Source organism: Arachis hypogaea, chromosome 14 (genome assembly GCF_003086295.3).
Source record: "Arachis hypogaea cultivar Tifrunner chromosome 14, arahy.Tifrunner.gnm2.J5K5, whole genome shotgun sequence".
Lineage (NCBI taxonomy): Eukaryota > Viridiplantae > Streptophyta > Magnoliopsida > Fabales > Fabaceae > Arachis > Arachis hypogaea.
In genome coordinates this window covers 116,696,029-116,768,117 of record NC_092049.1, presented here as the reverse complement: position 1 = coordinate 116,768,117, position 72,089 = coordinate 116,696,029, and the positions used below count along the sequence as shown (strand labels likewise).

At 35.7% G+C, this 72,089-nt stretch overlaps 2 protein-coding genes across 6 annotated transcripts; one reads left to right on the top strand and one right to left on the bottom strand.

The window, feature by feature from the left end:
* The first annotated feature begins 27,647 nt into the window (after positions 1-27,647).
* On the top strand, positions 27,648-43,183 carry LOC112743788 (regulatory-associated protein of TOR 1). Of its 4 annotated transcripts, none has more exons than XR_011871167.1 (24): positions 27,648-28,396; positions 29,627-29,729; positions 30,219-30,301; positions 30,381-30,539; positions 35,141-35,257; positions 35,388-35,545; positions 36,099-36,253; positions 36,356-36,500; positions 36,585-36,663; positions 36,836-36,937; positions 37,251-37,334; positions 37,427-37,537; positions 37,938-38,294; positions 38,395-38,578; positions 38,748-39,320; positions 39,476-39,805; positions 39,913-40,027; positions 40,462-40,586; positions 40,670-40,815; positions 40,910-41,011; positions 41,409-41,479; positions 41,800-41,885; positions 42,051-42,135; positions 42,266-43,183. XR_011871167.1 is itself a non-coding variant. In XM_025793124.2 (24 exons), exons 1-24 carry the CDS (start codon positions 28,052-28,054, stop codon positions 42,602-42,604), a joined length of 4,104 nt encoding a protein of 1,367 aa, XP_025648909.1. In that variant the 5' UTR covers positions 27,648-28,051; the 3' UTR covers positions 42,605-43,183. The 4 variants fall into 4 exon arrangements, 3 of the variants coding, with proteins under 3 accessions (XP_025648909.1, XP_025648910.1, XP_025648914.1); XM_025793124.2 differs by having other exon boundaries at positions 41,409-41,429; XM_025793129.3 differs by having other exon boundaries at positions 27,693-28,396; positions 29,627-29,787; positions 41,409-41,429.
* Positions 43,184-43,905: 722 nt separating this feature from the next.
* Positions 43,906-49,241, bottom strand: LOC112743789 (TOM1-like protein 6). 2 transcript variants are annotated; one of them, XM_072214672.1, is made up of 10 exons: positions 48,703-49,241; positions 48,435-48,606; positions 47,708-47,786; positions 47,506-47,604; positions 46,928-47,041; positions 46,427-46,590; positions 46,222-46,303; positions 46,056-46,141; positions 45,607-45,942; positions 43,906-45,378 (listed from the first exon to the last, which is right to left on the bottom strand). In XM_072214672.1, the coding sequence occupies exons 2-10, from the start codon at positions 48,551-48,553 to the stop codon at positions 44,223-44,225; spliced, it is 2,235 nt and encodes a 744-aa protein (XP_072070773.1). In that variant the 5' UTR covers positions 48,554-48,606; positions 48,703-49,241; the 3' UTR covers positions 43,906-44,222. The 2 variants fall into 2 exon arrangements, with proteins under 2 accessions (XP_072070773.1, XP_025648916.1); XM_025793131.3 differs by having other exon boundaries at positions 48,708-48,989.
* Between the last annotated feature and the right edge of the window lie 22,848 nt (positions 49,242-72,089).

Genomic DNA, 72,089 nt, shown 5'->3' with positions numbered 1-72,089 from the left:
CCAATAAGCTCTGTCTATTCCATGTAAATTTCCCAAGCCTTAATGGAGTTCTTCACAAGCTTTGAGCTTCCAAAGTTGATCTTCTTATATGCCGGGATCCCAAATCTTGATTCTACACCCGTCTTCAAGTTGATTATCATGGTTCCATCCGGGTGGCAAGCACTCTGAATTCTCTACAGAGTACCAAACTCTTCTTTTAGATCTAACCAAATTATCACCAGTTGAGCTCTTACATCTATCTCTTGAAGTATCAACCTTGATGAGCCTTGATTTGAAACTCCAACCACTAAACATCCTTCTCTTACGCTTAATGCCACAAAGTCTCCTAAGTTGGCCATCCATTTCAAGAATACCATATTAAGGTGGAATGGTAAGGTGTATAGAGACAAGCCTTATCCACTCAAATGAAGGAGTATGTGGCAACCTAGGTGGAGAAGTCTCCAACATTCTTGACAAAGCGTACTCAACTCCCGTCCGCCCTTTTCTAAGAATTTCCGCTTCCACATCATTCTCAGACTTGATCAGAGAAGAGTTTTCATATTCAAGGAGTTCATTTGCGGATGTAGATTTATCACTAGGAGGACTTGATGCATGATCCTTATCACCAAGGGAACTTACTTCTTGATCTATCCCATCCAAATCTTCATAAGGAATATGCCATGGAGGTTGTGCACTGGCCTTCTTGACATCAATTTCAATCTTATTGGAGGAGTACTATACAATTCTAGATTCCCATGGAGGTTCAGCATCTCCTAAATCTTCAACCACTTCTTCCTCTGCAACTATTATGGCTTCCTCCACTTGTTCCAATACAAAGCCATGTTCCTCATTGTCCACCGGAGTTTCTAGTGTCTCCTTCATGCTACGCTCTTCTTTTTATTCTCCACATATAGCCATGGGAGTACTTTAAGTGCTTAGATGTTGGAAAGCTAATTGATTTACTACCTCGGTTAAGGCAGTCGCAAATTCTAGTACTCCCCGTTCCATCTCTCTTTGCCCTTGAAGAAGAACACCAAGAGTGTCATGCATTGAAGGTTGAGGTGGATATAAGGGCTCATTACTTGGGAGGAAAGGTTCATGATAAGAGGGTGGTTCATCATAATAAGAATGTGGTGGTTCATCACTCTCCATCTTTTCCACTTGTTGCACAGCACACTTCAATTCCTTGTTCTCAAGTTGAGATTCTTTAGCCATGAAAGCTTCGGGTGCTATTCGGTTTATCGCTCAGTCCAATTGACGCAGGGTTACTTGAAATTAATCCACTGTTTTCTTGAGACGATCCCTTGACTCTTGTTCTGCTTGGATATCATAAGTAGGACCATAAGGCTCTTGGATCGATGGATATGGATGTGGTGTATATGGAGGTAGTGGTTCTTGGGAGTAATTGGGTTGGAATTGGGGTGGATCTATGTATGGCTCATATGGCTCATAAGGTGGTTGATATGGTGGATAAGGGTTAGGATCATGTGATGGTGTTTGGTAGTAGGGGGCTTGTGAGTATGGTGGTTCAAAGCTATATTGAGGAGGTGGTTCATAGGCATATGATGGGGCTTATTGGTAACTACAAGGGGTCCACCATATCTATCATCTTGGTACGCACCTCGGAATGGCTCTTGACCATAGTAATTTGGTGGAGGTGGTTTGTCACGAAAGGGTCCACCATAACTATAGTCTTGGTATGCATCACAGAATGGTTGTTGGTGATAGCGCATTAGAGGGGGTTGTTGCCAAGAGGGTTGATCAAATCCTTGTGGCTCTTCCCATCTTTGATTCTTCCAACCTTGATGCCTATTTTCATTATAGTTTCCATTCCTTACAACAACATTGGAACCAAACTTGAAACTAGAGGGGTGAGAATTCATAGTAACTAATAAAAATTAAAAACAAAAATAAAAAAACAAATAAACAAGCAAAAAGCAAATATTTACAATAACCAATAATAAGGCACACGTTTGCAATTCCCTGGCAACGGCGCTATTTTGACGAACGGGTTTTCTGCCGGTAAAGAATTTTATCAAAATAATCGCATTGTAAGTATAGTTTCTAAACCAACAGAGAATCCTTTCGTACAAAAGTTTGGTTGTCACAAGTAACAAAACCTAATAAAATTTATAACCGAAGTATTTAAACCTCGGGTCGTCTCTCAAGGAATTGCAGGGAAGTGTGTTTATTATTGGTTATAAAAAAGTATCTTTTTGGGTTTTTTAAGATAAGAAGCAACAATAGTAAATGGCAATGGAAACAAACTAACTATAAAGACTCTTGGCAAGGTATGAGAACTGGAAATCCCATCCTAGTTATCCTTATCAAGGGTGATGAAAATTGTTTATTGCTCCCACTTAGTTAACCCTTACTAAATAAAGGAAAGTCAAGTGGACTAATCAATTTGATTCCTCAAGTCCTAGTCAACTCCTAAGGAAAGACTAGCTTTAGAGGGATCCAAATCAATCAGCAAATTCCAATTTTCAATCAACTGCTGAGTTTGATAACTCAAGTGTCACCAATTACTCCACCAAAGCCAAAAGGGGAGAAAATCTACTCGAATAAAAATGTCTTGACCAGGAGAAGATTAATTGGAAGCATCAATAACATAAATTAAAGAAAGAAATCATAAATCTGAAATACCTCAATTTGTATTAAATAGAAAATAAAATTAAACATAGGAATCCATAAGCCAATTGGGAAAATAAACAAACTAAAGTAATAGAGTAATTAAAAGTAGAAGAGAAATTAAATTAAAGGAACATTGAACCTGAAATTGAGAAGCAATCCTAAAATTTAGAGAAATCCTAAATCTTAAATCCGAAGAGAGAGGAGAGAGCCTCTCTCTCTAGAAAACTACATCTAAAACCTAGAATTGTGAATTATGAATGTTGTTTTTTTATGAATGAATGGATTTTCCGACTTTATAGCCTCTAATCTGTGTTTTCTGGGCCGAGAAATGGGTCAAAAACAGCCCAAAAATCGCCGGGGGCGAATTCTGATCCGTACAGGTCGCTAATTTTCTACAGAACCACACGTGCGCATGGATTTACGCATGCATGTCACTTTTATTCAGTGCAACTATGACAAATTATATATCATTTCGTAGCCCCGGATGTTAGCTTTCTAACGCAACTAAAACCGTCTCATTTGGACCTCTGTAGCTCAAGTTATGACCATTTGAGTGCGAAGAGGTCAGGTTGGACAGCTTAGTAGTTCCTTCAACTTCTTGTATTCCTTCCACTTTTGCATGCTTCCTTTCCATCCTCTGAGCCATTCCTGCCCTATAAACCCTGAAATCACTTAACACACATATCAAGGCATCGAATGGTAAAGGGGAATTAATTTTTGGTAATTTGGGAAGCAAGTTTCCAATTATAGAACAAAATTAGGAAGGAAAATGTAAACTCATGCAAATTATATGAATAAGTGAGCAGAGAGTTGATAAAAATCACTCAAATTAGTACAAGATAAACCATAAAATAGTGGTTTATAAGTAAGAACTGGGGAGTTCTTAGTAGGGTCGGGGTTAGAAGTTTAGTTCATTTTATATATACTTAGTAAGCAATAACAGTCAACAAAGAACAATCCAATTCAACAATTATAGAACATAAAATTCGAACAACCATTTAGCACATACACCCACAATCACAGGAAACACACTCAAAAACAAATATGCGCAAACAAGCATGATGCATGTCTATTCCTATCGTAGGCCATGAGCTCATGTGTCGGTTGCCTACCCGTTCCCGACATTACCTGGGCACAAGTCCCAAATATGGCTTTTCAGATGCATACAGTGTGTATATAAGTATTACGGCCAGGCCGCATACAGTGTGACTTTTAAGTGTATTTGAATATGATTACATCTGAAAAATAGTTCTCAGTGTGTGGGCGTCCCACTATACATTTGGCACTAAGGCCCAAACAAGGTCGCATCTACTCTCCTGTGGCAGACAGTCTTTTAAAGCTTTTTCTTTATCTTTGTCCTCTGCTCTCCTGTGGCAGAGATCTGCTCTCCTGTGATAGATATCCCTTTAGTTAATATATTTTCTTCTTTTCTGTGCTCTGCTCTCCTATGGCTGAGATTCGTTAGGTTCTTTTAATCTTTGTTCTCTGCTCTCCTGTGGCAAAGATTTTTTAATATTTTTCTTTCCTTTTCTTTTCTTTCTTCTTCTTTTCTTCCCTATCATTCCGTAATATAATTTATCTTCGCATTATTCCCTCACCTTTCCCTAAGTGTCTTATGAAAAAGAATTATAAAGTACTTTAAATGAGTCTGCATTCTCTAAAGCTTTTAAGATCACTCTGTTTGCTATTCTCTGACTTATAATAATATTAATAATATATTTACTAGATAATATTCTTAATAAAATAATAATAACAATAATACAAATAAGATATTTTAAATAGTAAATAAATAATATATATATATCTTTTCTTAAAACTCAGTTTATAAAACCTTATTTTTAAATTTTTATTAATTACTTTCTAAACTACGAATTTTTTAATATTCTATTTTTAACCTTAATATTTATAAAATTATATTTGAACCCTCACTTATTTTTATATTTATAAAAATAACTCTGAATTTTATAAAATACCTATTTTTACCCCTGTACTTTATTTATTATCCAAAATACCCAAAAAATTATATAAATACAAATTGTACCTCGATTTTTATATACAAATATAATGTTACCCTTTAAAAATAAAGTTTAAATATTAATCTTCCTCTTATACCCAAAACTGAAATCCTTAGCCATTCCTTTTCAAAATATTACTTGTATTTTAATCCGTTTTCGAGTCTCTCGGTTATCCATTTTTCTCAACTTTTAATTTAATTTTTCAACCACCAAATCTCATCAATTTCCTCAAAATACCACTTCACAACAGTCTCAAAACCATTAAAACAACCACAGCTGAACTATTCCTTGTAAACCCACCAGAAAATTAGCGAATAATTAGTCTATAAATTAAATTTTTATAAGAAAAATTAAAAATATAAATCTAATATTAAATTAGGATAGAGCTCATTAAAATGAAAATTTTGACACCAATTTCAAAAAATTTGGCTCAAGATTAGGCCGAACGGGCCATACTGGTCGAACCAGGCCCGTGGGCCAACCTAACCCATCATACTTAATGAGCTGAGCTCATTATCATCCCCATTCAGCATGCATACACGATGGGAACATTCAAAAGGGGGAAGAACATGTATTAAGTTCACAAACCCTTGGCTTTGATTAAATTCCAATAACTTTTGATCCGGAGTTCCGATCGCCGCACCGTTTGCGGCCACGCGTCCGCAATGACGAGCTCTACAAATCCCGGTACCTTTCAAGGTGAGGAAAACATAATCTTAGCTCCTATTCTCTCTTCTTCAAATCTGAAATGTTAGGGTTTTTCGTGTGGTAAGATTTTGGTTAAATTGATGTTATAGGATCAAATTAACTTGAGGAATTGGTGGGCTTTGGTTTGATTGAGGCACATACAAGGTAAGATTCATCAACCCTAGCCAATTTCGGTTCTATTATGTTAAATGTGAATTTTGAGTATGTATGATGATATATGTGAAATTAGGTGTACAAGTGTATATGTTGGAGCTTGAATTGTGAGCATTGGAACTTTGTGGAGGTTGGGTACTTGAGCTTTGATGATTTTGGGGGCTTGAGGGGCTGTGTTGGTTGGTGTTTTGCCTTGGACAATACGCAAAAATGGCCAAGGTATGGTTTAGGTTTCACGCATTTAATATGTAAGGCTCTATGAAAACTTAGGCTAGAGAACTATAGGATAAGTTGAAGTGGTTAAATGTGTTAAATGATTAGTCTTTATGATATTGATGGATAAATTGATGTTGGGCATGTGTTGAGGAATATGGTGAATTTATGATGTCTTCTTGGTGTTTGGTTATAATTGAGTAATTAATAATGTGGGATATATATATATATATATATATATATATATATATATATATATATATATATATATATATATATATATATATATATTATAATGATGATGGATGGAGGATTTTATGATTATGGCAATATAATGGTATGGTTGAGATTGACTGGTTTTATTTGAATTTGTTGGCATTGATATCATGAATAACGATGTGATGATGGTTGGAGAATTTTATAGTAATGACAATATGTGTATATAGAATAATATGTTAGTTTGTGATTAAAACTTGTAAAGTTAGATTGAAATGAGATGTTAATGAGCTAAGGATTGTTGTGCTATTGTTGAAGGCAAATATATTGATGGATATGAATGTGTTGAATTGAGTGGGAGTGGATTTTGAAAAGAAAATGAGGTTTGAAGTTTTTTTGAAAAACTTGATTTTCGGCCGAACTTCGGCGGTTCATAAATAGAGCTTCAGACTTTAGTTGGAAGTGGAATTTGTTTCAAAGCAAAGATGGTTTTACAAGCTTTTGAAAGGTATAAATTTTGAGAAAAATGGAATTTTGTAGCAAAAGTTATGAATGTCAGAAGTTTAGGTATGAATTATGTGTTATGCAGGAGGATTTAACAATTTCTAGGCATTGTGCAGCTTTCTGGGTGAACTGTGTTTTTTTTAACATCGTACGCCCAAGCATACACGTGGCCCACGTGTACGCGTGGAATGGCATTTTAAATTGCGCATGCGCGAGTAGCCCAAGCGTGCGCGTGATGAGCCAACATGCATGACCACGCGTACACATGACCCACGCGTACACGTGACATGATGTTCTCACCTACCGTATGCGTGGTAAGGGAATGCGCGCGCGTGCTACCTTTTTGTACTCCCAAGCGTACGCGTGGGCCGCGCGTACGCGTGGCCTTTGTTTCCTGCAAAACTGATTTTCTTTATTTTAACCCAGAATTTGAGACTTCTAAAACTCTATTTTCATCCTTTTAGTCGTAAAGTATAATACTATGCTTAGTAATTAGTTGAAGCTAGAAAATTTAGGTAACTTGGGAATTAAGAAAGAGGTAAACCTGATGAATTAAAAGAGAATGATGTGAAAGCTAAATGAGTACATGTCGCTACTGCTATAAAAAACGAATGTAAGGAAATGATGATGATAAATGATGAGATTTGGGAATGATTGTATGTGGCCGGAATGGTCGAGATAAGTATGTGGCTGAAATGGTCGAGATGGCAAGGTTCGGGTGTGATCCCGCTTGCGTATTAATTTGAAAATGTGTTCGGATGGCAAGTTGAGGACGGAAGTTCCCTCTCCTGTCGTGATGCTGATGTGTGGAAGGTGGAAAGGCACTCTCCTTCGTATTGTTTTCCCCACATTCTTCTCTGGTTGCAAGGTGGAAAGGCACACTCCTTCGATGTGGAAAGGCACTCTCCTTCGTGAAACCTCCAAGAGAAGGTGGAAAGACACTCTCCTTCATTTATGATCCTTATGAAGATACGCAACCTAGAGACCAATGTCTGGGTTAGCTACCAGATGTGTCGGGTTCTGGCAAAGTAACCAACACGTGAGCTCACGGCCAGTAGGATAGACATTCATCATATGCATATATTTGCTTTGTTTGCTATGCCTTAATTGGGAATGCCTAATTGATTATATTCTGCTAATTGTTGTAATTGTTACTTGAACTACTTGTTTTCTACCTGTACTTGCTTTGTCTGTTTGTTTTGTCTATGCGAATCATCGGAGATGGAGGTACGGATGAAAGGTGGACAGGATTAGAGTTAAGGTTAAAGCTTAAGCTAGGTTTAGAATTCCCTAGAAGACCACCCCTTTTATGATTTCTGTTTAGTAATTTAAGCTTTATAATTTGAGAGTCGGCATTCTAGGATTGCCTCTGGAATTTTCAAGACCTTATATATTATATGTGTGACACCTTTACCATGCTGAGAACCTCCGGTTCTCATCCCATACTGTGTTGTTGTTTTCAAATGCAGGTCGAACGGCACCTCGGTAGGCGTCTGGAGTTTATGCGGCGAAGTGGCTTATTTTGGGGTATCCTTTTGTTACTTTGATGTATATATATGTATAGTTTCTCCTCTTAGATGTAAGAATACTTTGTTTATGTACCTCTTACAGGTTTATTGGTGAACTAGGGTTTTGAACATGTTCTTTTGGGCTATTATTATGTATATATATGTATGCATCTATTCTCCGGCCAGCCTTAGCTTCGCAGGTTGAGTTAAGAGCTTGTTATTTTGTATTATTGACCCTCTACTCGTGTCATCTGTATATATTTGTTATTGAGCTTTAGTTTTCTTCTCACGCCAGCAACCACGATTTTTGAGGGTTGCGCTTTTTGATTTTGTGATTTTGTTTTACTTATTTTTCAAGGCTCCTAGCATATTATCTCTTCTCATTATTATTATTATTATATATATTTTGCTTTTAGAGGTCGTAATACCTTGCCACCTCAACTTTATGACTTAAGCATAAGACTCTGTGTGGTAGGGTGTTACATTATGGTATCAGAGTAGTTCGTTCCTATAAAGCCTGAGGACTGACTGACTATGCTTCTATGCATTCTCTGTGTATGTGTCTATGTGCTATTAGGATATATGGCTGATATACATAGCATAAATGTTCATGAGCATGCATTTGGGACTTGAAGCACTAGACTTGTGATATTGATACTGATCAACTTGATATCACTTGTTTGGTGTGTATAGGGACCAGATGTCGACTCGCGAACGCGGGCGAGGTAGAGGCAGAATAGGAAATGCTATGCCTGAAGCGACAGGGAATAATCCTAACTCTGTAGACTTTATGGCTGCCCTGGGAAACATGGCTGCGACTATGCAGGCGACAGCCGAAGCCCTTGGAAACCAAATAAACAATGGAAATAATGGCAACAACGGCGATGAGGGTCTTATGACGCTTTCCTCCTTCTTGAAGGTTCATCCTATGACCATCAGAGGAACCTCGAACCCTACCGATGCAGACAACTGGATTCAAGCTATAGAGCGAACATTACAGGCTCAGCAGGTTCTTGAAGAACAGTGGGTTGAGTTTGGAACCTACCAGCTGCAAGGTGAGGCTCAGCATTGGTGGCAGGGCATGAGGCATATTCTGCAGCCTGATGGAGTTGTAATTTCTTGAGAATTGTTCTGAACAGAGTTTTATAAGAAGTACTTTCCCAGTTCAGTCAGAAATGCTAAGGAACTTGAACTGCTTCAGCTGAAACAAGGCCAGATGACTGTTACTGAGTGCACGAGCAGGTTTGAGGAATTATGTCATTTTTCACAGATTTGTCAAGGAGCTCCTGAGGATTTTGCTGAGTGGAAATGTATCAAGTATGAGGGAGGCCTTTGGAGCGATATTCTAAGCTTCGTTTCACCCATGGAGATTAGGGTGTTTTCTGAACTTGTGAACAAGAGTCGAATAGCTGAAGAATGTGTGAGGAACGCAGCCGTGGCAAAGAATGATAACTGGGAGTCCCGCCGAAGAGATTACCGTTAGAACTTGGCACCAAGGAGTCAAGAATTCAAGAAGACTGAGAATTACCGACCCAATAGGCAGCATAAAAGCAAGCAAGGTCTGTGTTACCGGTGCGGATCACCCGGGCATCTAGTTAAGGACTGTCCTAATCCACGTGGTGGAAACTTGTGATGCAGACCGATCATAATCCTCAGGTTAAGGTAATTGCAATGATTGAATTTAAGGAGCAATGTATCATTCTAGGATACCATGATTACTCATAGCCTAAGATAGGGAAGAAAGACCCAGGTTAGAATTTAGGGCCAAACTAAATCGTTCCGAGTAGGGTATTGCCATCAAAGCTTGCAGAGTTTAGTGAAGTTTCTAGTTAGCGTCGGACGAATGATCAAGACTTCTAGAAATAAGCGAATCAGAGGCATAGGGCGATAGTTCGTCCACGTAGGAGAGCCCAAGGTGACGGTGGGTCACAAGAAGGAAGAGGTAAACTGAAATTGATACCTGAAATTTTATTTGCATATAGGAAGTGAGACATCACACTTATCTATACTTAAAATAAACTAGAATTGTAGGTGTCAAACTTAATAACCCAAAATTACAAGGAAGAGGCATGACACGGATTTAGCTTTTAGCTGCAAATTACTCAGGTGGCAAGAAAGAGTGAGTAGCGATAAGAGTTTGAGACGAGGACCAAATCGTTCATGGTTACCTTGTGTACCATAATACCGTTAAAAACAGCAGAGCTTGGAGAGTCAGATGAGATGGGTGATAGAAATGAAGTCTGTTTAATGAAGCGTTTCTAGTGTGAAATACCAGTGATGACAGAGGAAGAGGAAGATAACAACAGAAAGACTTTCGACAATCAACTTACTACCGTTCAATCTAAAAGCCAATTACAATATCACCTTTGTCAAATCGTCCGTGTACCATGGTTACATCACAAGTCAGCAACCCAAACATTTCCATACTCATTATTCGAGCTTATTTCAACACTATAGTTGGTTATTTGGTAGCTTTCCCGATCCTACTTCTTAGTTCATAGTTTTGCTTAAATTTGGAAGCCCTTTTAACAATTGGAGTTAATAATTCTTTTAGATTACTCAAGCCCTCCATGCTTTACTACACATTTTAACTTAAATACAACTGTGTGCTTGCTCTCGACTCCCACACAGCCAACTTTCACCACGATCAATTACGAATTCGCCTCTTACAATACCATAAAACAAACCAGAACCGATCTTATCCCGAGCCTATTCGCTAATTCCCAACCTTATCAGCTCTCGTCATTTAACCATGCAAAACAAATATAAGTAACCCGAAAAAAAAATTAATCATATTATACCAGATGTCCTTTTTTTTCATTCCTTGGAAATGCCATTTAGGCCGTGTGAACGTCTTTTAGTTTGATGTCTTCTCAAAAATTTCCTCGAGCTTGGTAAACATTTAGTATTGTTTCTAAATATAGCCATCAAGGCGATGACTCATTAAGAGCAAAACTTTTAAAATACGAAAGATGGAATGTGTAGTATACCATAACAAGAAGAGATCTGGAACTTTAATTGTTGCCTACCGCATTGTCTGTGGTTCAATCGACGCGTTAAGATGCACTGATTACTTAGATGCCCCAATATAACAAGATTTTGAACTTTGAGAGGAGAAAGCAACCTTTGTGTTGAGATTCATCACATCTGAACCTAATGATACATTAACCAAGGACTTAATACCAAGGACGTGAATGAATGCAGCCTTATGGTGCCATGACGACGCCCTGGTAAAAAAACTTTTAGCATTAAACGAAGGATTTAATACCATTAGGTAATTGTGAATCGAATGACGAAAATCCATCCACCTTTCACCTATCGGAGGAAAAATGACCAAGCTATACATTAAGGTGGCGCGGTACGTTAGTCACTCTGGTATCAACCCAACCCCGAAAGATTTGACAACCTAGATTCTAAAATTGAAAACCGAAACAATAGAGAAAGGATCAGTGAAATCCAAAATAAGATTCTAACTACGTGATCCCAACCAAATGATTTAATTGGAAGCGAAGACCTAGATAGTTAGAAAAAGGAAGTTGCACTTTCTTAAAAATTATCTCGACGAAGTTAGGAGCGGTGAGCAATTGAGACCAAGTGATTAAAACCAAGGACTATTGAATCCGAAATGAGACGACTACCCACACCTCTTTTCAGGTAACTGAATCTAAATTTTGAGGACAAAATTCTTAATTAGATGGGTAGGATGTAAACCCCAAAAAATTAGCGAATAATTAGTCTATAAATTAAATTTTAATCAAGAAAATTAAAAATATAAATCTAATATTAAATTAGGATAGAGCTCATTAAAACAAAAATTTTGACACCAATTTCAAAGAATTTGGTCCAAGATTGGACCAAACCGATCGAACCGGGCCCGTGGGCCCAACTAACCCATCATACTTAATGAGCTAAGCTCATTCTCATCCCCATTCAGCATGCATACACGCTGGGAACATTCAAAAGGGGGAAGAACATGTATTAAGTTCACAAACCCTTGGCTTTGATTAAATTCCAATAACTTTTGATCCGGAGCTCCGATCGCCGCACCGTTTGCGGCCACACGTCTGCAGTGACGAGCTCCACAAAGTCCGGTACCTTTTAAGGTGAGGAAAAAATAATCTCATCTCCTATTCTCTCTTCTTCAAATCTGAAATGTTAAGATTTTGGTTAAATTGATGTTATAGGATCAAATTGACTTGAGGAATTGGTGGGCTTTGGTTTGATTGAGGCACATACAAGGTAAGGTTCATCAACCCTAGCCAATTTCAATTCTATTATATTAAATGTGAATTTTGAGTATGTATGGTGAAATATGTGAAATTAGGTGTATAAGTGTATATGTTTGAGCTTGAATTATGAGCATTGGAACTTTGTGAAGGTTGGGTACTTGAGCTTTGATGATTTTGGGGGCTTGAGGGGCTGTGTTGGTTGGTGTTTCGCCTTGGACAATATACAAAAATCGGCCAAGGTATGGTTTAGGTTTCGCGCATTTAATATGTAAGGCTCTATGAAAACTTAGGCTAGAGAACTATAGGATAAGTTGAAGTGGTTAAATGTGTTAAATGATTAGTCTTTATGATATTGATGGATAAATTGATGTTGGACATGTGTTGAGGAATATGGTGAATTTATGATGTCTTCTTGGTGTTTGGTTATAATTGAATAATTAATAATGTGGGTTAGATGTATATATATATATATGTTAGTATAATGATGATGGATGGAGGATTTTATGATTATGGCAATATAATGGTATGGTTGAGATTGAGTGGTGTTTATTTGAATTTGTTGGCATTGATATCATGAATAACGATGTGATGATGGTTGGAGAATTTTACGGTAATGACAATATGTGTATATAGAATAATATGTTAGTTTGTGATTAAAACTTGTAAAGTTGGATTAAAATGAGATGTTAATGAGCTAAGGATTATTGTGCTATTGTTGAGGGCAAATATATTGATGGATATGAATGTGTTGAATTGAGTGGGAATGGATTTTGAAAAGAAAATGAGGTTTGAAGTTTTTTTGAAAAACTTAGTTTTTGGCCGAACTTCGGCGGTTCATAACTGGAGCTTCAAACTTTGGTTGGAGGTGGAATTTGTTTCAACTCAAAGATGGTTTTACAAGCTTTTGAACGGTATAAATTTTGTGAAAAACGGAATTTTGTAGCAAAAGTTATGAACGTCGGAAGTTTAGGTATGAATTATGTGTTATGCAGGAGGATTTAACAATTTCTGGGCATTGTGCAGCTTTCTGGGTGAACTGTGTTTTTTTTCTTTTAACAGCATACGCCCACGCGTACGCGTGGCCTATGCATATGCGTGGAATGGCATTTTAAACTGTGCATGCGCGAGCAACCCATGCGTGCGCATGATGAGCCAACATGCATAACCACGCGTACGCATGACCCACGCGTACGCGTGACATGATGTTCTCACCTACGCGTACGCGTGGTAAGGAAATGCGCACACGTGATACCTTTTTGTACTCCCACGCTTATGCGTGGCCCCTGTTTTCTACAAAGCTGATTTTCTGTGTTTTAAACCAGAATTTGAGACTTCTAAACCTCTATTTTCATCCTTTTAGTCATAAAGTATAATACTAAGCTTAGTAATTAGTTGAAGCTAGAAAATTAAGGTAACTTGGGAATGAAGAAAGAGGTAAACCTGATGAATTATAAGAGAATGATGTGAAAGCTAAATGAGTACATGTCGCTACGGCTATAAAGAACAAATATAAGGAAATGATGATGATAAAAGATGTGATTTGGGGATGATTGTATGTGGCTGAAATGGTCGAGATGGCAAGGTCTGGGTGTGATCCCGCTTGCGTATTAATTTAAAAATGTGTTTGGATGGCAAGTTGAGGACGGAAGTTCCCTCTCTTGTCGTGATGTGGATGTGGGGAAGGTGGAAAGGCACTCTCCTTCGTATTGTTTTCCCCACATTCTTCTCTGGTTGCAAGGTGGAAAGGCACACTCCTTCGATGTGGAAAGGCACTCTCCTTCGTGAAACCTCCAAGAGAAGGTGAAAAGGCACTCTCCTTCGTTTATGATCCTCCTGAAGATGCGCAACCTAGAGACCAATGTCTGGGTTAGCTATCAGATGTGTCGGGTTCTGGCAAAGTAACCGACACGTGAGCTCACGGCTAGTAGGATAGACACTCATCATATGCATATGTGTGCTTTGTTTGTATGGCTTAATTGGGAATGCCTAATTGATTATATTCTGCTAGTTGTTGTAATTGTTACTTGAACTACTTATTTTCTACCTGTGCTTGCTTTGTCTGTTTGTTTTGTCTATGCGAATCATCGGAGATGGAGGTACGGAAGAAAGGTGGACAGGATTAGAGTTAAGGTTAAAGCTTAAGCTAGGTTTAGAATTCCCTAGAAGACCACCCCTTTTATGATTTCTGTTTAGTAATTTAAGCTTTATAATTTGAGAGTTGACGTTCTAGGATTACCTTTAGCATTCCCAGGACCTTATATATTATATGCGTGGCACCTTTACCATGTTGAGAACCTCCGGTTCTCATCACATACTGTGTTGTTGTTTTCAGATGCAGGTCGAGCGACACCTCGGTAGGCGTCTGGAGTTTCTGCGGTGAAGTGGCTTATTTTGGGGTCTCCTTTTGTTACTTTGATGTATATATATGTATAGTTTCTCCTCTTGGATGTAAGAATACTTTGTTTATGTACCTCTTAGAGGTTTAATTGGAGAATTAGGATTTTGAACATGTTCTTTTGGGCTATTATTATGTATATATATGTATGCATCTGTTCTCCGGCCAGCCTTAGCTTCACAGGCTGAGTTAGGAACTTGTTATTTTGTATTATTGACCCTCTACTCGTGTCATCTGTATATATTTGTCATTGAGCTTTAGTTTTCTTCTCATGCCAGTAACCACGATTTCTGAGGGTTGCGCTTTTTTATTTTGCAATTTTGTTTTACCTATTTTTCAAGGCTCCTAGCATACTATATCTTTTCATTATTATTATTATATATATTTTACTTTTAGAGGTCGTAATACCTTGCCACCTCACCTTTATGACTTAAACATAAGACTCTGTGTGGTAGGGTGTTACATTCTTCATAGCCAAACCAACAAATCACAAGCAACAATAATAATTCAACATAAACTCATTCGAACTCAAACAATAATCAACCAAATCAACATTCACTTATCAAATTCTTATTTAATTATTATAAAGTTATCAAATCCTACTTCTATACAAAAATAATCATAACAACGGAAACTTTGGAAAAACTTTCCGATCGAGTTGCTGAGGAAGAAAACGTCAGAAATTGTCTAAGCCTCCTAGAATTTCAATTGGCCGAATTCAAGAAGAAGGAGAACTATGTCACCGTTAATTTTTACCGAACAAAAGTGACGCCAATATGTAGAAGAAAAAGATATGAATACTTTTATTGGATTAGATTTTTTATTAGAGTTAAGAATTACAAGAAATTGAAGCCGGAAGATCACGATTCCATGGTTTCCGTTCTCTTCTCTCTCCACGGTGTTTCTCTCTATTTATCAAATTCCATTCGGTGGAGAAATGACTGGATACGGAGTATATATATATATATGCCACATTTCAATTTTCTTTTGCTTTGGTTATATATATAAGCCATGCTTTGGTTTTCTCTCTTTGTTGTTCCTTTAAGGCTTCGGCTAAAAGGAAAATAAATAAATAATATAATATAATATAATATAATATAGTAATAATAATAATGATATTAATAATAATAGTAATAATAATAATAATAATTAATTTAATTTTTGTTTATTAAAATATTTTTTAATAAATAATTTAAATTTAATAAAATAAGTCATAATTAAATTAAAATTTAATAATTATAAAATTTTAGTTAATTATTTTTGATAAAATAATTGTTTTAAATAAAATTTTAATATAATATAATAACTTATAAATAACTTATTATTTAATTTTTAAAAATTTAAAATTTTATAACAATTGCTTTTTTTTAGAGTATTATGAACCCTAAGTAGTAAAAAAATAGGTAACTGTAAACTATATTTAGTGTATATGAATTATGTGTGTTAAGAGATGAACTTGATTTAAAATATATATTGTGAAATACAATCGAAGACTTGAATAAAATGAAAATTTGAAATAATGGCCTCAATCAGAGCACAGTAATCAATAGGTTACTTTAAACATGTTAAAATTAAAGAGTTACTGAGTTAATAAATTATTATTTTTTTTGAAAATAAAAAAACTTTAACCTTAAAGCTTAAACAAAATAATAACATAATATTGCTAGCGGTATCAAATTGGTTTCAAAAGTCAACGTTTAATATTAAACAATCAATAATATACTATAATAAAGAAAGCTACTTAGAATTTAATCAACGTATATTTTAATTGTATAATAATATATATTGATAATATAAAAAAAAACAAAAAAACAAAGTTATTATTTTTTTTTTTAGTGGATGCTAATAACTTAATTTATCTTTTCTGCATGAAGTATATATTAACTGATTTAATCATTAACTATGGTATATTTTTAGCTTAATTCCTTTATGGAGGATCTAATGACTAGTGCCCTCTATATCTCTGTGACTCTAGCAACCAATAACAAACTTTAATAGATAGAAAAAAAAAAGAGTATGAAATCATTAAGTAGTTTTTTTTTTTTTTGTATTAATCATTAACCATTAAGCAACCAATAACTCACTTTAGTAGATTAAAAAAAAGGAGTAAAAAATCATTAAGCAATTTTTTTTTATATTAATCATTAAGCATTTCTTTAAAAGTGATTCAGTGAAACCATTAAATTTGGTGAGAACATTTAATGAATTCTCTCAATTCTTTTTAGTGTTCAGTTTGTGTTTAGTTGGACCCACTAGAACTGGCAGCTGTCCAGCGCAGCATTCTGATAAAAAACAAATAGTCAAACCATTAAGTTTACATAATGTAAAAGTCCTAGACCAATAATATAAGAAAAAAATAATATAAGAGTGCTTACATAGGAGAGTAGGGTGGGTCGGGTTCATGGACAGATTTCTAGGCATGTTTTCTTTTTTGGCTAGAATAAGCCCATGACCAAATAAAAAAAAGTTACTTATCACTATCACTAAAGAATTCAACATCAGAATTTTTCATATTATTTTATAATAAAAATTTTATTTACAATTTTTTTATAAAAAAATATATTCATTTTATTAACCATTACTTATGCTAATTAATAAACTTTAGCTTATAGTATTCTATTATACTCTTTGTATGGAATTGGAAAGATAAATTCAAAAAAAAAATTATAATAACATTGTCTTCATATTTTTTTAAACTAATGACGGACTTCATACATACATATTGTTAAAAATGCACTGACAGGCCGAATTGGTCTTCTATTTCTAAAGTGTAAAATTATGCTCAAACAATGGTCTCTTTAGATACATGCTATGAAATACTAAAAATAAAGATAAAAGAAATTGGATTTGGATCCTCTAAATTTTAGATTTCACTTTAGAAGGTAAAATATGATTTCTCATCATTTAATTTATAGGTGGGACTAAGAGAAAACATGAGAGAGAAAATATCCAATGGTAAGAAATCACACTTTACCCTCTCAAATAAAAATTCAAAATTTAGAGGATCGAAATTCAAAGAAATTAGCCATAGTTATATGTGGTTAAGCTAAGTGACTATTGCATGATCTAACCAAGGTTATGGAAATTGAATGGGTTATCGAACCGTTCTAACTATTGGTTTATTAATTTAGTAGTTTAACCGGTTCAACCGTAATTTAACCAGAATAACCGTTTTATACTAAAATAATAAATAAAATATAAATAAACATACTAAATATAATTAAAATCTAATATAAATTTTAGAGTATCATCCAAATTAAAAATATAAATAAATATTCTTATCAAATATTACGTTATACAAATATAAATAATGACACTATATTCTCATCAAATAAAAAGATATAAATATTTTATAATTATTTTAGTCTATCTAATTATTATTTTTTAACAAAAAAACTTTAAATTAATAATACTATAAAATTTATTTATTCTATTGAGTTTAAAATTAAAGCCATCAAAATATACTACATAACCAGTAAGTTGTTATTAGGAAGAAAATTATAATAAATTTAAATGAAAACAAAAATAGAATAAGATATTAATTATAAATTGATAAAAATAAACACATCAAAATTATATATAGATTGATGGATAGATAAAAAAATAAAATAAAAAATAGATATATGCCAAACATATAAACCTACCAAGTCCAAAGACTTTAACCTTATTCTCATGACCAAATAGGCCCAGCCCCCCCAAACTACATCCAAAAAGAAAATGGATCCCCTTCCAACGTATTCTTCTTCTTCAGTGGTCTTGAGCAACTCTATTTCCTAGATGTCCTTCGAGCTGCGCCGTCTTTCTCATCAGCCACGTCGTCTCGCCGATCGGCCTAGTATCAGTTGCCACCGCCGGACTCCACCGAAGGTTGCATTAATACCACGCCTTCAAGCCCGCTGCATTGCTCCTCTGTTTCTAAGGACCGTCGTCGCTGCTCGCTGATTGCTCTTCGCTATGCTTGTGTTCTTCGCTGCGACTCAACCACTTTTAATTTTCATCCCTACTATGAAATTTTGAAAACATCACTATACAGTTTTTTCCATAAGTTACACATATTTATTCCCTTATCCGTACATATCCTTTGCTTTTTTAATTTTTAAATCTTTTTTTTTCTTATTGTGATGTCCTGGGCCTTTACAGATTATTTTATACAATGTGAGCCTCGTGCTCTACTCCTTGTCCTAAAAGCGTTACTTTGTTCTTTTCTTGATTTCGGAAATAAAAACCCCTACCAGCTCTCTACTTGTCAACCCTCCAAATACCAATTTCAAAAGAGGAGCCGAAGCAAAGACATGGCTATTTCTACCTTTAGGGATGACATTAACAGGTACAAAAACTTCAATCAAATTACTCTCATCATTCTATATTCTTCATTGTATGCTATTCCACACATGCATGTGTGTTCCTTAAAAATCGATGTGTGATATATTCAACTTGACAGAAATCGCATATTCTACCCAACAATAGTTTTGTTGTTGAATCTCCTAGGTGAAAATTATTCGTCTAGATTCAATTATAAATCCGTCAATCAGAGTTGAACTAAGATTTCAAGAGTATTTTCACGGCCTGGGGTTTTGTGTTTTTTCAGAGGTTTATACTACAAAGTGGGTTACTAGTATTTGAATATTTTTATTATGTTTGAATATTTGTTCTATGGGTATAAATCGAAAAGCATGTTACCTTACCACAAAGAGAATTTGTTTCAAAACTCAATTCGTGCATCTTCCTGGCAATCGGATTACCTTTTGTAAAAAAAGGTACTTACTAAATCAAATAATACAATCTAATATTGTTTACCTTTTTTATAACACAGAAGATTTATAGCAACAATGAATAGCTAGCCTTTAGATAACGACAGAATGATCAAGTTTTGTCTCGTAAAAGGAAAGGTAAGTACATTTTTTTGTAATTTTATGTTAAATAGACTTAAATTTGAGTTTCCACCGCAACTAAAATATGTTCATATAATGTTAGGGTGAGAGGCATTTTCTCAAACACTTCTTAACAACATATGACAACGAATTTATTAATATATGTTTTGCAATTGATCATTGTGACAACTGTCAGAAGGTACAGTTAGCCAGTAATCATATGAATAGAGTTATAGAAGAAGACACATTTATAGCCTTTTATCATTCAAAAAGAGATATAACAATTAAGTCTTGGTATGTAGGATTTGGTCTCTTTTATCTTTTCCTTGGGATATGATGAATTTTGAGTTAGCCTTGACACCAAACCCAAATTTCTATGTGAGAGACTAACTGACCTCTCACACACTTGATCAAATTGAAGTGAATTTCAATCTAAAGTACTCATAAGAGGATGAACAATCTAAAATGACCACAATTAGCGATGATTCTAATCAGTCAACAGATGTTGAAGAAGTAGCAAGCCCTAACACAACTGATCTTTTGTAAATGAATAATCACATGAGGTAACATGATTCTTAATCCGTATTTGATACCTTTTACTTGCACAAGTTGGCACATGTTATTCCTTTCAACAAATACAATCCTAAAAATCAATTATCTGACAATTACATTGTGTTCAAATTTGGTGTTCTATTTTAGAGACATGATTTTTCCATACTCCAAAGAATTTCAGCCTAATGACATGAAAGCCAGAAGATTGGTAAAATTACACAACACTAATATCAGTCTATCTTGTATGGTTCACTTAATTTAACTTGTTAGCAATTAGACTTATAATTTTATTTTGGAATGAAGCCCGTAGTATATGCCACTGGACTTCACATAAATACTGAAGACCTTTTAGGAGATGGCACCATTTGGACTATGATAGGTCCCCCTTCGCCACGGGGGAACACTTTCCTGTTCTAAGCCCATCAAAGCCCTACTAATCCTTTTGATATCAGGTTTGGATTGGGATGGCATAATTTTCGCAAGGCTCATGTGCTGAAACCAAAAGATCTTCTAGCCTTTAGGATAGTCTGCGAACGTAATTTGCGAATTGAAATAAACATTTAAAGGTATTCGAAGGTGTAGAACTTTTGCAAGTCTTGCCAAAAGATTGTTTTCTATGAACTAACCCCTGATATAATGATGTATCTTTTGAGCTAGAGTCATCAACTGATATAAAATATTGTCTACTATTATGAATGATAACTAGGGTTTTGGCTGTGTAGCATTTCATATTTTGTTCAAAAATATTGTCAAGTTGTGATGAAACCCACAGGATGGATCTTCCATGAAATATTTTATTAAGTTTTCTTTGCATGTGTATCAACAAATTATAGGCTTTGCACTTACTTCTTTCTTTATTCAATATTAGAAATTGCCTTGTCAGAATATTTTGTAGCTAGGGAAAGAACCCTTATCATAATACTTCACCTAATATATACTTGCTAGATTACTTTTTGAAAGTATTTCAACCTTAGTGAACTATGTATATAAAAAAAAGCTTGTTCAAATAATTTTTAATACAACCACGTTGTATTATAATTGACTCTTAGTTCTACTTTAATTGCAATCCTTTATTTTCTCGTATAACCATATATTTATTTAAAAACTAACCAAAGTATAGTTACAAATAGTCATCAATATTCTAAATCACACCATGGTTATGCATTCGTTGAGAAAACAATTTTCAAACAAAGCAACAACTAAAATAAGCAAACAAATTTCATATTAATCTTATATATATAGAGAGTAAAGTATTGTTTTTGTCCCCAACGTTTTGGGTAAATTCTAAAGTTGTCCCTAACGTTTCAATCATCCTATTAAAGTTCCTAACGTTTCAAAATTGACTCAATGTTGTCCTGTCGTTAGGGATCCGTTAACAGAATTGACGGCGGGACAAAATTGAGACGATTTTGAAACGTTATGGACTTAAATAGGACGAAAACGTTGGGGACAAAAATGATACATAGAAATAAATTTTAATTTTATCTTTCAATAATATCAATTTTTTACTATACATAGTATTCAATTATTTTTTAATCACATCTAAATAAATTACACTTAATCATATTACTTTCATTTTAAATAAATTAATTTTTTTTTATAATTTTACTCTTAAAGATTTTTAGTTAACATGAAATGTTTATAAAATGACTAGTATATAAACTTGCAGAAAAGAAAAAAAAAAAATATATATATATATATATATACAATAAAATATAAATTATACCTTTTGTCTCTAATATATCAAAATTCTATAAAATTATAAAAAAATAAATTTATTTAAAATGAAAGTAATGTGATTAAGCGTAATTTATTTAGATGTAATTAGAAAATAATTGAATACTATGTACGGTAAAAAATTAATATTATTGAAAGATAAAATTAAATTAAAATTTATTTTTATGTATCTTTTTTGTCCCTAATGTTTTCGTCCTATTTAAGTCCCTAACATTTTAAAATCGTCTCAATTTTGTCCCACCGTCAATTCTGTTAACGGATCCCTAACGGCAGGACAACATTGAGTCAATTTTAAAACGTTAGGGACTTAAATAGGACGATTGAAACGTTAGGGACAACTTTGAGGCTTATCCCAAACGTTGGGGACAAAAACGATACTTTACTCATATATATATATATATATATATATATATATATATACCTACCTTCATGAGTCAACCCCTATCTAATTAGAACTCACGACACTTGACATTACACTACTAAAGCAACAACACGTAATATAATATATTTAACATTAGTTTTAAGACATTAATTCATCATTTCACCCTTATGCAAATAACTAAAACCAAGAATACTCTAGCTTCCACTTTCCAACATTTCTCCTGAATGTCTTGTTGCTGAAACATTGACCATCTAGAGTACATATCCCTACCATGTCAGCATTCTCAACGACCTCACCGACCACCGATTTAGCGGGAGTGGCGTGGACACTTTCACATTTGCTTTTAGTTGGGGAGTCCTGCGTGCACCAAAAAAGTAAGGCATTCCAAAACATAACATCTTATAAATTAACTTTTGGGCAATGTTTAATTGCTTTCTATCCTTCGACAGACATATAAACCCAACCTATTTGCTTCTGATTCAGTTTCCAATTGGCAGGTACCACCTAAAGTAGTGCAAAAACTATGATCCCCGTCATGAGAACCACCACCCAAAGTGGTAGAAAAACTCTGAACCCCTCCCTAAACCACCAAAACATACTACTTGTAAGCAACAAAAGTAGGTAATATGTTAACAAACAAAGCATGTTAAACGAAATGTGAGGATACCCCAATATTAACGAATGTCGAAGATTCCGTCCAATAAAGACCTATCAGCAACTCATCATCACTTATCTTAACTACATTGTAAGCCTGGTCAACCGACCTGATATTCTAAGACGTCACAGACAATTTAAACAAATACTTCCTCTCAATAATGACATCAAAAGCTTTCGGATACGAACTCCCTAGGTATGTGTCCTGTGTTTTGGCAATTAACAACTTAGAGACAGCTCCTGCCGATAATTGAAAATATTATTAATCACAAAAACTTACACTCGGATCATGTATTTCATTGGCTTATTTTCCAACAATAGCTTTGGCTTCTGAATTCTATAAGGTCACCTTAATAAAACCAGTACCATCAATAAGGATGACAGCAAGGCGATATCTATAAGCACATAACACAATTTTAATGGAAATTAGGAACACCAAGCTGTATTGTGACAGATGCTAAATAAATACACATTAATACATCCCCATTGTCATCTAATTACCTGAAAATGCCATTAATAAACCCCACCTTTCTACAATGGTCACACCAATAGCGATCATTATTTGGCTGCACTTTTCTGGGACATGTGTTGCACGATACATAGAACCAATACTTCAAACACACATCGACAGAAATTATGGTACCAACAACCCAACAGGATGTTTCCTAATCATTAAAAACAACATAACGTCTTTCCATCAACAGATTACATAAAATAAAGGAATGTTTAAACTCAAAAACTGAACGAAAAAGCTCACGTGATCCAAGTTGAGAATTTCTTTCATTGACTTGATTGGAATTGTTCCCCGGGATATTTCATCAGACATAGAAGGTTGGCCCTAACTCAATTAGATTGATTCTTTGAGAAGCTAGATCACCTTGCTCAAGTAAACTACATAACACAAATATTGAACATCACATAGCACAATTTTTGGTAAAAAAAATTATGCATATTTAAAGACAGAAAACTAAAGAAATGGGTCCTTCACTATGTATCATGTTTGCATACCTCTTTTTAAAACTAATAATAGCAGGAAAGTCAGCATTACAATATACTCGAGAAGGATCAAAACTATTTTGGATGTTAACATCATTCAAATACACATATGGTTTAAAAAGCTGAGCGATCATAACTATTGGCTCACAATCTGGCCTATGTAGAAATGTAACCACTTCATTAACAAAGTTGCCAAATAGAGTATACTTCATCTTATTTCTTCTAAAAACATAGACAGAATGCATGAATAAGCACACCACTAAAGTCACACACAAACATCTGATATAGAATAAATTATAATCCCATAAGAATAATTTATTCAAAATTGATTCAACAACAAACGGAGTCTCTAGAAAACAAACTCTAAATCCTTCAAATAAACCACCATGCGTTTAGTGTGTTGCCGAATTTTGGTTATCAAATCTCTTGCATCTTCTTTAGCTACCACATGACCAATGCAATCTACATAAGACATTGAAAAGATAGTCTAATAATCACTAACTCTTCACTCAAAATCAAGGTGACCAAGAATTAAAGCAACCATAACAACTTAGAATGAAAGCCCCAATACCAACCGATCAGGTGGTTTTGAGCGACTACCGAAGCCATTGACTCAATTTCTTCATACTTTGTGAATCGAAACAGATTGAAAAGAAATGTGTCAGGGGTGAGTCTAGACACAGATGTTTTCATATAAAAATTTGGTTTATATTTGTGAGGTGTAGTCCTCCCTGACTTTCCATAGCCTTGCATAATAAAGTTCTTCATGGAATATATTTCATGCTCGTAGATAACACTCCTAAATATCACAATGCTGTTCCTCGGTACATACAATGGATCCGATCACCCTATGAACAAAAGCCAATGGCACAAAAACAAAGTAAGAAAAATATAATAAAAACATTAATAAACCCATAGGCTTCATCACACTAAAAGAATAATGATATCAATACACGATACACTTACCCGTTTATTCTGAAGGATCATCTCGATGCTAAAAACTTCATTTGGATTCTACTGGCTCGGAACCTCGTACATTCGGACAACGCCAACCACCACGGACCATTCTAGTTTAGACGGGTTGATGTCTACCACACGATCAAATATATGGGTTGCATTATTTGAAACATTAACCATTGCCATCTGAAATGGCCTCTGTAGTGTATATACGTTCTACACGACCTTGTCACACAAACATGTATATATATATATATAGCACCAGCTTTACATAAGGCAGACAAAAAAGTTGCCATGGAAATGTATTAACAGCACGGAAAAATTTAAGATATTTTATGCATGCTTAATCCAAGTTGGCGATCCTGCAAACTACTTATCAACTAATGAGAAAAGAGAAAGTTAAGTTTATTGCATATTTAACTTTGGGATTGCTGAAAGTAAATCTTTCTCTCTAAGAACCATTGATAATGTAGTTTAGATAATTTAGAGACATCTTGAGGGATTCAGAACGATAGAAAAGGAGGGAATTAGTTTTAATTATTCTTTGATATCAAATTTGATGTGTTAAAAATTGAGAGGGGATCCCTATGACTTTCCAATAATTATGTTTTTCATGTGTGAAGATGGTCAGCTAATAAATGAATTAAAGACAGCCTCAGAATGAATATACCCGACTAAGAAACCATAGAGATTGGCATTCATTATGAAAAAATTGGAACTTTTTGCACTTACTGTACTAAATTAGGTCATGGTGCAAATAACTGTCATTCTCTCTTGTGGGAGATTCTATTAATAAAAATATTAACGAGGATAAGATGTGAAAATAGATTAGGTAGGTATGAGAGTTATCAATAAAGATGAAAAGAAATTTACCTCTTCATAAAAGACAAACAATTCACTAACCTACACAAAGAAAAAATTCCTATCAACCTAGCTCATTAAAGAATTTTCTACTTTAAAAGTGAAAAAAAGGAGTGGGGCCAAAATAATAATATATTAGATGCTGCAAAAACATTCACAAATGAAAGTCTAGGAAGCAAGATGAAGAAGTCGATCTTTCAATTATTCTTATACAGACAATAAAACACAGGAGAGGTAGCAGTTAAATGTAGGAATGCTGAACATGAAAAGAGAGAAACCAAAACAGGTAGTGGGGAGTTGGGACACTTCCAACAAAACTATTGGCTTCAACAACAACACCACCAAACACCATATTTGTCAAAACTAACCGTTCCAACTTGTACCACCATCAATCCTCTATTCCAAAATCTAGTGAGCATGAAGAACGTGTTTTTATATTGAAAAAAAAAAAAGAAATGAAGAAGACAAAGACAATGAATATGGCAAAGAAGATAAAAGAAAACGAATAATACAGAAAAGATAAAAAATGAAAAATAAAACGATAAAAGAAAACGAAGAATACAAAGACAATAAAAAGATCAAAATTAAAAAATACATCGAAAAAAATAAAAAATAACAAAGTCGAATAAGCTGAAGCCGATAACATGAGCTCTCCCTTCGCTCTCCGACTCTACTTCATCACTTTTGACATGCTTTTTTTTTATATGTATGTTGTCTAAATTTGTATTTTAGATGTTTAACGGTAAATATTTTTTTATGTTTTTTTAAATATGTTTTGAATATTTTTTATTTTAGATTTTGGATTTTTTTTGTATGTATTTTAAGTTTAAGATTTTTTAATTTTAAAAGTTTTATCTAAAATAAATGATTGTAACATGTTTTTTGTTTTGGATATTCTGTTCCACTCTCATGTTTTTTTAAGTAGAATTTTTGATATTATTATAGTATGTGGTTTCATATATTTATTTGGATGCTGATATGAATTAAAAATAAAATTTTAAAAAATTGATTGATCAGCTAATAAATAGTTAGTTTTCTAATTGTCCTCATTAATTATGTGTTCTTATGTGGCAGTAATGTTGTTATTTTTTCCCCAAGTATTTAACCTGAGAAAATGTATAATTGAAAAATTAAGTGAATAATTGTTTTGGGATAATATACATTTTACTCTAATATTTTAAAATTTTTTAATATCATTAAATTATCTCAATTTACACTTGTAATATTTTAAAATTATCTATAAGAGTATATTTCATAACATTTTGTTAGTTACAAAATTGCAGATTCACTAAAAATCAAGAAAATTTAAACGAATAAATTAAAAATTTTGTCAAATAACATATGAAAAACGTGCATTATTTATGATTAACAATTAATTTGACATGACTCACCTAAAACTGAAAGTTGCTAATATAAAAATATTTATTATTTTGGAATCAATTTGACATGATTCACCTAAAACAAAAAGTTGTTAATATAAAAGTATTCATTATTTTAGAATCAATTTGACATGATTCACCTAAAATAAAAAAGTTGTCAATTTAAAAATTGATTACTCTTTTGTTCCAGATTGACATAAGTTTAAAATTCTTATAAAATATCTATTTTCGGTTGTGATTCTTATAAAAATTTTCTTTTTATTTTTGTCCGATAGAATTTTAAAAGTTTTAATATTGGTTCTTAAATTATTTTGTTAATTATTAAATTGACATGAAGTAGATTAAAATAAAATCTTTTAAAATTTTACGAGATCAAAATTCAAAACTAAATTTTATAAAGACCGAAACTAAAAAATAATGTTATAAAAATAATAAATATTTATTTTTTTTCTATTTTATTTTAGAATCTAATTTTGATGTAATAATATGAAAATTTTTATATAATCATCCAATCAAATTTATATGTTTAAATAAAATTTTATTTTAAAAAAAAATGATATACTAATATATAATTAATTAGTTGTATAGTTTTTTTTTATGAAAATTAAATTCTTTATTATTTTTTTTTTTTTGCTTTATCCACTTTCCTTTTCTTTTTTCTCCGAGGCTTAAATGATCCAAATTCCAAAGTTTTTTTTTCCCCTAACCATTTTCCATTTATTTATACCATTGTAGTCTTAAGATAGTTCATACTTCACAGTAGGCATCCATTTGCGTTGGTTTTCCATTGACAATCACCAATTGACAATTACCGTTCCCCGGTTCGTGAGACACAGAAACAAAGAAAAGAGTGCCGCCACTGTTTTATGTTATTGCTTCCCTCCCCTAACACAACCCCACAGCACCACCTTCATCATCACCATCCCAACCATCATCATCGTCATCTTAGTCATCTTCTTCTTCTTTTTCTTTTTCATATTCTTCTTATTATTTCTATTCAGCTCAAAAACCCTAGGGTTTGTTTGTTTCTTTATTCCCCTCTTTGGATCCCTTCATTTTCACACTGAAACGAAATGAATGATCGCTTCTGAGCTCTCTCGAGATTTGGATGGCATTGGGAGATTCAATGGCCTCTCGCTTTTCCCAATCCCCCGTCCTACTCCTCCCCAACCACCTCGCCGACGATTGCGCCGCCTCCTCTTCATCCGTCGCCGCCGCTGCCGCATACGAAGACACCGATTTCGCTTCTCAGCGTAGGGATTCCGAGTCGGGAACTGCTACTGCCACCACCAGCACCAGTGCCAGCTACGGCGGTAACGCCGCTGCCACTAGCTTGGCGTACTTGCCGCAGACTGTCGTCCTCTGCGAGCTCCGGCATGAGGCCTTTGAGGCTGCCGTCCCCGTTGGACCGTCGGAGAGTGGCCTTGTGTCGAAATGGCGGCCCAAAGACAGAGTAAGCTTGCATTTTCTTTAATTTTAAATTTGGAGTTCAGTATGCAGTGGTTGCAAATTGCAATTTGTTGTTGTTCCTTTGATTTGTGTTCTTTTTCCATTGTTTTCTGCGTTATGCTGTGGTGGATTGGCGATTTAACAATTTGACAATGATAATTTGGATATGAATGAAAGTAGTGTTAATTTAGGGTCACGTGCAATATGTATTAGAAAGTTCGAAGTTTTTTCCTTTCTTAGGCGGATGGTATTTGTGTGGATGTAATAGACTTGTGAATGTATGCGATTTTTGTCAAAGAAGTGTTTGGATCATCTAAGGTGCAAAAAGTGAAGTTCAAAGTGGCATATATAAATAGAGCTCTAGAGCTTTGTACCTTTTTGTTTTTAAAATTTAAATATATGAATGGTTATCAACTTCTTGTTTTATTCTCTAGTGTGTGTGATAGTTTGGTGGATTTCAAATTAAAATGATCTGGGAAATGGTGATAATACTAAGAACGCAATATGTGTATTGACGAAGCTTCACTAACTAACTCTGAATGAACATCGTAGTGGCACTTCTGGTGTTCCTATTTTACCGAACCTAGATTTGGTAAATCTGTCTGGAATTGCATGATTGAAGCAATTTTTCTCAGCCGAGGCAATGAGAAAATGATTTCCTTTTATTTCTTTAGGATCAATTCTTTCTCTGGCAATGAGAAAATGAGAAAATGACTGAATGCCAGTATCTGGATTATTTCTCTGGAGCACAATTCACACACTTTTAATGATAGAATTTCAGGGGGATTTGTTGTATTGGATAGAATTTGTCATCATGCATCTATATGGTGTAAAGCATATTGTCTCTTCAGAGGACTTGCCCTCTCAGACATGTTGAGAGATTGGAAAGGCACAGTTCACTAATTTGGCTTTCTTTGTTTCCTTTTGGTTTGGAGGATGTGTTTGCCTCCAATTCTTCGTATCTTCTCTTTCTTATCTTAATGAAATTCTTTTATTTTTTAAATAAAAAAAGAACATAAAAAAGAAAGTAGTAGTCAACTTTTCAACAGAAGTTTCTTTTTCTTGGTCTTGTTTTATCCTTGGTTTCTGCACTGATATTTAACTTGTCTCTCCTTGTAATTAGAATAAAGTTTCTTCTAGAGTGTCTCCCTGCTTCTGAATGATGTTGACATGTCATATTTTATGTTTCAATGTGAGGCATGCTTTTGATTTAAGTCCTAATTTTGTGGTGCAGATGAAGACTGGATGTGTAGCTCTAGTATTATGTTTAAACATTAGTGTTGATCCACCAGATGTAATAAAGATATCTCCGTGTGCCAGAATGGAGTGCTGGATAGGTCTCTGTCTTGTTACCTCCTCTTTGATCTCATTTGCTACAAAAAATTGTCTTCCAGGGTTTGCAAACTTTCGTGCTCTAAATAACTTCCTGCTTTTGATATTTTTGGCCTTTTTTTTTTTTTTGTAATTTTATTTTCAGTTGACGTTGGGAAGTAGCTGTTAGTTCCTTCAAAGTAATGTTATACACTTATATTATGTCCTTAAATGTTACTTGTTTCTTGAAGTTTGAAATTTCTAATTGCTGATACGTCCAAACTGCAAACCAATGTAAATGCAGTTTGGGTGATAAAGCAGATTCTTATGTACTCTGCACTTATTTCCTATGGATTGACTCTATAATTCATACTTGTAACTATTTTATTCAACTTCTGGTATCACACTTTCTGATGCCCAGCATAAAAATTAAGTTAGTTGCAGCTCTCTTAACGAGACAGATAAATTTCTTAAGCTGGACATTTTCTGAATGTTTACCTTTCTGATTTCAACAGATCCCTTTTCTATGGCACCGCAAAAGGCATTGGAGTCAATTGGAAAAAATTTGAGCAGCCAATATGAAAGATGGCAACCAAAGGTTGAATATCTTAATCTTGTCATCCTCACACTATCTTTTTGGAATTGATTTTTAGTTAACCTTGTGGGCATGCTAACAGGCCCGCTACAAGTATCAACTTGATCCTACAGTGGATGAGGTGAAGAAGCTTTGCACTTCATGTCGTAGATATGCAAAGTCAGAAAGAGTTTTATTTCATTACAATGGGCATGGTGTGCCAAAGCCAACTGCTAACGGTGAAATTTGGGTCTTCAATAAGGTGATCTTCCATTTAGTTCTTAAAGTCAGCTATTCATGTGATAAATCAAATATAATTGGTTTATATATAGAAATAATATACGATAAGGTATTAGGTTTCATTTGATCTATGTACCCAACACCACACGGTAGGACAAGGCTTAGTTGTTGGTATTATTATTGTGGGTTTTAAGTAGAAGAGAAAGAAGAAAGAATAGAAAGGATGTGAATATGAAATGTATTGATATGGTATTAAAATAGGCAAGATGCTAATCCTAATCAAATAAGGAATTAATCATGAAATAAAGGTAAATATGAGATTGTATGAGGTCATTGCTAATATTCTTTGATAATTTCTAGCACTCCTCAAACTAAAGTTCATTAAGCTTTAAGATTGTTACAATTTGACCCTTAATGATATAAAATACGATGGAGAATAGGCCGAGTTGTTGAAGATGAAATGAGGCTAGTTGGGACTGCCAAAAGACAATATGTTGACGAGAGATTGCTGGTATGATGACATGAAAACTTTAAGGACCAATAGGACTGACAATATAGTTAGCCGAAAACAATCAAGAGGTTTAATCATCAAACATCTTTGGAAGTGCAGAACTAGTCACAAACAAATAAAAAACCACTGGTCTTTGAAAACAGGGTTGAAAATGGTAACATGAAAACCAATCACTAGAGCAGCATCCAGATTGAAGACAGATCTAGGAGGCTGAGGCTCGTTCAACGACGCAAGCGTTGTTCTAAGGTTATGCAGGATGCGCTGCCATGGTTGGCCGAAGCATCACAGTTGGAGAACATTACGGAATGCTTGTAACATTTGTGTTATGTGTAGAGACCAAACAAAGATATGATTTTCCTAGAAAGGGGTCGTGCAAGAGGTGGTTTGGTGAGATTGGCCGTTGGAAACGTCGTAGAAGTTAGCCAATGATTGTGAAAGTGGCTGATAGAGAAAAGTTGGTAGTGAATAGTAGTTCTTTATTATAGAAGGAATAACAATTCTGCTACGAAAAATTAAAAATTTTAAGTATTTTGGGTGCATCATACAAGATAATGGAGAGATTGAACATGATGTAAATCATAGGATCTAAGCAGGTTGGTCAAAATGACGGAGTGTGTCTGGTTTCATATGTAACAAAAAAATACCTTTAAAACTTAAAGGTAAATTCTATCGCAGTGCTATCAGACCGGCTATGCTTTATGGTACAGAGTGTTGGACGACCAAAGAGGAGCACGAACATAAGTTAAGTGTAGCAAAGATGAAAATGTTGAGATGGATGAGTGGTCATACGCGATTGGATAGAATACGGAATGAAGAATAAGACAGAGTTAGGGTAGCACCTATTATGGAAAAGATGGTAGTATTGCATCTCAGGTAGTTTGAACATGTGAGAAGAAGACCGATAGAGCACCTAGTCAGGAGAGTGGATGAGATGGAAGATGGACAAGGGTGGAAGGCAAAGGAAGATCTAGGAAGACTATCCATGAGGTAGTCAAATGAGATCTACATGTAAACAACATGATATATGATAAAGCTAAATAACGTCGTTTGATGCGTTTAGTCTAGGGCTGACAATATATACCCTACCCGCGGATACCTAACCTGGACCAACCCGTTCGGGTAGGGTAGGGTACGGGTTTAAGGTATATCCTACCCTACCCTATTCGCATCCTTAATACAAACAAACAACAACAGCAAAGCCTTGTCCCACTAAGTGGGGTCGGCTACATGAATCAAATGACACCATTGTGCTCTGTCATGTATCATGTCTACAGAGAGACCGTTTACATGTAGATCTCGTTTGACCACCTCATGGATGGTATTCTTAGGTCTTCTTCTGCCTTTCGCCTCTTGTCCATCTTCCATCTCATCCACCCTCCTGACTGGATGTTTTATCGGTCTTCTTTTCACATGTCCAAATCACCTGAGATGCGATTCAACCATCTTTTCCACAATGGGTGCTACTCCAACTCTCTCCCTTATATCTTCGTTCTTTATTTTATCCAATCGCATATGACCACTCATCCATCTCAACATCTTCATCTCTGCCACACTCAGCTTATGTTCGTACTCTCCTTTAGCCGCCCAACACTCCGTACCATAAAACATAGCCGGTCTTATAGCGGTGCGATAGAATTTACCTTTAAGTTTTAAAGGTACTTTTTTGTCGCATATAAAACTAGATGCACTCCGCCATTTTAACCAACCTGCTTGGATCCTATGATTTACATCATGTTGAATCTCTCCATTATCCTATATGATGCACCCAAGATACTTAAAACTTTTAACTTTTTGTAGTCTTTCTCCAATCTTCACCTCTATATTAGGGTTTTCCCTTCTCAGACTGAACTTACATTCCATATATTCCGTCTTGCTACGGCTTATGCGTAGATCATACACTTCTAGAGTTTCTCTCCATAATTTCAACTTCTTATTTAGGTTTTCCTTTGACTCTTCCATAAGGACGATATCATCGGCAAAAAGCATGCACCATGGTACAGGCTCTTAGATGTGCTCTGTGAGTACTTTCAAGACTAATGTAAAAAGGTATGGACTTAAGGATGATCTCTGATGTAATCCTATACCAATAGGAAATTCTTCTGTCACACTACCTTGAGTTTTCATACTAGTTGTGGTCTCATCATACATGTCTTTAATTGCACGAATATATGCAATTCTTACTCTCCTCTTTTCTAAAACCTTCCATAAGACCTCCTTTGGTACTCTATCATACGCTTTTTCCAAATCAATAAACACCATATGTAGATCCTTTTATTACTACGATACTTCTCAATCATCCTTCTTAAAAGGTATATCGCTTTGGTGGTAGATCTGCCTGGCATAAATCCAAATTGGTTTTCTGTTACTTGGGTCTCTTTTCTCAACCTCCGTTCTATCACCCTTTCCCATAACTTCATGGTATGACTCATAAGCTTGATCCCTCTATAGTTTCCGCAATTTTGTATATCCCCCTTATTCTTGTAGATAGGTACCAAGGTGTTCTTTCTCCACTCATCAGGCATCTTCTTTGACCTTAAAATCTCATTAAAAAACTTGGTTAACCAGTTGATGCCTTTTTCTCCAAGACCCTTCCAAACCTGAATCGGGATATTATCAGGTCCACTGCCCTGCCATTTTTCATCTGCTTTAGAGCTTCTTTTACCTCGAAGTCTCGGATCCTCCGATAGTAGTCAAAGTTTTGATCTTCTTCTCTTGTGCATAACCGACCAAGACTCGGAAGAGTCTTCTGTCCCTCGCATCCTTAATATATTATATAATATATATGTAAAAGTTGTGTATGTAGTGAAGAAAGTGAGTCTTGTACTCACAATCTTCTTATAAAAACTTGAAATAATTACTAAGCTAGTTGATGATCATATTATTTGTAATTTTATGTTGGATTTCTTAAGATTTTATTGTTTTTAATTTTAATTTGAACTTAGTTTTTTATTTTCTATTTTATTAATATGTATGAAATTTGGAATGGTTGAATTTTATATTTATTTGAATTTTTTTTTTTTCTGCGGGTAGGGTCGAGTAGGATAGGGTTTAGAACTTTAGGGTGCGGTAGGGTTAGGATTGAGAGATTTTCAACACGTGGGTAGGGTAGGGTAGAATTTTAAGAAAATTTTCAACCCGCGGGTAGGGTTAGGGTAGAGAGTCTAAACCCTACCCTACTCTACCCTACCCATTGCCAGCCCTAGTTTAGTCGACCCCACTTAGTGGGACGGCTTTGTTGTTGTTGTTGTTGTTGTATATGAACTTGGTAAAGAAAAGTAATGTCACATGTCCTACAGGATGGTATTGGTATACTGCCTTGATGCCATATTTGATCAGGCTATGTTTTAGAAAGCCTATGATAGCCATAGCTCTCGGCAGGATGTATTCAAGCCCATCACTAGACATTTGGAGCATAAATTTTATAGGACTAGATATCTGTTGGTGACTCATTATTCATTAACAACCATAGGATAGGCTTTTATACTATATTTACAGTGTGGGTATTAGATAGGAGATAGAAGAGTGAAGATATGTTTTATTTTTTGGGTGTGTTATATCCTACAAGAGGTAAGACACTGTTCCTAACTATAGTAATAGGGGAATCCTAATCCTAATCAAATAAGGAAATAATCATGAAATAAAGGTAAATATGAATATCAAATCATAACTGATACTGTTGATATCTACAGATTATATTTTGTTTGTTTCTAACAAATTTCAATCTTTGTACTAATGCATCATAGTTTTCTCAGATAATTTGACAAAAAGAACATAACTGTGAGGGCTAGGAAGAGATGTGAGTAATATAGGTGGCAATAATTATCAGCGAGATCAATTTTACTCTAATAATTTGCCAAACAGGACCCAAATTTTTATCTATCAGAGAATGTTGATTAGCTTAACTCCCTGACTGCTATACTATAGTTTAAAATAGTTAAATTGGTCCTAACGGGATCTAAATTATTATTTGTCAGAGAGTATTGATTAGCTTAATTCCCTGACTGCTATATGTAGGTTCAAAATAGTTAAAAAGCCTTTAAAATACTATTGAATCATAGTAATGAAAGAACTTCATGACATTCTTATTCTCATTGTTAATCAAAATATTGCAGAGTTATACACAGTATATCCCTTTACCCATCAGTGACCTCAATTCCTGGCTGAAGACCCCATCAATTTATGTTTTTGATTGCTCTGCTGCTGGGATGATAGTTAATTCCTTCATTGAGGTATTTACATTGCACTTAAAATGATGTTTATTAGTTACCGTATAAAGTAAGGTGCCAATATAAGGAAAATTATTTGACATTTTGTAATCTGGACTGCCAAATTGTGGATGCTGAACTTCTTGTTTGTAAGCTACATGAATGGAATGCTTCTAATTCCTCTGGGTCCACATGGGATTGCATTCTGCTTGCAGCATGTGAATCGCATGAGACTTTGCCTCAAAGTGCAGAGTTCCCAGCTGATGTGTTTACATCTTGCCTTACAACACCTATAAAGATGGCATTACGATGGTGAAGCTTCTCTCAATTCCCGCTTAGTTTTTCATCTTTAAATTGTTTGATATTTAAGATATAGTGTATAGTTTATAGTATATACGTAAACACATTATGCATGGACTTTTAAATAATACATTGATTTGCCTAATCTTTCTAGTTAGTACACCTCCCATATTGATCCCTCCTTCATTCCCTTACTAACCTACTGTGTACATTTTTATAGTTGCTTTATGGATGTTTCATGGTTGCACAGTCATTATTGTCATTTTCTTTAATTGAAAAAGAATACATTGTTATTATTAACTTTTTAAAAAACATGATTGATTACTCTATGGTATTTTTGCCGGTGAACTGATTACCTGATGCCGGACTACATGTTTACTGCAGCCATGGTGTTAGAAAGTGACCATTGTGATAAATATGGTTTCCTTTTTCCCTGTTGATTTTATGTTTAATTCTGCTTCCTTATAGTAAAAGTCTTTATTTCGTATTATTTCTGAGCAGTGATAAGTGTATGTTTCTTAGTAAACTGGCCATTAGTAATTTCTGTGATGTACCTTGTTTCCAGGTTTTGCACACGTTCATTATTTCGTGGATCACTTGATTATTCACTTATAGATCAGATCCCTGGCCGTCCCAATGACCGAAAGACACTTTTAGGTGAATTGAATTGGATCTTTACGGCAGTAACTGGCACAATTGCCTGGAATGTTCTTTCTCATGGTAGGTTACTGGACTTAAAATTGCTGAGCTGTATCTTTTTGATTCGTTTAGCAAGCAATTTTATTTGGTATCAATTAAATGATATTTGATTTTATGCTACAGATCTTTTTCAAAGACTGTTCAGACAGGATTTGCTTGTTGCAAGTCTCTTTCGAAATTTTCTACTTGCTGAGAGAATTATGCGATCTGCAAATTGTTCTCCTGTGTCTCACCCAAATTTGCCCCCAACCCATCAACATCATATGTGGTATTGTTGGTGATTATTATTATGATTTTAAAATAGGTGATAACTACATCTATTTTCAATTGGTGTTGTTTTCCTACACTGCAGGGATGCATGGGACATGGCCGCTGAGCTCTGCCTTTCACAACTTCCCTCGTTAGTTGGCAATCCTAATGCTGAATTCCAGGTATGCAGGTCTTTTCTTATATGGCTAATACGAAGTTTCTTTAAGAAATTGTTTATAATAAAGAAATTGGTTCTGGTATTGTGGTTTGAAAATCATTGTTAATAATACACTGATACTAAAGATTATGTATAAGAGGAGCTTACCTGTGAAGCATGTTGTTGTACTTTTTCAGCCCAGCACATTTTTTGGTGATCAGTTGACAGCATTTGAGGTATGGCTTGACCATGGTTCTGAACATAAGAAACCACCAGAGCAGTTGCCTATAGTTGTTCAGGTGTGTCACATGTCTTGATTTTTGTTACAATTGGAACCATCAGATTGGTTCCTGATACTTTTGTTATATAGGTTGCATGCTTTTTGCAAATCAGCTGTCAGGCCCTGTTCCTTAAGTGGTTGTGGTGGGGTTAAACATTAAGCTACTTACTGGTAATTCCAATGCAAACAACATATGATAATTCTAGGCTTTGATTCCGCCATTGGAAATTCGATGTCAATTATCAAATATATGTGGATAGAACTTAAGTGCTCTTTGTTGATAGTGTTCAGTGGTCATTCTTTTTCTTTAAGTAGCTATGTTCTGATTTCAGGTTTTACTTAGTCAAAGCCATCGATTTCGTGCTTTAGTACTCCTTGGAAGGTTCCTTGATATGGGGCCATGGGCTGTAGATCTGGTAATGTTTTTCTCAATTCATCAGCTCTTAGTTGTTCCTATTTCTAAAACAAAAATCATATTCTGACATGATATCAATTTTGTTATATGAAGGCATTGTCTGTTGGAATATTTCCTTATGTTTTAAAGCTGTTACAAACAACAAGACCAGAACTACGCCAGATTCTCGTATTCATATGGACAAAGATTCTGGCACTTGACAAGGTACTTTTGGAGGAGATGGGTTGTCATCTTCAAGTGAATGCCATTTTTTTAAAATTATTTTTATCACAAAAATATGCACTTCCTCTGTTATGCATGAGTTGGTAGACGAGTTTCGCTTATTACATCACTTCTGTTGAAATTTGGGGATGTTGATGTTTGACCACTTGTACTGTAGTTATTGTGGTATATAAACAATGTTATTTTTATGTACTTATTGCCTTAGATATGGCTCTAGACAAAAGTAGAAGATAATGAAAAGAGCAAACAGAGATATGGGAACTATATAGCCTATATTATTTAGTTGTATTATTATTCAATACCCTATCGAAAGATCCCTATGTAGGAGAAACCTATTATTCCTATAATTCTCTTTGGGTAATGATCTATTGTGGGGTTGCAGTCATGCCAGGTTGATTTAGTAAAGGATGGAGGTCATAACTATTTTATTAAGTTTCTTGATAGCATTGAAGCATATCCAGAGCAACGTGCGATGGCTGCTTTTATTTTGGCTGTTATTGTGGATGGTCATCGACGAGGTCAAGAAGCTTGTATTGAAGCTGGCTTGATCCATGTCTGCTTAGAGCATCTTCAGAGTTCTTCATCTCCTAATGATTCACAAACTGAACCCCTTCTCCTTCAGTGGCTTTGCCTGTGTTTGGGGAAACTGTGGGAAGACTTTACGGAGGCACAGGCGATGGGTTTGCTGCATGGTGCTACTATTGTATTTGCTCCTCTACTGTCTGAACCCCAGCCAGAGGTCTACTACCGTCTGTTAGCTCTGTTTCTATTTATGGGATGACTATATCTTTGTATATTTTAATTAAATAACCAAGTCATGGTTTTCTCTTGTTCCTCAGGTTAGGGCATCTGCTGTTTTTGCGCTTGGCACCCTTCTCAATGTCGGATTTGATTCATGTGCGGGTGTAGGAGATGGAGAATGTGATGATGATGACAAATTTAGGGCTGAAGTTAGTATAGTGAAGAGTATGTTGAGTGTTGCATCAGATGGGAGTCCATTGGTGAGGGCAGAGGTAGCTGCGGGTAGGTGAATAAACATCTGAATTCACGTTGATATTTCAAACAAAATCCTGGAATTTCATCTCCCCCCACCCCAAACACACACACAAAAAGGGGAAAAAAAAAAAGAAATCAATATATATAGTTGGGTCAGTCAAGATATCTAACTTTTTTTTTCTCTCTCAACTGTCAGCATTAGCTCGCTTCGCATTTGGCCATAACAAGCACCTGAAATCTATTGCTGCTGCATACTGGAAACCACAGACTAATTCTTTCCTGAATTCGATACCTTCATTGGCCAACATAAAAGATTCAATTGGTGGATATCCTACCCAGAACCAACATATGCCTCGTGGAAGTATTGTTTCATCTCAAATTGGTCCTTTGAGGGTTGGAAATGATAATTCTTCAGTGGTTCGAGATCGGTGTGGCTCTTCTAGCCGTCCTCTCGCTGGTTCTGGAATAATGCATGGGTCCCCATTGTCTGATGATTCATCTCATCATTCCGATTCAGGAATACTGAATGATGGTTTTAGCAATGGAGTTGTTAACCATGGTGGCCAAAAACCCTTGGACAATGCATTGTATTCACAATGTGTTCATGCTATGTGTACCTTAGCAAAAGATCCATCTCCGCGGATTGCAAACCTTGGTCGACGGGTACTTTCCATAATAGGTATTGAACAAGTGGTAGCAAAGCCATTTAAGTCTACTGGTGAAGCTACAGGATTGGCTCGTTCCTCTTCTTGGTTTGATATGAATGGAGGTAATCTTCCTTTCTGTTTAATTTGATTATTAATGTTAATCATGTAGGTTAATTGTAAAAGCATTTCAGTAATGTTCACCAATTTGAATTTTGTGATAATTCCCACTAAAGTATGTTTCGACTTGTTTGTTTATTATTGAATGCATCTTTGGCAGGTCGCTCACCTCTAACCTCCAGAACTCCTCCAGTTAGCCCACCTCGTCTAAATTACTTATCAGGAATCCGTAGAGTATTTTCATTGGAATTTAGGCCCCATCTGATGAATTCTCCAGACTCAGGTTTAGCTGATCCTCTTTTAGGTTCTGGTGGGGCTACTGGTACATCGGATCACAGCCTTCTGCCACAGTCAATTATATATAATTGGAGTTGTGGGCACTTCTCCAAACCGCTGTTAATGGCTGGGGATGACAGTGAAGCCATAATAGCTGGGAGAGAAAAGAAAGAAAAATTTGCATTGGTGCACATCACAAAATGCCAGCACTCTGGTTTGTTCTCTTTCTTCCGATTATTTATTTATGTTATTATGATTTTCTTTTGGTACAGGTTCTTCATATATTCTGGTTAAGAACTTTGTGACATTTTATGTTTTCAGCTGTTAGCAGGCTAACAAATCCAATAGCTAAATGGGACACAAGAGGCACACAAATGGTGTTGATGCAACCTTTTTCTCCTGTTGTGATAGCTGCTGATGGGAATGAACGAATTAGGTATGTGGAGTGTATTAGTACCGTTATTAGTTAAGTGGAGAGTAATAAGGGTATTTAGAAGCTGGGGATGACTTTAGATGAGCAAGATGGATGTTTCTGCATAGGAAATGTTGGGAGTTACGTTGATTGATTTACAGGACTAAGGATTGTAGCAGTAGGATGTTGGTAAGAGTAAATATTTCCCGATATCTGTTTAGCTATATGGCGGGTGGACCTCATAAAGACCAACTGACGTTTATAAATAGAGACTTGGGCAACTAAACAACAAAAAGTGTTAACATTATTTTACAGGCATTAAGAGTGTTTTAGTTTGTTTGTCAGCACTCAGGACAGAATATTTATGTGGTTTTCATGATTTTATTGTTAGTCATCATATTATGAAAATTTGAATTTTATTTTTGACTTTCTTTTTTTGTTTTTGGTTTATTTCACAGAATATGGAACCATGAAGAGGCAACACTACTAAACAGTTTTGACAACCATGACTTTCCAGACAAGGGAATCTCTAAGCTCTGCCTAATGAATGAGCTGGATGATAGCTTACTTCTTGCTGCTTCATGTAATTTTCTCTACAGTTTGCCATGATACCTTCTTTCTCAAATTATTGGCAGAATATTAAATTTTAGGTAAATCTCATGACAGCTGATGGAAACATTCGGATCTGGAAGGATTATACTCTGAAAGGCAAACAGAAACTTGTAACTGCATTCTCTTCAATTCATGGTCATAAACCTGGTGTCAGGAGTGTCAATGCAGTTGTTGATTGGCAACAACAGAGTGGTTATCTGGTATATTCTTTGATCATCACTGTCCTGAAATAATACTTCCAAGTTCTTTTATCTTGTGATGTCAGTTCTATCCATTGATGTACATTTTTACCAGTATGCATCGGGTGAGATATCATCAATTATGGCCTGGGATCTTGATAAAGAACAGCTTGTTAATCCTATACCTTCATCATCGGATCGCAGTATCTCAGCATTGGTAAGCCTCATTCAGTGCATAGTTTAGTTTGCCTTGGTAACTATTTAGTTGTCAAGTTAGTTTTGGCATGCCAACTAAGCCCATGGATTGTCCTATTAAAGAATTACCAAGTGTTATTCTGGGGTAAAACTTCCTATTATGTTGGGAATGGTAATCATATGTTTTTAACTCTGCTCATTATTTTTTATTTTTTTCCTGGTAACAACGATCCAATATATGTACCGCTGTTATTCCAAAAAATATTAAGCTTTTTTTTTTTTTTTTTAACTAGGTCTTATTCAAATTACCTTTATGCAGTTGACCTCATCTTTACTGTCTCTATAGTTGAATTCTCCCAATCTCTGATGTCATACTTTTGCTTTTGCATGCATGGCGAACTGGCTATTATGGATGACAGTTACGAACTGATTGTCTCAGGGTGATCATTTTTTCATTAAACATTTCTGACTTTTGGGAGTGGATTTGATGGTATGTTTAATGATGTTGGTCTATGAAAAACTAATAACCTTGGAATTTTTGTTGTATGCTCTCACATAGTTTATTAATTATTATATATTTTTCATTCTCTAGCTGTTTATGGTTTTAGAGGTGGCTTAGAAAGATCCGAGTTGAATGCTTATATATGAATTGCTCAGTTGGCTCTGCGTCTGGTTCTTTGGACTTTTTGATGGGGTTTTCCTTCCCGATTGTGTTTGTTTTATCCAATTCTATTGATAGAGATGATGTAGATATGAGCTCCTTAAAAATGATTTTCTCCCCTGATATATGTATTATTACTTATATTTCAGGCTGCATCTCAAGTTCATGGGGGACAGTTGGCGGCTGGTTTTGTAGATGGTTCTGTTAGACTTTATGACATCAGGACACCTGAAATGTATGCATCTCCGATGAATTTCTTCCAAGTTTTGATCTGCTTAGTTGATGAAATTGAATTGAGCAACATTGTCATTTATCAGCTATATAATCACTGCAATCTTGCATAAATCTGACTATGGTTACTGTTTTTCTAACTATGGCTACTGACAATGTTGCTTCTTAGGCTTATCTGTGGATTACGGCCACATACACAGAGAGTAGAAAAGGTGGTGGGGATTGGCTTTCAACCTGGACTAGACCCAGGAAAGGTAAGATGATCTTTACTAATTTTTGCTTTCTTTTTCATATAATGTCCGTCTTGGTAGGAATTCAATAACAATCTATGGATTTGATATGAAAAGGATGATGAAATTATATTGTATTTGTGTTCCTCTTTAGATTGTTAGTGCTTCTCAGGCAGGAGATATTCAATTCCTTGATATAAGAAATCATAATAGCGCCTATCTTACCATTGAAGCTCACCGGGGGTCACTCACAGCTTTAGCTGTACATAGACATGCTCCAATCATTGCCAGTAGCTCAGCCAAGCAACTTATTAAAGTTTTCAGCCTTGAAGGAGATCAACTAGGCACTATTCGATACTATCCTACCCTTATGGCTCAGAAAATTGGGTCTGTCAGCTGCCTTAATTTTCACCCATACCAAGTCTTGCTTGCTGCTGGTGCTGCAGATGCATGTGTGTGTATCTATGCTGATGAGAACACTCAAGCAAGATGAATCTACAGTTGTCCCCCCGCCCCCCCCCCCCCCCCCTTTCTCTTGATTTCATTGGTTGTCTCCAGCTCAGAAGAATGCATGATACATGTCTAAGGAAAGCCATGCTTATTTCTTGCTGTTGGATGATCATGCAATACGTCGGCCAATGAGACAGTTTGGTGGTTGGGTAATTAAATCCTGTTACTACGCTTCATTGCCGCTGTGAATAAATCTGAAACATACTGGTAAGGTGAATTTCTGCTGAATTGCTGGTAGTGTATGCAACTCATTCATTAGCCTCCATGTTAGAAGGGCTGCACCTGACTGGGAGTAATCATGCGTATTTATTGGAGGCTTTGTCAAATAATATGATCTTCGTAAATGTGTGTAAATAATTTTGTTTATTATTATTTTCCATTCCAATGTTGTGTTATATCCCAATCCGCCTTTAATTTGTAAATTTGTTGGCAGAATATGTAATTTAGTTTGCTGACAGATGTGGGTGGTTTGACTGCTGAGAACTGAGGCATATTCACTCAAATATAATCTTTGAATTGGGGGAAACCTTGCCATGGTATAATTTCATTCAAGTTTGAGCCAGTGTGCTGTTTTAGTACGAGACTAAAATTTCAGAATTTTTAGCTTCCATGTTGGCATCCTCTAGTACCCAAAATCTCACTGTTTACACTGCGTAGAGAATCGACAGTCTAATCTAATTTTCATCTAGTAACATTACGGTATGACTATAAGTAATCTAATAGCGTGTCATTACACAATAGATAATAGATTTTTGTTTATTGTTTTGTAACCAAATCAGCTTACCAACCAACGAGTCAAATGTGTCAAATTTCAATTCAGTTTAAGCTTTTAAAGATCAACTTACTGAGGTGTTAATGATCGAGTTTGAATTGATACAATAGTAGAGTTAGCCTTCGCTTGGTTGCTGTTGTTAATTGGTTCATGGTGACCTACCATTGACCGTTGTGGTGGCTTTAGTTGTGTACATCGGCCAGTTATTGGAGCTACCTGGGTCCGTGTCAGCCGACAGACGATACGTGACATGGAATTGCACAATGGCAAGTCGCAACTTGTCAGGGGAAGCCTCTGCCTCTGCCTCTAAAGAAGTAACCTTAGCTGAAGTGGTGAGCTTCATGCACTCGCGCAGTGTATCAGAACGGCACCGTTGAATGATTTGTTGCTTATTCAAAATGTTGCGTAGCAATTCTAACGGAAGTTAGAAAAATAAACACGTACAACAGTTAGCTGTGTATAGAAAGAATGTTATACGCACGTAATTAGTATCTGTTCAAAACACCCAAAAAGAATTCAACACTCTTGAGATTGAAATTAAGGTGAATACTCTCAATATGCACAAATGTTAAAAATTTCCGTGCCAATTATAGTGGTCAAAGATCAATAAATCTTAAAAATGAAACCACTACCAGAAAGAAATCTTTTATCAAAGAATGCTCCGGAGTCTATCGTCTGAGGGAACACTCAAAACTAATGACTTTATGATCTACTCATAAGTAGGAAACTGCAGCTGAATCGATCTAAATAACTTACATAACCTTAAAATAAATAGAAAAAAAAGGTATAAACCATATCAACATTGCATGCTTTTTACAATAATAGAACTTCACTTGCGCCCTCCAACCATGCCAGGTCCCATTGTACCTGACATGCCGGATGACGTTCCACTACCAGTCATCTTCACCCTTCCATCTGTGTTTCCAAAAACATTCAAATCTTCAAATAATCTGTAAGATGGAATAAAGGGCCGTTGTCCGCTGCCTGTACTGCCTGGGCTCCTTTGGCCAAAATTTGCCCCCACAGCAGATCCAGCACCATTGGAAGGAAATGTAAAAGGCCCTGTTGTGTTGGCTTGAGGATTGGAGAACGAATTGGTAGGAGATAAATGGTTTTGATAGTTGGGATAACCCGGTGTTGAGGCCCATGGTGGTGGAGGGTAACTTCCCGGGTACTGAATGTGCTGATTTTGAAATCGTTGCTGCTGTGGTGTAGCTTGAAAGTGCTGTGGTGGAGATTGTAACTGTGGTTGGGGTGGGGATCGGAGCTGACCCTGGAAATGTTGGGGTTGGGGTTGGGCCTGGAAATGTTGGGGTTGGGGTTGCAAATGTGCGTGTGAGGGTTGATACTGTGGTGAAGCGCTATATTGAGGATGCTGGGACTGCAACGGTGGCTGAGTTTGTTGTTGGAATGGTTGTGATTGCTGGAACTCAGTTTGTCGATTATTAAGTGATTGTTCGGATTCATACGAGGGTGGTGTCTGCAAAGGTGGCTGATTTTGTTGTTGGAATGGTTGTGATTGCTGAAACTGAGGTGGTTGATTATGCAGTGATTGTTCGGATTCATACGAGGGTGGGGTGGCAGGCTGGGAGCGGGACTGAGACTGGGGTTGATACATCTGTTGCTGTGACTGGACTTGAGGTTCCGACGGCGATTGAGGCCTAGCCCATGGAGCGACATAACTGTTGTATTGCTTATTCCCAGGATATGTTTGGGGAGCATTAGAATACCCCTCTGTTGTGGATGGATTAGCTGCTTGATGCATTCCTTCGACAGAGGTCGCTGATGACGTATAATTTTCCTGTGGAGTTGATGGTGTGAGGGACAAAGTGAGGCTCAGCAAGTCAATAATGTCCTGATCCTTTCCAGTACTAACTGGTGCAGGTGGATCGGGAAGAGCTAATGCATTGGATGGGACAGTAGTTGAGGAATCTGCCACATGTGACGTCACGCTCATTGACGCCGCCGACTGTGTCTTAGAATGTCTGCATAAGTGGTAAAAATTTCATGCTGAATCAATAATTGGTTTAAAAAATGGAACCAATTCATTGATCCTGAATTGTTCCAGGGCACCACAGACCAAAATGCATGTCCAAGATTATATAACACTCATGCTTCCTATTTTCACATCACAATCGCAACAGGGAAGAAAATTGACTTTCCAAAACCCATGCCAATTAAAATATAAATCCAAATTATTAGTCCTAGCTGACCTTCGAGCTAGCTGTGCAAATTCGTCTTCTTCCTCTTCATCACTCAATCCCGAAGTTTGAGAATAGAGAGGGGCTGGTGGGCTAGCTTTAGGCGTTGAAATAGACTCTACGGGGCTGCGGCTGGGGCTCTTCATGTCAGTCTCATGGCTGGGGCTCCGCACATCAGTTTGATTGAAATTTGAGTTAGCTTCATCTGGCAGAACTTCACCTGGTGGAGTGCTGGAACCTGCACGTTGAATTGGAAGGGGATTCCCTGTAGCAATTGCATCATGTTTTGCAAGCAAACTCTGAATACTATCATTTAGTTCAAGGCCTCGTCCAAGAAGCTCCTCATCCCTGAAAGAAAACTAGGATTATTCCACGCATCTTGTGGACACGCAGAGTTCATAAAGCAGTCCACAGGTGTTGGGGTCTGTGTGACATGTTATAACCAGTCTATAGGAACTAACCCCGTTGTTGTTAGCATCTGCATCAATTTTTTCTGGTTGGTGCGACAGCGATCAACAAGATCAACAATTACTTCGTCTTTTACAGCCTGCTAAGCATAAAACAAAATAAATTTAGCTTACTGTGGCCTGAGATAATTCAGCAAGACCAAGATATCATCTAACGTACCGTACGGTCACTAGGATTCACAGCTTGAAGCATGTCACTCAACAGGTCCATAACATGGCGCATGGATTCCAAGCTTGACAAACTATGAATTATAAAAAAATAAAAGAAGACAAGAAAAAAGGAGAGATATTTTAGTTTTACACAGGTCTGGTGACAGAGGTCAGCACCAGCGGTTGGCAACATAATGAAAAAATTGAAATTTCACCTCAAACTTTCTATCTCTGTTGCCATTGTTTCATCAAGTGTTTTTGAAGAACCGCTTGGCATCCCATATCCAGCATGCATACTTCCTGAAGCTTGATGGGTAGGAGGTGGAGTAAATATTGGAGACGCATCTAAAGAACGCTTTGGAAACACTACTCCCGTTCGCTGCCATTTATAAAGTCCAACAGAGTGTGATGGATATGATATAAAGGTCATTCAATTATTAATTAAATGTACCTTTGGCAGTTGGCCTTACATATATCAATGCCATCTACATTTGAAATGTAAATTGATTGCATCAAAGGGAATAATAATAGGTTTAGCAAGGGAACAATTCATGCTAAGCTTTGTAAAAGTTATATAACCCAACCATGAAATAGAAGAGAGGAAATACCCCAAAATGTCAAGTTAATATCAATTTTCAGTCTAGCATTCAGCTCTGCATGTACAACTATAACGAGGCATGATAAGACTTTTCAAGAAACTCTGTTGATATACTTACCTTCAATTCCTCATATGCCCAATAGTACTGAGGATATTTTCCACCAGGCCCGCCAAATGCCTCTTGCCATGAGTCCAGCAATATTAAAATTTTATCCCTCACTTGCATATGTGCCTAAATTATCATCAAATGAATTTCAAATTAGACAAGATTAACCACAGTTAAACAGCATTAATTCAAGTTGCCTCCAAGATGTTGAATGATTGGATATATCATCCTACATCCAAATAGCATCAATACTAAGATTGTTTCGATAGGTGTACATCATCTATGTTTTGGTCGATCAATTAATCCAAAGAGCAAAACCTGAACAATAGGAGCTTTTACTTTGCTATGAAATACGACCAGAAATATTAATATTTGAGCCAATAAGACAAGAAAGAGAAGTGAATTAAGTTGATGTCAAATTATTTGGCAACTGAATCAAACTACATCATATTGATGGATCAATTTTACTAATAGACCACTAGTTCATAGCAATAAATACACACTCACCAAGGGTCAATAATGCACAAGTGAAATCACATATGCAACTTAAATAAGAATGATTCTCAAGTTTCTATCTGACACCACCTTACCTTCTTCCTTACAATTTTGATCATCTCATCCAATATGTTCCTCTCAGCAATTTGAAAGTGGACCTGATCACCACAATTCTTCACCATTGTCTCCAAAAGCTAGAAGAAAGAAAATCAGAAACCATAAATCAAGCTCCAAAACAAATAAATTTGACATCAGGTACAACAGAATACAGAAACAATCAAGTTGAACTTTTGGTACCGTGAGAGCTAGTAATTGAACTTTAGTGCTCTTATGTTGTATTCTCTTTTTCACAGCTTTAACCACATCTTTAGGCTGCCTGAGAAATTAAGCATGTGCTACTCATCAATGATTCAGCAAACAATACAAATGTTTTTTCTTCACAAAGACTAATATGGTGGAAGGAGATAAATACAGGAAGGCGGGTTAGGGAGAAAGAAGCAATTTGACAAATTAGCTTGGAAATTCATCCACAAACCAGAAAGGAAACTAAGGTTACAAATTATTGTTGCATTTTGAGAACTAAAAGGAAACAAAATAAAAGTAATCATAATATTTTTGTTTTTGGAAAAAAAAAGGATAAAAAGGAAGAGAAAAAGAAAGAAGAAATCAAAGAACAATATGCTTCATGTCCCAGATAATTCAACTAACCAAATTTTCACATCAACATGAACAAAATCACCCAAAACACCAAATTTATTTATCTTTTTGGGGATGAAAAAAATATGCAATTTTTACACTCAATATTTCATCTCAACATAAAACACAAACACAAGCATGAAACACAAAAAAGGATATAAATCATTAGCATGTGGCAGATGATCAAGGTCAACACCTAAAGATAATAAAAAAAAATATAGAAACAAGAAACAAGAAACAAAATGATAAATTATATATATATATAAGGCTCAAAATTGACATGCTATCTTTCTCCCCTTTTCCCCTCTTTGTTATCCTTGAAGATTACCAATGATTAGAATTTATGGAGTCACAAATTTCGATGTTCATGGTCCAATCAGGGCCCATAAGAAGATCGCTGGTCGCCTTCTCAACTGCGACAGTAGCTGAAGAAGAAGAAGAAGCCATGGTGTTTTTCTTCTCTTCACCTTTCCTTTGATTCACTCTCTCTATGAAAAAACCTTCAGAGAGCAGCAAATGATTCTTCGTCAACAGCCAAATATCATAAAACGTAAAAAAACAAAAGTCTACGGTAAAATCGTTCAGAGAAACCACACCTCACCGAAATTGTTTAGAAGAGAGGGAAAAGTTCACGAAACCCTAGCGCAATTCATGAATGAAACCAATCGGAAAAAGCAGAAAATAATAATCTGGAAAAGTCGTCGCTTGTTTTCTCAAATAACGCAGGTTTTTTCTCTCGGCTAAAAAGGAAGCAAATTCGCGAATTTTCTCATTTCCATGCTTTTTTTTTTCATTAATTAATTAATATTAATTTTCCTTCTCTGTAGAAATATTTTCCCGGAAAATTCGTAATTTTCTTCTTTTCGTTCTCTCTCTCTGTTTCTTTTCACTAATCGAAGGGTGTGCGAATTTTTGAGCGGTGGTGTTCAACTTTGAAAGTAAACCCACGCGTGGTTCTATGTTGTGTTAAGACACGCGCGCCAACGTGGCAGATAATTATGAAAAGTGAGAAATGGAATTTGCGCATTGCCCTTTTTCTCCTTCATCATCACTCAACAACTCAACTCGTATCTTAGCACGCTGATGACGATGCTATCGCCCATATAAAGATTCTCACATTTTTAATGATAAAATTGAATAAACCACGATTTTTGGTATTAAAAAATTTTGTTTCCGATAAAAGGATTTCCAAGGAAAATAACATTATCATCTAAAGAAAAATTATCAGACAAAATCTAATATATAAAGTTTTTTTTGTAAGTATATTTTAGAATATATATATTTTTTATTTGGTAATTGTATATCAAGTAAATACTTTTGACAAATTATTTTTTAGATAAGTAAAGCAAGAATGAGAATTATCAATTTTTTGACATAAAAAAAAGGTAATTTATTTGAATAAAATAAAAGAGAGAAACGTTTACTGAAATGCAACAATTGCAATTTCCTTACCTCCATGTCCTGATTTATTATTATGTAAATCATCGTAGGTCACCACGGTTTACAATTTACATATAAACCGTTGTAGGCTAGCACAGTTTCTGACTGAGTAACAATGACCATAAACCGCGGTAGGTAACAACAGTTTACGAAGGCAGAAAATTGACCATAAAACCCTCTAACCTGCCACGGTTTATGAAGGGATATTTAAATGCAGAAACTCCTGTTAGCTGCCACGGTTTATGAAGAGAAGAATTCTATATATATGAGTGAGATTCAAGTTGTTGAAGAGGAGTATTATCACAATGGCAAGTGAGGAAGAGAGTTTTTTTTGTCTTAGTGTATTACTCTGGAAAAATTCAAAGAAACAAAAAATATGGTGTGAAGTTCACTAACAGAGAACCGTTGAGTGTATTTATCAGTTCATCAAACACTTTGTCAGATGTAAAGAATAGCATCTTGCAGAAGCTTGGGGTATTTGGGAGCAAGTGGATGAAGAAGCTATTCTACAAGATTCCCATCGCAGTGGTGTCGACCGGTGTTAAGTATGATACGTTTGTGATAGCGGCCGATGAAGATATGTGGGTTCTGTTTCATTGTGTTAGGAGTTTTCCAGAGGTTAGAATACACGAGCTGTATGCGAAGTTGGAGGTTGGTGTCGATAGTTCTGGGGCATCAGCTCCAGTTCATAGCTCGACTGCCGTGGGCGGTGCGTCTAGTTCGATGCCTGTGGCCGGACCAACTGTTCCTCAGATCGCATCCCCTTCCTTTGCGGTTGATTTAGATCGAACAGAGGCAGTTGCTTCTGTACCGTTCGAGAATCCTGCGGTACCACTCTATCCACCTGATGCCACTCTATCGCAGCAAAATATATCAGGCTAGTGACCGCCGTCCATAGCCTACGGTGCTCGTCAACAAGTATCTCCGGATGAACAACAGCAGCAACATCGGGAGCAGAATAAGGCTCCCACGGAAACTGTATCGGAGAAGGTAATCTTAGGTAAGACCATCAGAGTAAACATGAACAACTACTTGTAAGAGCAATAACTAAACGACTCACATCGCGAACACGCAATCTATCCAAACAAAGGCGTGAAGACACCACTCTTTGATCCCCTGCATCGTTTGTCGGCAGATATGTTGCCCACCTACAAGTTTCATTCTGAGCATTTCATTAAGAACGACAACACATGAAATTGAACAGGTTATCGACCGAAAACAATAAACTATACCTGGATGCCAGCGGAAATCCGAACACATCAAAACCACTGGGTCTGAGACTGGGAAACCTCCAGAAAATCCAAGACTGAAGAAGTTGTAGTGGCCCAGCCAAGTTAACAACGTTTCTGTTTGTCCCACGGCAAAGACATCTATACAACCAGGCCAGTGCAGCCGTGCCCCAGCTATATCTCCCCAAGTCGTCCATCGATGCCAAATAAGGCAACCAGCGAAGGTGAACCCGGTTTGCGTTCTTGTCCGCAAATAGTTGAGAGGACAACAACATCAGAATATAAGCACGCACGTATATACGCACAGTCTCTTCACTCGCATCTGCTGGGAGAACCCGAAACCTCTCATGGAACCATGTGTAGCACACCGTCATCTACTTGACTTTATTCTATGGCGGTAACTCGCCAAACAACTCCCGAAACCACGCCCATGCGGGTCTTCCGTTCTCCATGAAATTCTCAAAGTCAGTCAGGCACCCACTAACGGCCTCCCCATCGATGGGCAAACCCAGCTGATATGCCACATCTTGCAAAGTGATAGTGCACTCCCCCAACGGCATGTGAAAGGTGTGGGTCTCAGGATGTCACCTCTCAACGAATGCGCTAAGTAGAGGCTCATCAACCCAGAACCATTGATTGTTCAGCCTAGCCAAGTGATACAACCCCGCGGTCTCCAGATACGGTATAATCTGGTCGGATAAAGGCATATTTTGTTGTCTCCTGACACCGCTAATAACCCTAGCAGGCTGCAACATCAGGATAAGAAAATCCTCAGCATACGAGCAATATTAATAACAGTAAATATAATTTAAAAACATTAGTATACACCCACATTGGTTTTCTATTTTCTCTAATAATAGTAATAACAATAATGAAACAATAACAATAATAATAACGACAATAACAATAGTAATAATAACAATAATAATAACATTAATATGAATAATAATAATAAGAATAATACTAATAATAACAACAATAACAATACCAATAATAATAATAACACTAACAATAACAATAATAATAATAATACTAACAACTCCCAATAATAATAATAATAATAATAATAATAATAATAATAATAATAATAATAATAATAATAATAATAATAATAATAATAATAAGGAGAAGGAGAAGGAGAAGGAGAAGGAGAAGGTAGTATAACTAACCTCTTGGTCGATGTTTCCAGCCATGTGTGCAATGCCATTAATCGGTACATGCGAGCTTCGTCTTCCATGGCTCCACCACCCAAATGGTTCAAAACCTCACAGTCTTCCCCAGATTCTCTCTCAACCTCCCATATTCAAAAATTTTGGTTTACAACATATGAGATCCGTGATGACTTAACGCAGATTATGTATTTATATTACTCCAAGCATAAACCGTGGTAGCTAAAAGGGTTTTATGGTCATAAAGTTTTTTCATAAACCGTGGTGACCAAGCACGGTTTCAACCCACCATTTTCATGCATAATTCGTGGTAACCTACCACGATTTATGCTCATTGATTCCTACCTGTAAACCGTGCCAACCTCCCACGATTTATGTATAAATTGGAAAACGTGGTTACCTACCACGGTTTACATAATAATGAATCAGGACATTCATGTAAACAAATGGCAAATGTTGCATTTGAGTAAAGAATTCTTTCAATCATTTTAATCAAGTAAAATGCCCTAAAAAAAGAAAAAATGCAAGCATTTACAAGATAACAAAAGATCAAAAAGGAAACATGAGAGATTTAGATCAATTTAAGTATATTAAAAATAAAAATGATAAAATTTTAATTACAAATGGAGCGTATCAACAAAAGATAGGAGTGACAATGGGTAGAATAGGATAGGATTTGGATCCAACCTTAATTTCATCTGTGGGTTGAGAATATTTCAATCATAATCTTACTCATTCTTAATCTACAGGTATCTGACCTTATTCGCTGGTTACCAAAAAGATGCAACATTATTATATAATTTGATGATAATTTAAAATAGAAATAATCTTTATATATAAAAATATATATTAAATTATTAATTAATGATCTTCTCTTAATTACTAAGGATTTTTTTTGTATTTAGTGAGAAGTCTTTGATTCAACATCTACTTTAAACATATTTTTATATAAATATATAACATATACATATATAGGGTGTGGGTTGGCAACCCTAACCCCTACCCGACACGCAGCAGATTGTGTTGGCAACTCTACCTAACCGGATTAGATTGAGTTAGATACTTGCGGATAGGATACATATTGCCACCCCTAATAAAAGATGAAAAAAAGTACTTTCATGAATTATTTAATAATAAATATATGAATCTTTCATGTTTGTGTTGGATATACATGAGACAGGGAGAAGTCAAAGGGAGATTTTGACGAATTTAAGATTTTAAAGTTAAAGAGACCTTAATATATGAAAAATGGTAGAATAGTAGGTTCACATAAGATTAAACTTTAAAGTTTGGGAATATTAAAGAAGAAAAGATGTATATTAACTAACTAAATATTTAACAAATAGAAAAAGAGTATTTTGGTTGTTATCTACGAAAATAAGAAAGATATACAAAATTGTAAAAATTACTTAAATTAAGTTCATAAACTTTACTATGAAGCCATGAAAAAGAATGATCAAATGAAAGTTAAGATAAGAGACTCAAGTTTTGAAAGATCTGTTTAATTATATATTAGGTAGATCTATCATAGAGGCTACATACATATTAAGAAAAACAATTAATCTTGACATACAAGTGATTTTGCTCTACAAGTCTTACAAGCCCTTTAATTGATGTTACGCTCAAACGCGCCTATTATGCACGTATGTTTCACGCGCCTCTAACAGAATCAACGCGCGAATATATAACTTCCTTTTTTGAAAGGATTTCGTTTCCTTTTTTCGAATTTCTTACCTTCTCTCTTCTATCTCTTTCGTGCGTTTCTCTCTGCCTTCTCCTTCGTCTTTTACGTGCATTTCTCTCTGCTTCCTCCTTCTTCATTTACGTGCTTCAGATTTTTCATTGTGCGTTTATCCATTATTTTTTGACATCAAGCTGTGAAATCATTTTTGAAGATAATGGATGATTCAACTTTAGATTGTCAGCTAAACCAGAGCGAAGTGGATTTTGAAACTGAATCCAATGAAGTTCCTGAGGTGTGATTTAGTTTTAGTTAGTAATTGAATCTGAATTTGAATCCAATTAGTAGTTTTTGATTGTGTAGCTGAATAATGCGTGAACCTTGCCTGTGATATTTGCTGTTTATTCTTCCTTGTTTGAATTGAATCTAATGCACTAGTTCTCATTAGAATTAAAATAATTTTGTCCATTTTATATCAAACATTCGGGTGTAGATCAGTAATAATTGGGTGCATTTCAGGAAAGTTTGGGTGCATTTACAGTGTATGACTTTTCATCTAACGGATGGTGAATTGTTTTATTATTTTAGTTGAATTGTTTTAGTTTTTGTTTAGTTATGATTCATGAATTTGTTTTTCTTATTTTTGATAATGGTTTTATAGTTGTATTTGCATTCTATAGTTTATGCTTATTTTAATATTGTGTATTTTGAGTGTATTTTTGCAGACCTTCTGTGGTGTTGATGACCAGTTTATCCCCAAGGTTGGGATGACTTTTAACACCCTTGAAGATGCTACAAAATTCTACAAGGATTATTCAAAGGTTGCAGGTTTTTCTACAAGAGTTCAGTGCACAAATAAGAAGGAAACGAAATTAAGAATCAATTGATTACATGTAGCAGAGAGGGAAAATGGAAATCGAAAATATCTCTAACCAAGAAGACAGATCCCTCAGCTGGTTTAAATTGTCCTGCAAGAATTTATATATACGTATTGAAGGATGTTAGTGTTTGGATCATTTTGAAGGTTGTGTTGCATCATTCACATCCTTGTTGTCCAGATCAAGCACAGATGCTCAAACAGCACAGGGAACTAAGCATGTCCGTGCGTTATACAATAGAAAATAACGAGGAAGCCAATATCAGACCTAGCAAAACTTTCCAATCATTTGTTGTAGCAGCCGGCGGTCACCGCGAGTTAAATTTTATCGAAAAAGACGTGAGAAATTACATCACTAGAGAAGTGCGGAATGTTTTGGAACAAGAGGATGCAAAAGAATTCGGGAAATACTTATTAAGAATGAAAGAGAAGAATCAGAATTTCTTTTTCGAGCTCGAACTCAAGGACGATCAGTCCATTAAGCTTGCTTTTTGGGCGGATGCAAGGAGCAGAGCTGCCTGTGAGTATTTCGGAGATGTTATTTCATTTGACACCACCTACAATACAAACAGGTAACATACTGTTCTGGTTTATGATGCTGAATTAATGTTGTTATATGAATCTGCTGTAGAGATGTATATTGGAGGTTTTTGGGTGTATACGATCATTATTTGTGTGTATTTTTATATGATCAAATTCTGTTTTGTCGTAACCTGTTTCAGGTATAATCTGGTTTATGGTTCTTTTATCGGGGTGAATCACCACGATCAGTCAACACTTCTTGGACGCGCTTTGATGAAAAACGAAGATATTGAATCATTCAAATGGTTATTTCAATGTTGGCTTTGTTGCATGGGAGGAAATGCTCCGAAAGGGATTCTCACCGATCAATATGCATTGATGCAAAGGACTATCGAGGCTTGTATGCCCACAACAATTCACCGTTGATGTATTTGGCACATCATGAAGAAGATTCCAAGCAAATTAAACGGCTACAAGGAACACATAGAAATCGAACAAGAAATGAGCCATGTTGTTTGGAACTCTCATACCAAAGAATCATTTGATAGGAATTGGGATGATTTTCTGCTGAAGTATGGTCTTGTGGACAACAAGTGACTTTCAGGTAATGACGTTTAAAATCTGTAGCAGAGGTGTAAATTGCATGTTTTTGGGTATATTATAGTCTGATTTGGGTGTATTTTGCAGATCTTTATGAAGACCGTCATATATGGGTTTTAATTTATCTGGATCACCACTTATGGGCCAGGATGAGAAGCACACAAAGGAGCGAGAGCGTGCAATCATTTTTTAACAGGTTCATTATCCGGAACAGCTCACTTATCCAATTTGTCAAACAATACGATAATTGCCTCGGAAGCAGGGAGCAAATAAGAGAGAATCGGATATTGTAGATTTTCACACGGTCATACCATGTGCAACAAAATCCTCCATAGAAGCTCAGTTTCAACATGTGTACACTCACCAAAAGTTTAGGGAAGTCCAAGCACAATTCAGAGGGAAGGTGAATTGCATCATAAGATTAACGAGCTCCGCTCTAGGCTATTCAGTATATGAAGTTGGAGAACAAGTTTCCAGCTCAATATTCAACAAGTTTGTGGTTACTTATGACTCAGTAGCAGCTCAAGTGAAATGTCAGCGCTTATTATTCGAGTCAAGAGGGATATTGTGCCGTTACAACCTAAGTGTGTTAAGCTTTGAATGAGTAATCCAAGTGTCACCGAGATATATATTAGAACGATGGAGCAAGAAGGTAAAGAGGCGACACACACACATCAAGAGCAGCCACAACGAGCCACTGTTGGAGCCAAGAAGCAAGAGGTTTGACGAATTGGTATTTCATTCGCAAAATATATGCAAATTTGCATCAGAATCCGAGGAGCTGACTGCCATGCTGCACCGTGCGTACGATAACATCATGGTTGATATGGAAGAATTGAAAGCCAAAAGGAAGAGGACATGTTTATTATCTCACGAAGATGCCAACCTAGAATCCGTTAACGAGCTTCAAAGCCCTCCAAGGGTTCGAACAAGAGGACGTCCAAAAAATAGGATAGGTTCAAAGTTGGACAAACAGATTATAAATGCCTCAAAGAAGAAGAAAACGAAAGCTCTAAGTGAGGTAAAAGTGATGTTCTTTAAATAGGTGGTAATTAAGTTTAATTATTTTGTTAATAGTTTTGCTAATATGTGAGTTTATTATTTCCAGTTAAACCTTTTTGATGCTGCATCAGTGGTCCAAGCAAATTCCAGCCAATATCATGGACATGTTATGAATTATTAGTTCAGGGATCCAACAGTAGCGGATAGGTTTTTGGGTGTATAGTTACAGGATATTGGTGTAACGCTCAGCTTTTTGGGTGTATTTCTAAATATTCTTGTGTTTGACATTTTAATTTTATATTTTTCAGATGTTGCTGTTTATGTTAGAAATTAGTGTTTTGTTTAGTTTTTAGGGTTTAGGGTTTAGGGTTTAGGGTTTTAAGGTTTAGGGTTTTAAGGTTTGGGGTTAGGGTTTAGGGGTTTAGTGTTTAGGGTTTAAGGTATAGGTTTTAGGGGTTTAGGGATTTAGGGTTTAGGGTTTAGATTTTAGGGTTTTAGGGTTTATGATTTAGGGTTTAGGGTTTAGGTATTTAGGATTTAGGGGTTAGGGTTTAGGAGTTTATGGTTTTAGGGTTTAAGGGTTTATGTTTTAGAGTTTTAGGGTTTAGGGTTTTAGGGTATATATTTGGGTGCATAATTAAGGTTTAGGGTTTAGGGTTTAAGGTTTAAGGGTTTAGGATTTTAGGGTTTAAGGTTTAGGGTTTTAGGGTTTTAGGGTTTAGGATTTAGGATTTTAGGGTTTAGAGTTTAGGGGTTTGGGGTTTAGGGTTTATGGTTTTAGGGTTTAAGGGTTTAGAGTTTAAGGGTTTAAGGTTTAAGGTTTAGGTTTTAAAGTATAAATTTGGGTGTATTCGGGTTATATTTGGGTGCATAATTAAAGTAATTGGACGTATTAATTGGTTTGGTGTTGTTTTCCTTTATTTTTTTGTACCTGTAATTTACAGCTTTTGAATACACCACAAACAGTTTATTTATGCAAACAAATTTTATAATACAACTACATTAAATATTCACAAAATTTACAAGTGTTCAAATTATTTCAAAACTAGATAAAACTGAAATTAATCACTGTCACTGTCAATATCATATGAATCTACTTGACTATATGGACTCAACAAAACTGTAGATGGCTTGGACAATCTCATTGCTTCACTTCCCCTAATTGCTGTATCTCTGTCACGATTCATCTCATGGTCCACCTCCGCCTACAGTTTGAAAGAATATTCTTTTAATCAACTCTGTTAATTTAGAAAAGTAATAGACAGTTATATAGTTTTAAATATAATTACCTGAGTCCAATTGTCCCACTCATACTTCCCCTTTTTAACGTTTTGAGGTTGGATTATTTCAAGCCATTTCATTACATAAATATCACAATCATAGCTGAAAACCAAAAATAATTTAGCAAATTAAAATAGGACAGCAAGAGAAAACACAATTTTTAGAGTAAAAGATTTGTACGCTATTTGTTGGCTTGAAATATCAATGTATGGAGGTTCAATTTCACGATCTTTTATCTTGAGAGGTGCCCCCAGCATATACCCTAATTCTCGAAATCACATACCCCTAAAAACAAAAAACAAAGCAAAATATAAGAAGGAATAAATCTAATAAATGAATACACCTAAAGGATCACACTATACACCTTACTTTGAATTAAAATACACCCAAATTTTAAAATGGAAAAAACATAATCAACTTACAATAAATTTATTTAGCTTCACTCTGGGTTTGGAGGGACACTCCTTATGATAGGGGTCAAGTATATAAAATTTTTTCTTTCTTACATCAGCCATCCATATCCACCAATGCTCTGAATAGCAAACAAGTGCAAAAATCTGAAGCATGTCCACATTGAATAGTGTTTTAGTTTAATTCGCACATAACAAATGATAAGAAGTTTTTGAAATGAAAACTTACATATGGATGTGATGCTAATTTTGTCAAGTTCAAAAACGGTATAAACATTGGGTAATTTTCGACCTTAAATGGCTTTTTAGATTTCTGCTGTAAGAGCTCCACACCTGGATTATTCTCAATGGTCATGTTCTGCAACATTTGTAAAACACCAAAAGAAATCTTTTAATACACCCAAAATATAACAAAATGCACCCAAATTTTAATACATTACACCTTACCACAATATTAGGCGGGAGACAGTAAATTTCTTCCTGGAATCTTTTAATATTTTTTTGGATCAGGATCAGGCACATAGCAGTGACAATCTAGAAAAATAAAATAGCCAAATTAATTACATCAATCAATATTGTAGTCATATGTCATAACACAATCATTAATCTTATTCTAATCTTATGTCAACTTTGATATATGAAGTAGCTTTTAGAGATGCAAAGTGGACTCTTGACAACACTAATGGTTGTTGGGCATTGAGTGTGTAAAGTGGATCATACTCATCAGTACTTCCGTCCCCGTATGTCCTTATACGTGTGGCCTAGAGGTAGCATTTTTCTTTCATTTCGGCCGACATTAAATTTCTCCTTGCAGGAGTTTCAAACTTGTCAATAATCTGGTCCGCAGTCTGCTTTTTAATTAGGGGACTTTTACCCTATGCAAAATCCAGTGCTGTCTTTACTCCACTATTTGCAATTTTTTTCACCGGCTCATCTAATTCTTCTATTAGTACTCTAGTTTTCGGACTTTTTTCCACCTGAGGTTCTGGTTTTTCCTCCCCCTCTTGGGTCTGTATTTCTTCTTGGCTTGAATCAGTCAAGCCAAGGATGAATGATGGCAACGGAAATTCTCTAGGTATATAGGATGTTGTCCGGGCCATCATCAATAATGCAACAGCAATGGCTTCAGGGGCTGGATCACTGCGTGTTGACATATATCGTACTATAAGAATAAGAATAGACGAATGATATCGAAAACCAAGTTCTATTGTGCTGAACTTACGTTTTAGATGGAGCTGGTGGCACCGTCGGTGTGGTTTCATCAACTTTCTGGGGTTGTGGAATGCTGCAGGGTTAGAGAAAATGAATCAAATTATAAAAAAAGTCAACTACAGCTCAGTTTTCATGATATACACCCAAACAAAAAAATAATAAACCCAAATAATAACTAAATAGACCCGAATAATTTTCCTCACCTTTCTGTTCGGGGGATGGTTCAAATGGTGGCACAGGGCTTGCTGATGTTGTCTGGGATGAAGGCAGTCATAGTTGAATTAGAACTCTAAACAAGAAAAAAATAATACGTTAAGAAAGCCCTTTAAAATAGATGATTAGAAGATTGAAATTTAGTTGTAAAACTTACATATTAAGCGGTTCTAAGGGCGATTGAAAAATGACCATCTGTTGTTGAGCTGGGTCACTCACCAATTCTTCCTCCCGACTTAACCTGAAATGCACCTAAATAAGAAAATAATGCACCCAAATAATAACCAAATACACCCGGAAATGCTCTTTTTTTTTAGAACTTACGTCGTTGCAGATTTTTGTTTTTTTCCTGCCTTTTTTTTTCTTAAATAAAACATTAAAGGGCTCTTTGTTCTAAAAAAAATATATACAGAATTGGAAGATTATAGTAAAAAAAGAATTTGGAAAATGGTATAAGAAAAAGAAATTACATGCAATCCGAAAGTTTGTTTACACTGCTTTGATCCATCTGTCCTTGAAATAAAGGACCTGTCTCAGTTTCTAAGTTCACCTCCGGCATTCTAAGTATAGAATAAATATCATTTAGTAAAAATATTATTTAGTTAAATCAGGATATCAAAATTCTATCAATTAAAGCAAGAATAATAATCATCAACCAAAACACCATAAAAAAGGTAATATACACCCAAATTCAACATATCCCTGTACAGCAGCCTCTTCATTTGTTTTCTTCTTTTTTGATTGTCTTAAAAATTCTTCTATTGTTTCAGTTCTAATTTTAGTTCTGACAGTACATTCAAAAGTACATGTTAACAAAATATAGTTTTGATTATAGAGTGTAAGATAGGTTTAGAAAGTATCTTACCCATCATAGGAATGAATTTCTTCTTCTGAAGATGAATCCTCAATTATGTGCTTTCTTTTTTTGGATTGCGTCTTGAAAATAAAAAAATTATAAATCAGACAAATACAACAATATTGATGATGAGATACTCTCGAAAGCAGTGCATACTTTTTGGCAGAAGTGTGAATTTTTTCTTTGATTTTTGTTTTTTAATTGGCAACGATTCTTCACTCCTGAAATTAAATGAGAAACCCTCTGTTAATACATTAAATTTTGATAGAAACAGGAAAGAAAGTGAAAATAATTTCATAACATTACGCATCATTGGATTTACTTTGGCTTTCTGAACTAGAATCCTGTAAAATCTGCTTCCTCTTTCTGGATTCTATTCTGGAAAGCAAACAATCATTAGGAAAAAATACCTTAAAACTGACAAAATAGACCCAAAAATATTACTTACTTTTTGACCGTCCTTTTAGGTTGTTTCCTTCTAGGTTCCTCAGAGTCTTCTTCCGACTCAGACTCAGAGGAAAAATCAACTTCAGTCTCTGATGGATCACTCTCAGGCGATGAACTTGGCTTTTTTTTTTGTTTTTTTCTTTTCTTTTTTTTTTTCATTTCTTTCCATTTCTTTTTTGTTTCTGCCATCTTGACAATGCCCTGAAATAGTAGAAATGTTAGTTTACAGCATCTACGTAAATAAAATGCACCCAAATTAGTGAAGCTATTCTGTTCGCTTACCATATGACCATTTATCTCTGCTCTCATCCTTGTAACCAGCTGCTCTCTATTCCAGTTGCTTACCCAGGGTAGTTTAGGATTTTCTTCTCCTTTCTTGTCCTTGTTTTTTGCTAGATGCAAATAGATTATCATCAAGACATAGAGGCATCCGTCGATTGATTTTTTTTTCAGACGGTAATTTATTATGCCTTTGATGATGAAATTCAGCACATGAGCTCCCCAGTTGCCCTCCGTTATTTTCTTCATCTAAAAAATTGGAGCTATGTGCACGGGAGATACTTTGCTTATCGTAATTTGTAACAAGAACGCCATCTGAATATAAAGAATGAAAATCCTCTTAAACATCAGGCGATCTTATTCGTTTTCATCACCGATACTCATCATGTCATCTGTCAGCTTCTTTAGAGTGTTGCCCTGAAACCTTCTAAAAATCAGTTTGTTCTCTTCAGAAAGATTCTTATAACTCACTTTATCAGGAAATAGATCTCCTACAAAAAAGAAAATAATTTATTACTTGAAATACACCCAAATATCACTCATATTCACCCAAATATCACTCATATATACCTAAATTTATTACTTGATTACATGAGATCAGAATAAGATATTACGAAGAATATATTACAAAGAATGGAAGTATAGAAGTTTTCTGTAATCAGTTACCTGATGCATTGAGGCGAAGGGCAACCTCTATTGTTTTGGGTTTAACTTTAAAGGAACCATAGCTTGTTTCCAGTGTGGTTTTGCCCAATTTAAAGGAGTTAGCCAACTCCTTTAATAGTTTGTGAGGCACATTCATTGGTGGGATGTACATGAGTCCACTAAAACCTAATTCACGAACGATCGCTTTCTTTGGCTCGCTCATCTTTTCAAATTTTTCACTCAATAGTCTGGTGGCACACTTCAAGTCTTTGGTTTGCTGTAAACAAAGCAAAATTATAGTCATTTAAATAACCTATATTTGTATTAGGAAAAATTGACTTGTTCTAAAATATATATATGCACTTACATTGTATTTTTTCCACCTTGATTTTTGGTTGTCATTTTTACTGCAAGGAAAAAGAAATACTATCAATAGATAAAAAATACACCTAAATATCAGAGACATACACCCAAAAACCAGTCACGTACACACAAATACCAGCCACATACACCCAAATCCAGTCCTATACACATTTTGTTTTCTTAATTAAACGAAATTAAATGAGTTCAAAATCATATTCAACTCAACCAAACATGCATAAAATGACACTACAAGGTCAAGCACAATTAGAATAGCACCAGTTACACTTCAATACTCTTAATATATATATCAGTCCCATACACCTCTAATTTTTTTTGGATTACATGACATTATACGAGTTCAAAATGATATTTAAGTTCAAAATGCCACTAGAAGCACCAGTCACATTTAAAGTCCAACATAATACACCCAGAAATGTGCCATACAGAGTTTATATGTATACAAACCTACTTAAAAAATATCCAAACATGCACAAAACAGAATTTATATGTATACACCCAAAAATTATTTCACTAGAAGTACGTAAAACAGCGTAAACGACTTGAAGAGTTTCATCAGAATAGTAATATAAGATCTAAACCAAGAACAATGAAACAGAGAGAGAAATACGACAATATAGTGCTTAAATTTCAAAATCAGAAACAGAAATATGAAAAACCTAGAAGAAAAATGAAACAGTACCTTGAATAATGTTTGTTCCTTATTTTTGGTGTTTTTTGATGGAGATTTGTATGTTTTCTTCTTGATTTCTTCTACTTTTTGCGAGGAGTTGGACGGTTTCTTCAGAACTTTTTCTTGGTTTTGAACGTGGCTTGAATCTCGAGGGTTTAGGTATTGATTGAGGAAGAAGAGGAAGAGTCTTTCATAATGAGCGCGCTTTGGAAAAACGAAACGGTTGAGTAAGGCGCGTGGTTTTTACGCTCGAATGTGGGGAGTATGGTGCGCGTCATTTTTGTTGGGTTTGGACCAACTTGTAGAACTTGTAAGCCAAAAAAGCTTGTATGTGTAATAGGCCTGTAAGAAAAATAATAGAAAGATATCAGAATAATAAAAAAGATTTACATATAATATTTACTTACTTGAAAAATATATTCAATATGGTATGAAAAGAGCGTTTGTGAAAGATTTTGGAGAAGAAGGGAGCATGAATTGTTTACGTTTTGCAATTAAGTAAATATACGATAGAATTACGATTAGTGTGAGAACTCAATATGGTGTAACAAATGAATTTTTTTACTAATGTAATATTATACCAAGAATCATTTCTGGATCCATATATTTTCACGCTAATACTGGAGTGATACTTACTGAGCATATATAAGAACCTTGTGTCATTGTACATATTTTTTATTGACGACATCATTTTTATGGGAGAATTATTAGAAGATTTAAATAAAATTTTGTATTTGTAGAGACAAATTTTGGAGGTACATGATTTGTGCATAAATCATATGAAGATGAAGTGTATATATGTGGAATTCAAGTTTAATAGCAGAAGAGAAAAGATTAACCAAAAAATGAAAATTAGTGGAGTTGTTATACACAAGTTAAAAATTTAAATAATAAAAAAGTATCTTAGATTTATATGCGACAAAAAAAATCTCTTTAAATTTTAAGTATAAATTTTATTGCACTAACATTAAACCTATTATATATATTCTATGATACAGAATATTGAATGACAAAGAATAAACATACATGAATCTATGTTTAGCGGAGCTTTCTATGATGGTGAAAGAATATTTTGGTCCTTAAAGGACCAGAATATTGAATGACAAAGAATAAACATACATGAATCTATGTTTAGCGGAGCTTTTTTATGATGGTGAAAGAATATTTTGGTCCTTAAAGGACCAGGATGTATAATGAAATAGATAATTATTATTGAGCACTCTCATAAATATGAATTTTTATCAAAAGAACCCATCCAGCCACCATTGCACTTCATGACTGTGCTTCGACTGTTGGCAAAGATTTCTTCATCACAACTTCTTTGACTTCTCCAATTTACAGTGAGAAAAACAACACCTTGAGAAAACGACACCTTCAATTTCTCTACTGCTGTCGTAGACCCCGACTCCATATTCGCCGACGAATTGCTCTTTCCCTGAGTCGGCTAACAATTTTTCTTCTCTTTTTATAGTTACTCTTTCCTCAACGCCACCCTCTCTTTCTCCTTCTTCTTCCTTAGGTGGAGAGCGAACAAATTAAAATATCAATATATAATTGTGGTTCTGAATTAACAGGTTTTAAATTGAATGGATCTCTAATCTTTAATTTAAAATTTAAAATTTTCTCCTCAAATCTCATGGATTCTTTATTTAAAACTCTTCAATAATAATAATCCAATTTCATTAAGCAATTTTTGAAAATTATTAAAAAGAAAGGGAGGGGGAAGGGGAGAGGGAGGGAGAGGGGGGAGTGGGGAGAGCACGAATGTGCTGTAACGTATAACTCCTAATACAACATACACATATCTGCATATTTGAATTTATTTATTTTTCATAGCATAAGGTTTGATTGGTGTCTACCATTGTCGGTGAGCACATGAGAGAGATGGCCATGGAGAAGGAAAAAAGTAAGTTCAAAACACGAGGAAAGATCACTAGTGAAGCATTATTTTGAATTGGGGTATAATTTTAATTTGACATTTTCACAAATCATTAAAGCAAATTATAATAGTTGGATAAGGAATGAATAACAACCACATAAATGGATTATTTTATGTTGGTCTTTTAAGCTCTTCAAAATACTTTCCCCACCATAAACAATTCCATGTTTAGCGTGACTGAAACAAAGATGCTTCGATTAACGAGCAGTCATACACACTAGGACAGAATAAAAAAGGTGATTAGAGAAAGTTGGAATAGTATTCATTAAAATTCTAAATAAAAAAGGCTAAGTATGATCTCTGTGTGAACAATCTTATAAAATACATTATACATTATAAGACACAATAATATCTTTTAATTTACATAATTGACACTATCTAATAAAAAGGGTAAAACACTCAAATAAGCTAAGGTGAGAAAATTTTTACACAAATCTGCCAAACCACAATCTGGTTCATGAATCAACCAATGCATGTTTATATGTAGTTCGAACCAACCAAATTCGAACTAGATTTCCACATAATTTGAATCAAGATGATTCGAATTATACACAAAAATCACACACACACTAATTCGAATCTACCTGATTCGAATTACACACACACAGTAATTCGAATCAGGGTGATTCGAATTACACCCAAACACGCAAACCCAAGTAGTTTGAAACAGGCTGATTCGAATTACACGATGTGTAGTTCGAATTAGGCTGGTTCGAATTATAAAGGACCAAAAGTGTATATATATGGTGTGAACGTGAATTGATCTCATTAGAGTGTGAAAATGGCTAGTGAGGAGAGTTTTGTAGTATTGGTTCACCATAGAGGAACGATTAAGAGAAAAACACGATCTGGTGTGAAGTTCCCTGATAAGGATCCTCTCAGTATTTTCGTGAGGCCTACGACAAGCTACGATGACCTTGGTAATGCTGTGCTACAGAAACTTGGTCTGCAGGGGGTGAAACGGGTTAAGAAGTTTTTCTATCGCATTCTGATCTCGGTGCTGAAGGAAATCGTGAAGTACGATTGTTTCACGATTGGGAGTGATGAGGACTTGCAGGTCATGTTTTATTGTCGCCGGCAGTTTCCCAAAGTTAGGACACCTGAACTGTTGGCGAAGTTGGTTGATGTGGTATCCAGCTCTGGGGTTCGAACCAGAATACCCCAACTGTAGGCACAGTAGCCGGTTCTAGCTCCAGACCTGCTGGTGCATCTTCCTCTGTTCCTGTGTATGAAACTCTGGTCTAGCCTGTCGCGTCCCCTTCGTTCGTGTTGATCTCAACTATAGTGGAGGTGGGGAGGTTGGAGTAGGGGATTTTGTGCCGACCTCTTTACAGTGTGCTGCACCGGTTGGTCTTGGAGATGCATTGTTGGATGATCCAGACGATGATGATGTGGAGCCGGATATCATTGCTGATGACAGCGGCGATAATATTGGAGCGAGTGAGCCTGCTGGGGCAGGAGGTAGTTCTAGCTCTGGCACACAGCAGTACCCTCCGCACTTTTCATCTTTGGACTTGATGCCATGAGGCAAGAGGGGGTTCCTGGGGAGCCTGCTGGATTTGGTGCTAGAGATGCCGAAGGGTCTGCAGGTCTTACAGAGTTTCAGGTTGGTCAGCAATTTCAGGATAAAGATGAGGTCGTGTTAAGTGTGAAGACCTACAGCATCCGACGCGGGGTATAGTACAAGGTGGTAGAGTCTGACTATCGCCGGTATGTTGGGAAGTGTTCTGAGTTTGTGAATGGGTGCACATGGCTGATTCGTCTTAGTCTCCGGCAGCGCAAGGGTATTTGGGAGGTCAAACGGTACAACAGACCACATACGTGTCTGGCGACCTCCATCTTCAGCGACCACAGGAGTTTGGATTATCATGCGATTTCAGCATTCATCATGCCAATGATTAGGACTGATGCATCCGTCAGCATCAAGGTGCTCCTTAATGCGACGGCCGCACACTTTGGGTTTAGGCCAACGTACAGGAGGGTGTGGTTGGCGAAGCAAAAGGCCGTTGCCCACATCTATGGCGATTGGAATGAGTCGTACAACGAGCTCCCTAGGTGGGTGTTAGGAGTTCAGCTGACAATGCCTGGTACTGTGGCAGTCCTTAGGACCAGCCCTGTTCGAGTTGGGGGACATGTGGACGAGTTGCATGCTTATTTTCACCGACTGTTCTGGACGTTTCCACCATGTATCGAGGCATTTCGTCATTACAAGCCCTTGGTCAGTATTGACGGCACCCATCTGTATGGCAAGTATGGGGAAACGTTGCTCGTCGCGATTGCACAGAATGGGAACTCCAACATTCTGCCTGTTGCATTTGCACTGGTTGAGGGTGAGAATGCCGAGTCCTGGTCCTTCTTTCTCTCCCACCTGCATCAGTACGTGACCCCTCAGCCAGGTCTGCTGGTTATATCAGACAGACATAACGGCATCAAGGCCGCGCTTGAGGCTTCGGACGGAGGATGACTACCTCCAGCTGCCTACCGTGCATTCTGCATTCGACATGTGACAGCAAATTTCGCCCTAACCTTCAAGGAGAAGGATGCAAGGAGGCTTCTTGTGAATGCAGCATATGCAAAGACGGAGGTGGAATTCGATTACTGGTTTGATATTCTGCTGTCTGAAGACCCTGCCATGTGTGACTGGACGAACCGGATTGAGTATTCATTATGGACACAGCATCGGGATGAGGGTCAGAGATTTGGGCACATGACGACAAATATCTCCGAGTGTATTAATTCAATCCTGAAGGGGTTCAGGAATCTCCCTGTCTGCTCGCTGGTGAAGGCAACTTACAGGAGGTTGGCCGAACTATTCGTCCGCAAGGGGAGAGAGGCTGAGGCTCAGTTGGGTACCAGACAACAATTCAGTCAACACCTGGTGAAGTGTATTGAGGCCAATCTGAAGACGGCAAGGTGCTTCACGGTGACTTTGTATGACCGAGATAACTCGAATTTCACCGTCTCGGAGATGACTCCTACTGGTTCGTTCTCCCTCGGTAGCTACAGGGTGTCACTCGGTTCTCAGACATATGACTGCGGATACTTTCAGGCACTACATTTCCCGTGTCCTCATGCCCTGGCATGCTGTGCCTATTCACGGCTGACTTGGCATCCGTATGTCCACCAGGTGTATCGTCTTAGTTCTGTGTTCAGTGAGTACCGGATGGGGTTCACACCACCCATTCCCGAGGGTTTCTAGCCACCAAATGATGGGCCGACAGTGATACCAGACCTCAACAAGAGGCGTGCGAGCGAGGGACGTCCCAGGTTCACGAGGATACGGACCACTATGGACGAGGCGGATCCGAACAGGCCAAAGAGATGTGGGCTCTGTCAGCAACCAGGACACACACGTCGGAGTTGCCCACAGGTCGGAGGACTAAGTCACATGGGGGCAACATGAGTAGGTGTATTGTTAGCTTTATTATAACGGTGATTTCACATTTGTCTTTAGTGTCAACTGTTTTAGGGTTTGCTACTTGAAGTTGTTAAGTGGAAAAATTTGTTTAGCTTAATGTGATGTACTTTGCGTTGGTTAATAATTAATCTATGTGTTTCTTTTCTGAAATGAAATGTCACATCTCCGACAAAAACATAAGGCAATAATGCAATCTTCAAATTAGGTGATACATGATAACCAACATGTCTAACTAACTTAAATACACAATGTACACCAATTTCCAAAATAACGACTAGACGAGAAAGCAGTAAGGTACATAACAGAAATAACAAAATACATCTCGGATGCTAAGCATACAAAGCTAATATACACGAAGGAAGCTAAAATACAACACTGAATGTGACAAAAGTCATACAATGAATCGTCGAGTCGTATGCCCTGCTGCCGCCGCATACTCGAGATGCATCGCTAGGGCTGCGCATAAGATGAACCGCATAATTACAACCGCTTACAAAACCACTAACAAGATAAACCACGAACAGAAACCACTAACAGAAAAAACTAACATAAACCACTAACAAAAACCACATGCAAAACTACTTGCATAAACCACTAGCAAAATCGCATGGATAAACCGCTAACATAAACCACTAGGATAAACCACTAGCATAAACCACTAGCATAAACCACTAACATAAACCACTAGCGAAACTACTGGCCTAAACCACTAACATAAACCACATGCAAAACCACTAACAAAACCACATCGAATACCACTAACATAAACCACCAACAAAACCGCAAATAAAACCGCTGAAATAAACTGCTAACAATACCGCTAACATAAACCACTAACATAAACCACCAATAAAACCACAAGCAAAATCACTAAAATAAACTACATGCAAAAACACTCACATAAACCACATGCAAAACCACTAAAATATACCACAAAAAAAAAATATTTTTCCAAATACTAACCTCGTCGTTGATGACTTCGGCTATATGAGCAACTCCATCCAAACGATATAGTCTTTCCGGATCGTCCCCCATCGGATTAGTATCCTGCTCAAATCTTTGTCGGAGCGAATCTGGGTCGTTTTCTCTAGGATTTGGTGGGGTTTGAGAGTGCAAAAGTGATTCGAATGAGGTGGGTTCGAACTCCTTTTATAGCCGAATTCAGTGTAATTCGAATCAACCCAATTCGAATTACTACTAGAGGCAAAAAGTGAGTAATTCGAATCAACCAGATTCAAACTACTTGGGGTTTCGTGCAAAAGTGTAATTCGAATCAGGTAGATTCGAATTAGTGAGTATGCGTGTGTGTGTAATTCGAATCAAGGTGATTCGAATTACATGTATTTCAAGTTCGAATTGACCTAGTTCGAACTACATAGAAACGTGGTTTGGTTGATTCATGAACCAGTTTTCGGTTTGGCTGATTTGTGTAATATTCTACTCCCATTGGCTTAGTTATGTGATTTGCCCTAATAAAAATATGAAAATGCGTGAAAAAAACATAATTTAACAATTAAGTAGTTTTGTGATGTTTTACTTTTATATAACTTTTGAATAAATTTCTACACTTAGAAAATAAGATCAAATACAAATTATTTTTTAACAAATTATAATTCAAATAATATAGTCTTCTTTTTTTCAAATAAAAGTCTTGTGTTCGAATTTCACTCCTAACTTTGAAAAAAAAAGAGATGATACTATTTATTTCTTTCATATGTTATCTTGTTAGAAACTAAATCTTTTAGAAATTAAAATGACAATTTATTCAATAAAATTATAGTTTTTTTAGATTAATTATATATACCTTTAAATTTGTTGTAATTAGACTGTACCGCAATTTTATTTTAAAAAAAATACAATCTATACTTTTTCATGTTGCAACTCCAAACACTTCATAATTTTAATCAAATGAATGATCATTTTTCTCAATGTAAGTTCAAGTGTGACTTATTTTGATTTATGAGAGCTTTAATAAATGAAAGGATAAAATATATATTTTTTAATATTTGTTATTTTTTAAAAATATTTTTAATGTTTATTTTATTTAATTTTATTTTTAATATTTTTTATTTGTACTAAAATTATCTTTAAATATTTTTAATTTTGCCTTTAAAATTTTAGATGGAGTTAACGAGAGTAATTTTGACAAAAGTAAAAAACACTAAGAATAAAACTCAATAAAATTAATGTTAGAAGTATTTTTGAAGAAAATTATAAATACTAAAAACAAAAACATAATTTTCACTCCAAGAAAATTGTCGAATAATGTCGGATTTACCAACAAAATTACTAAAACAATCTATCGATAAGTTATTTACTGTCGGATTTAGTGGCAGACTAAATTAGGCGATAAAAATTTTGTCGGTAATTATTTACCAGCGAATTTTTTTCGCTGCTATTTTGTGAAACTCTGGAAATTGTTACCGTCGAAAAATTTTGGATGGTAACTTTGGCATTATAAATTAGATTTTTGTGTTATAATTAAATTAATAACTACCGCCAGATTTAACTGACGGTAAACTTATTTTTTTTTTGAATGGCTTGTGAATACCTGTTTATCAATATGTCAAGAATTAATAGTCAAATCCCAAATAATGAAAATCTAATAGTATTTTTAATCAAATATATAACTATAATCAGAAATAATAAATGTACAGAAGAAAAAGTCAAACAGATAAACTACTAATATTATCAAACAAAGAAAAACTATACCCTAATCACTACGGGTCTAGATAATCGTCGTAGCCATCGTCCACCAATCATACTGAGTCGGCGGTCTAAGTGGTGGTGTCAGTGTCTGCGCTGATGCCTGTGCAAAGGATGAGGAGCACCCTCCAATTGCGGCGCTGCCACCAGCGCACATCTAGTCATAGTAGACCGCCATTTGAGGTCGCATCTGCTAGATCTACTTTAGCTCCTGCCTTAGGGACTCTATCTCTGCATCACGAGCATCCCACTCTATCATGCATGCGAGGATCTTGTTATACCCCTCCTCAGCCAGATCTAGCTGGTGACCCTGATCCTGAAGACTATAGGTCAGGTTGTGAACCTGTTTATACAAATCAACATCCTTAGAATCTGTAAGGCTGGTGACAGAAGTGGACGAAGCTCTCAAGGTGGAGGTGTGGAGGTTGCCAGCGATGAATGATCACAACCCGTAGACACAATTTTTGTATGTCTCGGATGTAGTCTGGTGCCACAAAGCTTCAGGAATGACGCCGGAAGCAAAGAAGTTGTTGCCATCATTCCCACTCTGCTGAGATTATTGGGTCATAGCCTCCAAGTTTTATGTGTATGATTCCTACCACATGAAAAGCAAATGTTATTAGGATGACAATTAATTGAAAACGATTGTAAGTTATAAAATAATATGACGTTGACTCACATAATAATCCACAAATCACTAATCGGCAAATCTCTCCTTGTTCTCCTTCAGCATGTGAGTATACTTGAAGACCTTTGCCATTATCGCCTCACGATCCAATGATTTAGACTACACATATTAAAAGAAAAGATTAAATTAAGTGAAAATTAATTTAAAAATTAAAGATAAAATGAACTTAATATATTAATACAAGCTATATACCAGTTTGGACCTTGTCTTCATAAAAGTCACTGACCTACCAGTATGCTTGGATGACCTGGACGATGCCCTATTGGCCCTGTTTGTGCCTCGGCGATACTTGAACCCCTTATCATTCTCCCAATA

Excerpts from the sequence above, each read along its gene's own strand:
- LOC112743789 (XM_072214672.1), bottom strand. The coding sequence starts at position 48,553 with ATGGCTTCTTCTTCTTCTTCAGCTACTGTCGCAGTTGAGAAGGCGACC. Across the intron at positions 45,943-46,055 it reads CAGATGCTAACAACAACGGG|GGATGAGGAGCTTCTTGGAC; the intron begins GTTAGTTCCTAT and ends GTTTTCTTTCAG. Across the intron at positions 45,379-45,606 it reads TTTGCACAGCTAGCTCGAAG|ACATTCTAAGACACAGTCGG; the intron begins GTCAGCTAGGAC and ends CCACTTATGCAG.
- LOC112743788 (XM_025793124.2), top strand. The coding sequence starts at position 28,052 with ATGGCATTGGGAGATTCAATGGCCTCTCGCTTTTCCCAATCCCCCGTC. Across the intron at positions 39,321-39,475 it reads TTGGTTTGATATGAATGGAG|GTCGCTCACCTCTAACCTCC; the intron begins GTAATCTTCCTT and ends CATCTTTGGCAG. Across the intron at positions 39,806-39,912 it reads CACAAAATGCCAGCACTCTG|CTGTTAGCAGGCTAACAAAT; the intron begins GTTTGTTCTCTT and ends TTATGTTTTCAG.